Below are 72089 nucleotides of genomic sequence, written 5' to 3'. Positions count from 1 at the left end.
ACCACTGATACACAGTAACAAAGACATACACTGACACGAAGTAACACAGACACACACTGACACCCAGTAATAAAGACATACAATGACATCAAAACACAAAGACATACACTGATACCCAGTAACAACGACACACACTGACACCAAGTAACAAAGACATACACTGACACCAAGTAACAAAGGCATACGCTTACACCAAGTATCAAAGACACACACTTACACCAAGTAACACAGACATACACTGACACCAAGCAACAAAGACATACACTGACACAAGGTAACAAAGACATACACTGATACCCAGTAAAACATACACACACTCACACCAAGTAACAAAGACATACACTGATACCCAGTAACACAGACACACACTTACACCAAGTAACACAGACTTACACTGACACCAAGTAACAAAGACATACACTGATACCCAGTAACACAGGCACACACTGACAACAAGGAACAAAGACAAACACTGACACCAAATAACAAAGACATACACTTACACCAAGTAACAAAGACACACACTGACACCAAGTAACACAGACATACACTGACACCAAGTAACAAAGACAGACATTTACACCAAGTAACAAAGACATACACTTACACCAAGTATTTTGACATGCACTGACACCAAGTAACAAAGACATACACTGATACCAAGTAACACAGACACACACTCACACCAAGTAACAAAGACATACACTGATACCCAGTAACACAGACACACAATTACACCAAGTAACAAAGACATACACTGACACCCAGTAACAAAGACACACACTGACACCATGTAACACAGACATACACTGACACCAAGTAACAGGAGATACACTGACACCCAGTAACACAGACACACACTTACACCATGTAACAAAGACATACACTGACACCAAGTAACAAAAACATACACTGATACCCAGTAACACAGATACACACTTACACCAAGTAACAAAGACACACACTTACACCAAGTAACACAGACATACACTGATACCCAGTAACACAGACACACACTTACACCAAGTAACAATGACATCCACAGACACCCAGGAACACAGACATGCACTGACACCCAGTCACAAAGACATACACTGACACCAAGTCACAAAGACATACACTGACACAAAGTAACAAAGACATACACTGATACCAAGTAACAAAGACATACACTGATACCCAGTAACACAGACACACAATGACACCAAGTAACAAAGACATACACTGTTAACCATTAACACAGACACACACTTACACGAAGTAACAAAGACATACACTGACACCAATTAACAAAGACATACACTGATACCCAGTAACGCAGACACACACTTACACCAAGTAACAAAGGCATACACTGACACCAAGTAACAAAGACATAAACTTACACCAAATAAAAATACAAACACTGACACCAAGTAACAAAGACATACACTGATACCCAGTAACACAGACACACACTTACTCCAAGTAACAAAGACATACACTGATAACCAGTTACACTGACACACATTCGCACCAAGTAACAAGGACATACACTGATACCAAGTAAAAAAGACATACACTGACACCAAGTAACACAGACACACATTCGCACCAAGTAACAAGGACATACACTGATACCGAGGAACACAGACACACACTTACACCAAGTAACAAAGACAGACACTGATACCCAGTAACACAGACACACATTCGCACCAAGTAACAAGGACATACACTGATACCGAGTAAAAAAGACATACACTGACACCAAGTAACAAAGACATACAATGATACCCAGTAACACAGACACACACTTACACCAAGTAACAATGACATACACAGACACCCAGTAACACAGACACGCACTGACACCCAGTAACAAAGACATACACTGACACCAAGTCACAAAGACATACACTGACACCAAGTAACAAAGACATACACTGATACCAAGTAACAAAGACATACACTGATATCCAGTAACACAGACACACAATGACACCAAGTATCAAAGACATACACTGATACCAATAACACAGACACACACTTACACCAAGTAACACAGACATACACTGACACCAAGTCATAAAGACAGACACTGACACCAAGTAACAAAGTCATGCACTGATACCCAGTAACACAGACACACACTTACACCAAGTAACAAAGACATACACTTACACCACGTAACACAGACATACAATGATACCCAGTAACAAAGACATACACTTACCCCAAGTAACACAGACATACACTGACACCAAGTAACAAAGACATCCACTTACATCAAGTACAAAGACATACACTGACACCAAGTAACAAATAAATACACTTACACCAAGTAACAAAGACATACACTGATACCCAGTAACACAGACATGCACTGACACCCAGCAACGAAGTCATACACTGATACCCAGTAACACAGACACACACTGACAGCCAGTAACACAAACAAACACACACTGACACCCAGTAACACAGAGAACCACTGATACACAGTAACAAAGACATACACAGACACGAAGTAACACAGACACACACTGACACCCAGTAATAAAGACATACAATGACATCAAGTCACAAAGACATACACTGATACCAAGTAGCAAAGACATACACTGATACCCAGTAACAACGAAACACACTGACATCAAGTAACAAAGACATACACTGACACCAAGTAACAAAGGCATACGCTTACACCAAGTATCAAAGACACACACTTACATCAAGTAACACAGACATACACTGACACCAAGTAACAAAGACATACACTGACACCAAGTAACAAAGACATACACTGATACCCAGTAAAACATACACACACTGACACCAAGTAACAAAGACATACACTGATACCCAGTAACACAGACACACACTTACACCAAGTAACACAGACATACACTGACACCAAGTAACAAAGACATACACTGATACCCAGTAACACAGGCACACACTGACACCAAGGAACAAAGACAAACACTGACACCAAATAACAAAGACATACACTTACACCAAGTAACAAAGACACACTCTGACACCAAGTAACACAGACATACACTGACACCAAGTAACAAAGACAGACACTGACACAAAGTAACAAAGACATACACTGATACCAAGTAACGAAGACATACACTGTTAACCAGTAACACAGACACACACTTACACCAAGTAACAAAGACATACACTGACACCAATTAACAAAGACATACACTGATACCCAGTAACACAGACACACACTTACACCAAGTAACAAAAGCATGCACTGACACCAAGTAACAAAGACATACACTTACAACAAGTAAAAAATACAAACACTGACACCAAGTAACAAAGACATACACTGATACCCAGTAACACAGACACACACTTACTCCAAGTAACAAAGACGTACACTGATACCCAGTTACACTGACACACACTTACACCAATTAACACAGACACACAAAGACTCCAAGTAACAAAGACATACACTGATACCCAGTAACACAGACACACACTTACACCAAGTAACAAAGACATACACTGATACCGAGGAACACAGACACACACTTACACCAAGTAACAAAGACAGACACTGATACCCAGTAACACAGACACACATTTGCACCAAGTAACAAGGACATACACTGATACCAAGTAAAAAAGACATCCACTGACACCAAGTAACAAAGACATACAATGATACCCAGTAACACAGACACACAATTACACCAAGTAACAATGACATACACAGACACCCAGTAACACAGACACACACTTACACCAAGTAACAAACACATACACTAACACCAAGTAACACAGACATACACTGACACCAAGTAACAAAGACATACAATTACACCAAGTAACAAAGACACACTCTTACACAAAGTATCAAAGACAGACACAGATACCCAGTAAAACAGACACACACTTACACCAAGAAACATAGACATACACTGACAACCAGTAACACAAACAAACACACACTGACACCCAGTAACACTGAGAAACACTAATAAACAGTAACAAAGACATGCACTGACACCAACTAACACATTCACACACTGACACCCAGTAACAATGACATACATGATACCCATTAACACAGACACACACGTCCACCAAGTAACACAGACATACCTTGACACCAAGTAACAAAGACATGCACTGATACCCTGTAACACAGACACACACTTACACCAAGTAACAAAGACATACACTGACACCAAGTAACAAAGACAGACACTTACACCAAGTAACACAGACACACACTGACACCCGGTAACAATGACATAAACTGATATCAAGTCACAAAGACACATACTGATACCCAGTAACACAAACAAACACACACTGACACCCAGTAACACAGAGACACACTGACAACCAGTTAAAAGACATACACTGACACCAAGTCACAAAGACATGCACTGATGCCCAGTAACACAGACACACACTGACACCAAGTAACAAAGGCACACACTGCGGGGTGGGGGGGGGTGGGGGCACATTGGCGCATTGGTTAGCACCGCAGCCTCACAGATCCAGGGACCCGGGTTCGATTCTGGGTACTGCCTGTGCGGAGTTTGCAAGTTCTCCCTGTTTCTGCGTGGGTTTCCTCCGCGTTCTCCGGTTTCCTCCCACATGCCAAAGACTTGCAGGTTGATATGTTAATTGGCCATCATAAATTGCCCCGAGTATAGGTAGGTGGTAGGGAAATATATAGGGATAGGTGGGGATGTGATAGGAATACGGGATCAGTGTAGGATTAGTATAAATGGGCGGTTGATGTTCGGCACAGACTCGATCGGCCGAAGGGCCTGTTTAAGTGCTGTATCTCTAAACTAAATTAAATACTGACACCTAGTGTCACTGACACCCAGTAACACAAACAAACACACAATGACACCCAGTCACACAGAGAAACACTGATACAATGACACCAAGTAACACAGACACACACTGACACACAGTAACAAAGACATACACTGATACCAAGTCACAAAGACATACACTGATACCCAGTAACACAAACAAACACACACTGACAACCAGTAGCACAGAGAAACACTGATACACAGTAACAATGACATACACTGACACCAAGTAACACAGACACACACTGACACCCAGTAAAAAAGACATGCACTGACACCAAGTCACAAAGACATACACTGATACCAAGTCACAAAGACATACACTGATACCCAGTAACACAGACACACACTGACACCAAAGCAACCAAGACATACACTGACACCAAGTAACACAGACATACACTGACACCAGGTAACAAAGACATACAATTACACCAAGTAACAAAGACACACACTTACACCAAGTAACAAAGACAGACACTGATACCCAGAAACACAGACACACACTTACACCAAGTAACAAAGACATACACTGACACCCAGTAACACAAACAAACACACACTGACACCCAGTAGCACAGAGAAACACTAATAAACAGTAACAAAGACATACACTGACACCAACTAACACATTCACATACTGACACCCAGTAACAAAGACATACACTGACACCAAGTCACAAAGACATACACTTATACCAAGTCACAAAGACATACACTGTTACCCAGTAACACAGACACACACTGACACCAAGTAAGAAAGACATACACTGACACCAAGTAACAAAGACATACACTTACACCAAGTAACAAAGACAGACAATTACACCAATTAACAAAGACACCCACTTACACCAAGTATTTTGACATACACTGACACCAAGTAACAAAGACATACATGATACCCATTAACACAGACACACACTTACACCAAATAACACAGACATACACTGACACCAAGTAACAAAGACATGCACTGATACCCTGTAACACAGACACACACTTACACCAAGTAACAAAGACAGACACTGATACCCAGTAACACAGACACACACTACCACCAAGTAACAAAGACATGCACTGACACCAAGTAACAAAGACATACACTAACACGCAGTAACACAGACACACACGGACACCAAGTAACAATGACGTACACTTACACCAAGTAACACAGCCACACACTGACACCCAGTAAAAAAGACATGCACTGATACCAAGACACAAAGACATGCACTGACACCCAGTAACACAAACAAACACACACTGACACCCAGTAACACAGAGATACACTGACACCCAGTACAAAAGACATACACAGACACCAAGTCACAAAGACATACACTGATGCCCAGGAACACAGACACACACTGACACCAAAGCAACCAAGACATACACTGACACCAAGTAACACAGACATACACTGACACCAGGTAACAAAGACATACAATTACACCAAGTAACAAAGACACACACTTACACCAAGTAACAAAGACAGACACTGATACCCAGAAACACAGACACACACTTACACCAAGTAACAAAGACATACACTGACACCCAGTAACACAAACAAACACACACTGACCCCCAGTAACACAGAGAAACACTAATAAACAGTAACAAAGACATACACTGACACCAACTAACACATTCACATACTGACACCCAGTAACAAAGACATACACTGACACCAAGTCACAAAGACATACACTTATACCAAGTCACAAAGACATACACTGTTACCCAGTAACACAGACACACACTGACACCAAGTAAGAAAGACATACACTGACACCAAGTAACAAAGACATACACTTACACCAAGTAACAAAGACAGACAATTACACCAATTAACAAAGACACCCACTTACACCAAGTATTTTGACATACACTGACACCAAGTAACAAAGACATACATGATACCCATTAACACAGACACACACTTACACCAAATAACACAGACATACACTGACTCCAAGTAACAAAGACATGCACTGATACCCTGTAACACAGACACACACTTACACCAAGTAACAAAGACAGACACTGATACCCAGTAACACAGACACACACTACCACCAAGTAACAAAGACATGCACTGATACCAAGTAACAAAGACATACACTAACACGCAGGAACACAGACACACACGGACACCAAGTAACAATGATGTACACTTACACCAAGTAACACAGCCACACACTGACACCCAGTAAAAAAGACATGCACTGATACCAAGACACAAAGACATGCACTGACACCCAGTAACACAAACAAACACACACTGACACCCAGTAACACAGAGACACACTGACACCCAGTACAAAAGACATACACAGACACCAAGTCACAAAGACATACACTGATGCCCAGGAACACAGACACACACTGACACCAAGAAACAAAGTCACACACTGCGGGGGGGGGGGGGGGGGGGGCACATTGGCGCATTGGTTAGCACCGCAGCCTCACAGCTCCAGGGACCCGGGTTCGATTCTGGGTACTGCCTGTGCGGAGTTTGCATGTTCTCCCTGTGTCTGCGTGGGATTCCTCCGGGTGCTCCGGTTTCCTCCCACATGCCAAAGACTTGCAGGTTGATATGTTAATTGGCCATCATAAATGTCCCCTAGTATTGGTAGGTGGTAGGGAAATATATAGGGATAGGTGGGGATGTGATAGGAATACGGGATTAGTGTAGGATTAGTATAAATGGGTGGTTGATGGTCGGCACAGACTCGGTGGGCCGAAGGGTCTGTTTAAGTGCTGTATCTCTAAACTAAACTTAATATTGACACCTAGTGTCACTGACACCCAGTGGCACAAACAAACGCACAGAGAAACATTGATACACTGACACCAAGTAACACAGATGCACACTGACACCCAGTAACAAAGACATACACTGATACCAAGTCACAAAGACATACACTGATACCCAGTAACACAAACAAACACACACTGACAACCAGTAGCACAGAGAAACACTGATCCACAGTAACAATGACAAAAACTGACACCAAATAACACAGACTAACACTGACACCCAGTACAAAAGACATACACTGACACCAAGTCACAAAGACATACACTGATACCAAGTCACAAAGACATACACTGATACCCAGTAACACAGACACACACTGACACCAAGTAACAAAGACATACAATGATACCGAATAACGCAGACACACACTTACACCAAGTAACAATGACATACACTGACACCAAGTAACAAAGACATACACTGATACCCAGTAACGCAGACACAGACTTACACCAAGTAATAATGACATACACTGACACCAAGTAACAAAGACAGACACTGACACCAAGTCACAAAGACATACACTGATACCAAGTCACAAAGACATACACTGATACCCAGTAACGCAGACACACACTTACACCAAGTAATAATGACATACACTGACACCAAGTAACAAAGACAGACACTGACACCAAGTCACAAAGACATACACTGATACCAAGTCACAAAGACATACACTGACACCAAGTAACACAGACACACACTTACACCAAGTAACAAAGACATACACATACACCAAGTAACAAAGACACACACTTACACCAAGTAACAAAGACAGACACTGATACCCAGTAACGCAGACACACACTTACACCAAGTAACAAAGACATACACTGACACCCAGTAACACAAACAAACACACACTGACACCCAGCAACACAGAGAAACACTAATAAACAGTAACAAAGACATACACTGAGACCAAATATCACAGACACACACTGACACCCAGTAACAAAGACACACACTGACACCAAGTCACAAAGACATACACTGATACCAAGTCACAAAGACGTACACTGATACCCAGTAACACAGACACACACTGACACCAAGTAACAAAGACATACACTTACACCAAGTAACAAAGACAGACAATTCCACCAAGTAACAAAGAAATACACTTACACCAAGTATTTTGACAGACACTGACACCAAGTAACAAAGACATACACTGATACCCAGTAACACAGATACACCCTTACACCAAGTAACAAAGAAATACACTTACACCAAGTATTTTGACAGACACTGACACCAAGTCACAAAGACACACACTGACACCCAGTAACAAAGACATACACTGACACCCAGTAACACAGACACACACGGACACCAAGTAACAAAGACACAGACTTACACCAAGTAACACAGACACAAACTGACACCCATTAACACAGACACACACTTACACCAAGTAACAAAGACATACACTGATACCCAGTAACACAGACACACATTTACGCCATGTAACAAAGACATACACTGTCACCCAGGAACACAGACACACACGGACACCAAGTAACAAAGACACAGACTTACACCAAGAAACACAGACACAAACTGACACCCAGTAACACAGACACACACTTGCACCAAGTACAAAAACAGACACTGATACCCAGGAACACAGACACACACTTACACCAAGTAACAAAGACATACACTGACACCCAGTAACAAAGACATACACTGACACCCAGTAACACAGACCCACACGGACACCAAGTAAAAAAGACACACACTTACACCAAGTAACACAGACACAGACTGACACCCAGTAACAGAGACAAACACTTACACCAAGCAACACAGACATGCAATGACACCAAGTCACAAAGACATACACGGATACCCAGTAACACAGACATACACTGATACCCAGTAACACAGTGATACAATCACAGCAAGTAACAAAGACAGGCAATTACACCAACGAACAAAGACATACACTTACACCAAGTATTTTGACATGCACTGACACCAAGTAACAAAGACATACACTGATACCAAGTAACACAGACACACACTTACAACAGGTAACAAAGACATACACTGACAGCAAGTCACAAAGACACACACTGACACCCAGTAACAAAGACATACACTGACACCAAGTCACAAAGACATACACTGACAACCAGTAACACAGACACACACTTACACCAAGAAACAAAGACATACACTGACACCAAGTAACAAAGACATACACTGATACCCAGTAACACAGACACAGACCGACACCAAGTAACAAAAACATACACTGACACCCAGTAACAAAGACATACACAGACACCAAGTCATAAAGACATGCACTGACAGCCAGTAACACAGACACACACTGATACCGTGTAACACAGACACACTCTTACACCAAGTAACAAAGACAGACACTGATACCCAGTAACACAGATACAGACTTACACCAAGTAACAAAAACATGCACTGACACCCAGTAACAACGACATACACAGACACCCAGTAACACAGACACACACGGACACCAAGTAACAACGACACACACTAGCACCAAGGAACACAGACACACACTGACACCCAGTAACACAGACACATACTTACACCAAGCAACGCAGACATACAATGACACAAAGTAACCAAGACATACACTGATAACCAGTAACACAGACACACACTTACACCAAGTAACACAGACATACGCTGACACCAAGTAACAAAGACATACACTGATACCCAGGAACACAGACACACACTTACACCAAGTAACACAGATATACACTGACACAAAGTAACAAAGACATGCACTGACACCCAGTCACAGAGACACACACGGACACCAAGTAACAAAGACACACACTTACACCAAGTAACACAGACACACACTGACACCCAGTAACACAGACACACACTTACACCAAGTAACACAGACATACACTGACAACAAGTAACAAAGACATACACAGATACCCAGTAACACAGACACACACTTACACCAAGTAACACAGACACACACTTACACAGAGTAACAAAGACATACACTTACACCACGGAACACAGACATACACTGACACCAAGTAATAAAGACATACAATTACACCAAGTATCAAAGACACACACATACACCAAGTAACAAAGACAGACACCGATGCCAAGTAACACAGACACACACTTACACCAAGTAACAAAGACATACACTGACACCCAGTAACACAAACAAACACACACTGACACCCAGTAGCACAGAGAAGCACTAATAAACAGTAGCACAGACATACACTGACACCAAGTCACAAAGACACACACTGACACCAAGTAACAAAGACAGGCAATTACACCAACTAACAAAGACATACACTTACACCAAGTAATTTGACATGCACTGACACCAAGTAACAAAGACATACACTGATACCCAGTAACACAGACACACACTTACAACAGGTAACAAAGACATACACTGACACCAAGTCACAAAGACACACACTGACACCCAGTAACAAAGACATACACTGACACCAAGTCACAAAGACATACACTGACAACCAGTAACACAGACACACACTTACACCAAGTAACAAAGACATACACTGACACCAAGTAACAAAGACATACACTGATACCCAGTAACACAGACACAGACTTACACCAAGTAACAAAAACATACATTGACACCCAGTAACAAAGACATACACAGACACCAAGTCACAAAGACATACACTTACAACCAGTAACACAGACACACACTGACAGCGTGTAACACAGACACACTCTTACACCAAGTAACAAAGACAGACACTGATACCCAGTAACACAGACACAGACTTACATCAAGTAACAAAAACATGCACTCACACCCAGTAACAAAGACATACACAGACACTCAGTAACACAGACACACACGGACACCAAGTATCAACGACACACACTAGCACCAAGGAACACAGACACACACTGACACCCAGTAACACAGACACATACTTACACCAAGCAACGCAGACATACAATGACACAAAGTAACCAAGACATACACTGATACCAAGTAACACAGACACACACTTACACCAAGTAACACAGACATACACTGACAGCAAGTAACAAAGACATGCACTGATACCCAGGAACACAGACTCACACTTACACCAAGTAACACAGACACACACTTACACCAAGTAACAAAGACATACACTTACACCAAGTAACACAGACATACACTGACACCAAGGAACAAAGACATACAATTACACCAAGTATCAAAGACACACACATACACCAAGTAACAAAGACAGACACTGATACCCAGTAACACAGACACACACTTACACCAAGTAACAAAGACATACACTGACACCCAGTAACACAAACAAATACACACTGACACCCAGTAACACAGAGAAGCACTAATAAACAGTAACACAGACATACACTGACACCAAGTCACAAAGACACACACTGACACCCAGTAACAAAGACATACACTGACACCAAGTCACAAAGACATACACTGATACCCAGGAACACAGACAGACACTGACACCCAGTAACAAAGACATACACTGATACCAAGTCACAAAGACATACACTGATACCCAGTAACACAGACACACGCTGACACCCAGCAACAAAGACATACACTGATACCAAGTCACAAAGACATGCACTGACACCCAGTAACAGAGACATACACTGATACCCAGGAACACAGACAGACACTGACACCCAGTAACAAAGACATACACTGATACCAAGTCACAAAGACATACACTGATACCCAGTAACACAGACACACGCTGACACCCAGCAACAAAGACAGACACTGATACCAAGTCACAAAGACATGCACTAACACCCAGTAACAGAGACACACACGGACACCAAGTAACAAAGACACACAGATACACCAAGTAACACAGACACACATTGACACCCAGTAACACAGACATACAATTACACCAAGTAACAAGACACACACTTACACCAAGTAACACAGATATACACTGACACAAAGTAACAAAGACATGCACTGACACCCAGTCACAGAGACACACACGGACACCAAGTAACAAAGACACACACTTACACCCAGTAACACAGACACACACTTACACTAAGTATCACAGACATACACTGACACCAAGTAACACAGACATACACGGATACCCAGGAACACAGACACACACTTACACCAAGTAACTCAGACACACACTTACACAGAGTAACAAAGACATACACTTACACCACGGAACACAGACATACACTGACACCAAGTAACAAAGACACACACTTGCACCAAGTAACAAAGACATACACTTACACCAAGTAACACAGACATACACTGACACCAAGTAACAAAGACATACAATTACACCAAGTAACAAAGACACACACTGACACCAAGTAACAAAGACATGCACTGACACCCAGTAACACAGACACACATGGAAACCAAGTAACAAAGACACACACTTACGCCAAGTAACACAGACACACACTGACACCCAGTAGCACAGACACACACTTACACCAAGAAACACAGACATGCACTGACACCATGTAACAAAGACATGCACTGATAAACTGGAACACAGACATACACTGACACCAAGTAACAAAGACAGACACAGATACACAGTAACACAGACACACACTTACACCAAGTAACAAAGACATACACTGACACACAGTCACACAAACAAACACACACTGACACCCAGTAACACAGAGAAACACTAATAAACAGTAACAAAGACATACACTGACACCAACTAACACATTCACACACTGACACCCAGTAACAAAGACATACACTGACACCAAGTCACAAAGACATACACTGATACCCAGTAACACAGACCCACACTGACACCAAGTAACAAAGACAGACACTGACACCAAGTAACAAAGACATACACTTACACCAAGTAACAAAGCCAGAGAATTACACCAATTAACAAAGACACCCACTTACACCAAGTATTCTGACGTACACTGACACCAAGTAACCAAGACATACATGATACCCATTAACACTGACACACACTTACACCAAGTAACAAAGACATACACTGACACCAAGTAACAAAGACATACACTGACACCCAGTAACACAGACATACACGGACACCAAGTAACAAAGACATACACTTACACCAAGTAACACAGCACACACTGACACCCAGTAACAAAGACATACACTGACACCCAGTAACAAAGACAGACACTGACACCAAGTCACAAAGACATACACTGATAGCCAGTAACAAAGACATACACTGATACCCAGTAACACAGACGCACACTTACACCAAGTAACAGAGACATACACTTACACCAAGTAACACAGACACACACTGACACCCAGTAACAAAGACATACACTGATACCAAGTCACAAAGACATACACTGATACCCAGTAACACAAACAAACACACACTGACACCCAGTAACACAGAGACACACTGACACCCAGTAAAAAAGACATACACTGACACCAAGTCACTAAGCCATACACTGATGCCCAGTAACACAGACACACACTGACACCAAGTAACAAAGGCACACACTACGGGGGGGGCACATTGGCGCATTGGTTAGCACCGCAGCCTCACAGCTGCAGGGACCCGGGTTCGATTCTGGGTACTGCCTATGCGGAGTTTGCAAGTTCTCCCTGTGTCTGCATGGGTTTCCTCCGCGAGCTCCGGTTTCCTGCCACATGGCAAAGACTTGCAGGTTGATATGTTAATTGGCCATCATAAATTGCCCCTAGCACAGGTCGGTGGTAGGGAAATATATAGGGATAGGTGGGGATGTGATAGGAATACGGGATCAGTGCAGGATTAGTATAAATGGGTGGATGATGGTCGGCACAGACTCGGTTGGCCGAAGGGCCTGTTTAAGTGCTGTATCTCTAAAGTAAAGTAAATACTGACACCTAGTGTCACTGACACCCATTAACACAAACAAACACACACTGACACCCAGTCACACAGAGAAACACTGATACACTGACACCAAGTAACACAGACACACACTGACACCCAGTAAAAAAGACATACACTGATACCAAGTCACAAAGACATACACTGATACCCAGTAACACAGAAACACACTGACACCAAAGTAACAAAGACATACAATGACAACAAGTCACACAGACACACACTGACACCAAGTAACAAAGACACACACTGACACCAAGTAAGACAGACATACACTGACACCAGGTAACAAAGACATACAATTACACCAAGTAACAAAGACACACACTTACACCAAGTAACAAAGACAGACACTGATACCCAGGAACACAGAAACACACTTACACCAAGTAACAAAGACATACACTGACACCCAGTAACACAAACAAACACACACTGACAACCAGTAACACAGGGAAACACTAATAAACAGTAACAAAGACATACACTGACACCAACTAACACATTCACAGACTGACACCCAGTAACAAAGACATACACTGACACCAAGTCACAAAGACATACACTGATACCCAGTAACATAGACACACACTGACACCAAGTAACAAAGACATACACTGACACCAAGTAACAAAGACATACACTTACACCAAGTAACAAAGACAGACAATTACACCAAGTAACAAAGACACCCACTTATACCAAGTATTTTGACATGCACTGACACCAAGTAACAAAGACATACATGATACCCATTAACACAGACACACACTTACACCAAGTAACAGAGACATACATTGACACCAAGTAACTAAGACATGAACTGATACCCTGTAACACAGACACACACTTACACCAAGTAACAAAGACAGACACTGATACCCAGTAACACAGACACACACTTACACCAAGTAACAAAGACATACACTGACACCAAGTAACAAAGACATACACTGACACGCAGTAACACAGACACACACGGACACCAAGTAACAATGACATACACTTACACCAAGTAACACAGACACACACTGACACCCAGTAACAAAGACATACACTGATACCAAGTCACAAAGACATACACTGATACCCAGTAACACAAACAAACACACACTGACACCCAGTAACACAGAGACACACTGACACCCAGTCAAAAAGACATGCACTGACACCAAGTCACAAAGACATACACTGATGCCCAGTAACACAGACATACACTGACACCAAGTCACAAAGACATACACTGCGGGGGGGGCACATTGGCGGATTGGTTAGCACCGCAGCTTCACCGCTCCAGGGACCCGGGTTCGATTCTGGGGACTGCCTGTGCGGAGTTTGCATGTTCTCCCTGTGTCTGCGTGCGATTCCTCCGGGTGCGCCGGTTTCCTCCCACATGCCAAAGACTTGCAGGTTGATATGTTAATTGGCCATCATACATTGCCCCTAGTATAGGTAGGTGGTAGGGAAATATATCGGGATAGGTGGGGATGTGATAGGAATACGGGTTTAGTGTAGGATTGGTATAAATGGGTGGTTGATGGTCGGCACAGACTCGGTGGGCCGAAGGGCCTGTTTAAGTGCTGTATCTCGAAACTAAACTAAATACTGACACCTAGTGTCACTGACACCCAGTAACACAAACAAACACACACTGACACCCAGTCGCACAGAGAAACATTGATACACTGACACCAAGTAACACAGAGACACACTGACACCCAGTAACAAAGACATACACTGATACCAAGACACAAAGACATACACTGATACCCAGTAACACAAGCAAACACACACTGACAACCAGTAGCACAGAGAAACACCGATACACTGTGACAATGACATACACTGACACCAAGTAACACAGACACACAATGACACCCTGTAAAAAAGACATACACTTACACCAAGTCACAAAGACATACACTGATACCAAGTCACAAAGACATACACTGATACCCAGTAACACAGACACACACTGACACCAAGTAACAAAGACACACACTGACACCAAGTCAAAAGACAGACAATTACACCAAGTAACAAAGACATACACTTACTCGAAGTATTTTGACATACACTGACACCAAGTAACAAAGACATACACTGACACCAAGTAACAAAGACATACACTGATACCCAGTAACGCAGACACACACTTACACCAAGTAGCAAATACATACACTGACACCAAGTAAAAAGACAGACAATTACACCAAGTAACAAAGACATACACTTACACGAAGTATTTTGACATACACTGACACCAAGTAACAAAGACATACACTGACACCAAGTTACAAAGACATACTCTGATACCCAGTAACAAAGACACACACTGACACCCAGTAATAATGACATACACTGACACCAAGTAACAAAGACATACACTGGCACCAAGTCACAAAGACACACACTGACACCAAGTAACAAAGACATACACTGACACCATTTCACAAAGACATACACTGACACCCAGTAACACAAACAAACACACGCTGACACCAGCAACACAGAGAAACACTAATAAACAGTAACAAAGACATACACTGACACCAACTAACACATTCACACACTGACACCCAGTAACAAAGACATACACTGACACCAAGTCACAAAGACATACACTGATACCAAGTCACAAAGACATACACTGATACCCAGTAACACAGACACACACTGACACCAAGTAACAAAGACATACACTGACACCAAGTAACAAAGACATACACTTACACCAAGTAACAAAGACAGACAATTACACCAAGTAACAAAGACACCCAGTTACACCAAGTATTTTGACATACACTGACACCAAGTAACAAAGACATACATGATACCCATTAACACAGACACACAATTACACCAAGTAACACAGACATACACTGACACCAAGTAACAAGGACATACATGATACCCATTAACACAGACACACACTTACACCAAGGAACAAAGACAGACACTGATATCCAGTAACACAGACACACACTTACACCAAGTAACAAAGACATACTCTGACACCAAGTAACAAAGACATGCACTTACACCAAGTAACACAGACACACACTGACACCCAGTAACAAAGACATACGCTGATACCAAGTCACAAAGACATACACTGATACCCAGTAGCACAAACAAACACACACTGATACCCAGTAACATAGACACACACTGACACCAAGTAACAAAGACATACACTGACACCAAGTCACAAAGACATACACTGACACCCAGTAACAAAGGGAAACACTGATACACAGTAAAAAAGACATACACTGATACCAAGTCACAAAGACATACACTGATACCCAGTAACACAGACACACACTGATACCAAGTCACAAAGACATACACTGATACCCAGTAACACAGACAGACACTGACACCCAGTAACAAAGACATGCACTGATACCAAGTCACAAAGACATGCACTGATAGCCATTAACACAGACACACACTGACACCAAGTAACAAAGACATACACTGACACCAAGTAACAAAGACATACACTGACACCAAGTAACAAAGACACACACTTACACCAAGTAGCACAGACATACACTGACACCAAGTAGCAAAGACATACACTGACACCAAGTAACAAAGACATATACTTACACCAAGTAACAAAGACAGACAATTACACCAAGTAACCAAGACATACACTTTCACCAAGTATTTTGACATACACTGACACCAAGTAACAAAGACATACACTGATACCCAGTAACAAAGACATACACTGATACCAAGTCACAAAGACATACACTGATACCCAGTAACACAGACACACACTTACACCAAGTAACAAAGACAGACACTGATACCCAGTAACACAGACACACACTTACACCAAGTAACAAAGACATACACTGACACCCAGTAACAAAGACATACACTGACACCCAGTAACACAGACACACGGACACCAAGTAACAAAGACACGCACTTACACCAAGTAACACAGACACACACTTACACCAAGTAACAAAGACAGACACTGATACCCAGTAACAAAGACAGACACTTACACGAAGCAACACAGACATACACTGACACCAAGTAACAAAGACATACACTGACACCAAGTAACAAAGACATACACTGACACCAAGTAAAAAGACAGACAATTACACCAAGTAACAAAGACATACACTTACACCAAGTATTTTGACATACATTGGCACCAAGTAACAAAGACATACACTGATACCCATTAACGCAGACAGACACTTACACCAAGTAACAAAGACATACACTGACACCAAGTCACAAAGACACACACTGACACCCAGTAACAAAGACATACACTGACACCAAGTCACAAAGACATACCCTGATACCCAGTAACACAGACACACACTTACACCAAGTAACACAGACATACACTGACATCCAGTAACAAAGACAGACACTGACACCCAGTAACGCAGACACACACGGACACCAACTAACAAAGACACAAACTTACCCCAATTAACACAGACACACACTGACACCCAGTAGCACAAACAAACACACTGACACCAGGTAACGCAGACATATACTGACACCAAGTAACAAAGACAGACAATCACACCAAGTAACAAAGACATACACTTACACCAAGTATTTTGACATACACTGACACCAAGTAACAAAGACATACACTGATACACAGTAACATAGACACACACTGACACCAAGTAACAAAGACATACACTGACACCAAGTCACAAGGACACACACTGACACCCAGTAACACAAACAAACACACACTGACACCCAGTAACAAAGAGAAACACTGATACACAGTAACAAAGACATACACTGATACCAAGTCACAAAGACATACACTGATACCCAGTAACACAGACACACACTTACACCAAGTAACAAAGACAAACACTGATACCAAGTCAAAAAGACATACACTGATACCCAGTAACACAGACCGACACTGACACCCAGTAACAAAGACACACACTGATACCAAGTAACAAAGACATACACTGATACCCAGTAACAGAGACACACACTTACACCAAGTAACAAAGACAGACACTGATACCCAGTAACACAGACACAAACTGACACCAAGTAACAAAGACATACACTGACACCAAGTAACAAAGACATACATTTAAACCAAGTAACAAAGACAGAAAATTACACCAAGTAACAAAGACACCCACTTACACCAAGTATTTTGACATACAGTGACACCAAGTAACAAAGGCATACATGATCCCCATTAACACAGACACACACTTACACCAAGTAACACAGACATACACTGACACCAAGTAGCAAAGACATGCACTGATACCCTGTAACACAGGCACACACTTACACCAAGTAACAAAGACAGACACTGATACCCAGTAACACAGACACACACTTACACCAAGTAACAAAGACATACACTGACACCAAGTAGCAAAGACATACACTCTCACCCAGTAACACAGACACACACGGACAACAAGTAACAAAGGCACACACTGCTGGGGGGCACATTGGCGCATTGGTTAGCACCGCAGCCTCACAGCTCCAGGGACCCGGGTTCGATTCTGGGTACTGCCTGTGCGGAGTTTGCAAGTTCTCTCTGTGTCTGCGTGGGATTCCACCGGGTGCTCCGGTTACCTCCCACATGCTAAAGACTTGCAGGTTGATATGTTAATTGGCCATCATAAATTGCCCCTAGTATAGGTAGGTGGTAGGGAAATATATAGTTGATAGGTGGGGATGTGACAGGAATACGGGATTAGTGTAGGATGAGTTTCAATGGGTGGTTGATGGTCGGCACAGACTCGGTTGGCCGAAGGGCCTGTTTAAGTGCTGTATCTCTAAACTAAACTAAATACTGACACCCAGTGCCACTGACAACCAGTAACACAAACAAACACACACTGACACCCAGTCACACAGACACACACTGACACCAAGTAAGAAATACTTACACTGACACCAAGTAACAAAGACACAAACTTACACCAAGTAACACAGACATACACTGACACCAAGTAGCAAAGACATACACTGACACCAAGTAACAAAGACATATACTTACACCAAGTAACAAAGACAGACAATTACACCAAGTAACAAAGACATACACCTTCACCAAGTATTTTGACATACACTCACAGCCAAGGAACAAAGACAGACACTGATACCCAGTAACACAGACACACACTTACACCAAGTATCAAAGACATACACTGAAACCAAGTCACAAAGACACACATTGACACCCAGTAACAAAGACATACACAGATACCAAGTCACAAAGACATACACTGATACCCAGTAACACAGACACACACTTACACCAAGTAACACAGACATACACTGACACCAAGTAGCAAAGACATACACTGACACCAAGTAACAAAGACATATACTTACACCAAGTAACAAAGACAGACAATTACACCAAGTAACTAAGACATACACCTTCACCAAGTATTTTGGCATACACTGACACCAAGTAACAAAGACATACGCTGATACCCAGTAACACAGACACACACTTACACCAAGTATCAAAGACATACACTGACACCAAGTCACAAAGACATACACTGACACCCAGTAACAAAGACATACACTGATACCAAGTAACAAAGACATACACTGATACCCAGTAACACAGACACACACTTACACCAAGTAACAAAGACAGACACTGATACCCAGTAACACAGACACACACTTACACAAAGTAACAAAGACATACACTGACACCCAGTAACAAAGACATACACTGACACCCAGTAACACAGACACACACGGACACCAAGTAACAAAGACACGCACTTACACCAAGTAACACAGACACACACTGACACCCAGTAACACCGACACACACTGATACCCAGTAACACAGACACACAGTTACACCAAGTAACAAAGACAGACACTGATGCCCAGTAACAAAGACATACACTCATACCCAGGAACACAGACACACACTTACACCAAGTAACACAGACACACACTTACACCAAGTAACAAAGACATACAATTACACCAAGTAACACAGACACACACTGACACCCAGTAACAGCGACACACACTGATACCCAGTAACACAGACACACACATACACCAAGTAACACAGACATGCACTGACACCAAGTAACAAAGACATACAATTACACCAATAACACAGACACACACTTACACCAAGTCACACAGACACACACTGACACCAAGTAACAAAGACACACACTTACACCCAGTAACACAGACACACACTGACACCAAGTAACAATGACAGACACTGATACCCAGTAACACAGACACACACTTACACCAAGTAACAAAGACATTCACTGACACCAAGTAACAAAGTTATACACTTACACCAAGTAACACAGACATACACTGGCACCAAGTTACAAAGACATACAATTATACCAAGTAACAAAGACACACACTTACACCAAGTAACAAAGACACACACTTACACCAAGTAACAAAGACAGACACTGATACCCAGTAACACAGACACACTCTTACACCAAACAACACAGACATACACTGACACCAAGTAACAAAGACATGCACTGATACCCAGTAACACAGACACACACTTACACCAAGTAACACAGACATGCACTGACACCAAGTAACAAAGACATACACTGATACCCAGGAACACAGACACACACTTACACCAAGTAACACAGACACACACTTGCACCAAGTAACAAAGACATACAATTACACCAAGTAACACAGACACACACTTACACCAAGTCACACAGACATACACTGACACCAAGTAACAAAGACAAACACTTACACCAAGTAACACAGACATGCACTGACACCAAGTAACAAAGACATACACTGATACCCAGGAACACAGACACACACTTACACCAAGTAACACAGACACACAATTACACCAAGTAACAAAGACATACAATTACACCAAGTAACACAGACACACTCTTACACCAAGTCACACAGACACACACTGACACCAAGTAACAAAGACACACACTTACACCAAGTAACACAGACATACACTGACAACAAGTAACAAAGACATACACTGATACCCAGTAACACAGACACACACTGACACCAAGTAACAATGACAGACACTGATACCCAGTATCACAGACACACACTTGCAACAAGCAGCACAGACATACACTGACACCAAGTAACAAAGACATACACTGATACCCAGTAAAACAGACACACACTTACAGCAAGTAACAAAGACATTCACTGACACCAAGTAACAAAGTTATACACTTACACCAATTAACACAGACATACACTGGCACCAAGTTACAAAGACATACAATTATACCAAGTAACAAAGACACACACTTACACCAAGTAACAAAGACACACACTTACACCAAGTAACAAAGACAGACACTGATACCCAGTAACACAGACACACACTTACACCAAACAACACAGACTTACACTGACACCAAGTAACAAAGACATGCACTGATACCCAGTAACACAGACACACACTTACACCAAGTAACACAGACATGCACTGACACCAAGTAACAAAGACATACACTGATACCCAGGAACCCAGACACACACTTACACCAAGTAACACAGACACACACTTGCACCAAGTAACAAAGACATACAATTACACCAAGTAACACAGACACACACTTACACCAAGTCACACAGACACACACTGACACCAAGTAACAAAGACACACACTTACACCAAGTAACACAGATACACACTGCCACCCTTTAACACAGACACACACTTACACCAAGTAAAACAGACATACACTGACACCAAGTAACAAAGACATACACTGATACCCAGTAACACAGACACACACTTACACCAAGTAACAAAGACAGACACTGATACCCAGTAACACAGACACACACTTACACCAAGCAACACAGACATACACTGACACCAAGTAACAAAGACAATCACAGATAGCCAGTAACACAGACACACACTTACACCAAGTAACACAGACATACACTGACACCAAGTAACAAAGACATACACTTACACCAAGTAACACAGACATACACTGACACCAAGTAACAAAGAAATACAATTACACCAAGTAACTAAGACACACGCTTACACCAAGTAACACAGACATACACTGACACCAAGTAACAAAGACATACAATTACACCAAGTAACACAGAAACACACTTACACCAAGTCACACAGACACACACGGAAACCAAGTAACAAAGACACACTCTTACTCCAAGTAACACAGACACACACTGACACCCAGTAACACAGACACACAGTTACACCAAGTAACACAGACATACACTGACACCAAGTAACAAAGACATACACTGATAGCCTGGAACACAGACACACACTTACACCAAGTAACACAGACACACACTTACACCAAGTAACAAAGACATACACTAACACCAATTAACACAGACATGCACTGACACCAAGTAACAAAGACACACACTTACAACAAGTCACAAAGACAGACACTGATACCCAGTAACACAGACACACACTTACACCAAGTAACAAAGACATACACTGACATCAACTAACACAGTCACACACTGACACCCAGTAACAAAGACTCACACTGACACCAAGTCCCAAAGACATACACTGATACCAAGTCACAAAGACATATACTGATACCCAAAAACACAGACACAAACTGACACCAAGTAACAAAGACATACACTGACACCAAGTAACAAAGACATACATTTAAACCAAGTAACAAATACAGACAATTACACCAAGTAACAAAGACACCCACTTACACCAAGTATTTTGACATACACTGACACCAAGTAACAAAGGCATACATGATACCCATTAACACAGACACACACTTACACCAAGTAACACAGACATACACTGACACCAAGTAGCAAAGACATGCACTGATACCCCGTAACACAGGCACACACTTACACCAAGTAACAAAAACAGACACTGATACCCAGTAGCACAGACACACACTTACACCAAGTAACAAAGACATACACTGACACCAAATAGCAAAGACATACACTGACACCCAGTAACACAGACACACACGGACAACAAGTAACAAAGACATACACTTACACCAAGTAACACAGACACACACTGACACCCAGTAACAAAGACATACACTGATACCAAGTCACAAAGACATACACTGATGCCCAGTAACACAGGCCCACACTGACTCAAGTAACAAAGGCACACACTGCTGGGGGCACATTGGCGCATTGGTTAGCACCGCAGCCTCACAGCTCCAGGGACCCGGGTTCGATTCTCTAAACTAAACTTAATACTGACACCTAGTGCCACTGACACCCAGTAACACAAACAAACACACACTGACACCCAGTAGCACAGAGAAACACTGAAACACAGTAACAATGACATACACTGACACCAAGTAACACAGACACACACTGGCACCCAGTAAAAAAGACATACACTGACAGCAAGTAACAAAGTCATACACTGACAACAAGTAAAAAGACAGACAATTACACCAAGTAACAAAGACATACACTTGCACCAAGTCACAAAGACACACACTGACACCCAGTAACACAGACCCACACCGACACCAAGTAACAAAGACATACACTGACAGCAAGTAACAAAGACATACACTGACACCAAGTGACAAAGACATACACTGATACCCAGTAACACAGACACACACTTACACCAAGTAACACATACATACACTGACACCCAGTAACACAGACACACACTTACACCAAGTAACAAAGACATACACTGACACCCTGTAACACAAACAAACACACGGACACCAGGTAACACAGACATACACTGACACCAAGTAACAAAGACACTCACTTACACCAAGTAACACAGACAGACACTGACACCACGTAACAAAGACAGACAATTACACCAAGTAACAAAGACATACACTTACACCCAGTAACACAGACACACACTGACACCCAGTAACAAAGACATACACTGATACCAAGTCACAAAGACATACACTGATACCCAGTAACACAAACAAACTCACACTGACACCCAGTAACACAGAGACACACTGACACCCAGTAAAAAAGACATACACTGACACCAAGTCACAAAGACATACACTGATGCCCAGTAACACAGACACACACTGTCACCCAGTTACAAAGACAGACAATTACACCAAGTAACAAAGACATACACTTACACCAAGTAACATAGACATACACTGACACCAAGTCACAAAGACATACACTGATGCCCAGTAACACAGACACACACTAACACCAGGTAACACAGACATACACTGACACCAAGTAAAAAAGACACACACTTACACCAAGTAACACAGACATACACTGACACCAAGTAACAAAGACAGACAATTACACCAAGTAACAAAGACATACACTTACACCAAGTAACACAGACACACACTGACACCCAGTAACAAAGACAAACACTGATACCAAGTCACAAAGACATACACTGATACACAGTAACAGAAACAAACACACACTGACACCCAGTAGCACAGAGAAACACTGATACACAGTAACAATGACATACACTGACACCAAGTAACACAGACACACACTGACACCCAGTAACAAAGACATACACTGACACCAAGTCACAAAGACATACACTGATACCAAGTCACAAAGACATAAACTGATACCCAGTAACACAGACCCACACCGACACCAAGTAACAAAGACATACACTGAAAGCAAGTAACAAAGACATACACTGACACCAAGTCACAAAGACATACACTGATACCCAGTAACACAGACACACACTGACACCAGGTAACACAGACATACACTGACACCAAGTAAAAAAGACACGCACTTACACCAAGTAACACAGACATACACTGACACCAAGTAACAAAGACTGATAATTACACCAAGTAACAAAGAGATACACTTACACCAAGTAACACAGACACACACTGACACCCAGTAACAAAGACATACACTGAGACCAAGTCACAAAGACATACACTGATACCCAGTAACACAAACAAACACACACTGACACCCAGTAACACAGAGACACACTGACACCCAGTAAAAAAGACATACACTGACACCAAGTCACAAAGACATACACTGATGCCCAGTAACACAGACACACACTGACACCAAGTTACAAAGACAGACAATTACACCAAGTAACAAAGACATACACTTACACCAAGTAACATAGACATACTCTGACACCAAGTCACAAAGACATACACTGATGCCCAGTAACACAGACACACACTAACACCAGGTAACACAGACATACACTGACACCAAGTAAAAAAGACACACACTTAAACCAAGTAACACAGACATACACTGACACCAAGTAACAAAGACAGACAATTACACCAAGTAACAAAGACATCCACTTACACCAAGTAACACAGACACACACTGACACCCAGTAACAAAGACATACACTGATACCAAGTCACAAAGACATACACTGATACCCAGTAACACAAACAAACACACACTGACACCCAGTAACACAGAGACACAATGACACCCAGTAAAAAAGACACACACTGACACCAAGTCACAAAGACATACACTGATGCCCAGTGACACAGACACACACTGACACCAAGTTACAAAGGCACGCACTGCGGGGGAGGGGGGGCACATTGGCGCATTGGTTAGCACCGCAGCCTCACAGCTCCAGGGACCCGGGTTCGATTCTGGGTACTGCCTGTGCGGAGTTTGCAAGTTCTCCCTGTGTCTGCGTGGGTTTCCTCCGGGTGCTCCGGTTTCCTCCCACATGCTGAAGACTTGCAGGTAGAATTGTTAATTGGCCATCATAAATTGCCCCTAGTATAGGTAGGTGGTAGGGAAATATATATTTGATAGGTGGGGATGTGATAGGAATACGGGATTAGTGTAGGATTAGTATAAATGGGTGGTTGATGGTCGGCACAGACTCGGCGGGCCGAAGGGCCTGTTTAAGTGCTGTATCTCTGAACTAAACTAAATACTGACACCTAGTGTCACTGACACCCAGTAACACAAACAAACACACACTGACACCCAGTAGCACAGAGAAACACTGATACACAGTAACAATGACATACACTGACACCAAGTAACACAGACACACACTGACACCCAGTAACAAAGACATACACTGACACCAAGTCACAAAGACATACACTGATACCAAGTCACAAAGACATAAACTGATACCCAGTAACACAGACCCACACCGACACCAAGTAACAAAGACATACACTGACAGCAAGTAACAAAGACATACACTGACACCAAGTAAAAAGACAGACAATTACACCAAGTAACAAAGACATACACTTACTCCAAGTCACAAAGACACACACTGACACCCAGTAACAAAGACATGCACAGACACCAAGTCACAAAGACATACACTGATACCCAGTAACACAGACACACACTGACACCAAGTAACACAGACAGACACTGACACCCTGTAACACAGACACACACTTACACCAAGTAACAAAGACATACACTGACACCCTGTAACACAAACAAACACACTGACACCAGGTAACACAGACATACACTGACACCAAGTAACAAAGACACACACTTACACCAAGTAACACAGACATACAATGACAGCAAGTAACAAAGACAGACAATTACACCAAGTAACAAAGACATAAACTTACAACAAGTATTTTGACATACACTGACACCAAGTAACAAAGACATACACTGATACCCAGTAACATAGACACACAGACACCAAGTAACAAAGACATACACTGACACCAAGTCACAAAGACACACACTGACACCCAGTAACACAAACAAACACACACTGACACCCAGTAAAACAGAGAAACACTGATACACAGTAACAAAGACATACACTGACACCAAGTAACACAGACACACACTGACACCAAGTAAAAAAGACATACTCTGATGCCCAGTAACACAGACACACACTGACACCAAGTAACAAAGACATACTCTGACACCAAGTAACAAAGACATACACTTACACCAAGTAACAAAGAAACACACTTACTCCAAGTAACACAGACATACACTGACACCAAGTAACAAAGACAGACAATTACAGCAAGTAACAAAGACATACACTGACACCAAGTCACAAAGACATACACTGACACCAAGTAACAAAGACATACACTGACACCAAGTAACAAAGACATACACTGATACCCAGTAACATAGACATACACTTACACCAAGTAACAAAGACATACACTGACACCAAGTCACAAAGACACACATTGAAACCCAGTAACAAAGACATACACTGACACCAAGTCACAAAGACATACACTGATACCCAGAAACATAGACACACACTTGCACCAAGTAACAAAGACATACACTGACACCAAGTCACAAAGACACACACTTACACCAAGTAACAAAGACATACACTGATACCCAGTAACATAGACACACACTTACACCAAGTAACAAAGACAGACACTGACACCAAGTCACAAAGACACACACTGACACCCAGTAACAAAGACAAACACTGACACCAAGTCACAAATATATGCACTGATACCAAGTAACAAAGACAGACAATTACACCAAGTTACAAAGACATACACTTACACCAAGTATTTTGACATACACTGACACCAAGTAACAAAGACTTACACTGATACCCAGTGACGCAGACACACACTTATACCAAGCAACAAAGACATACACTGTCACCAAGTCACAAAGACACACACTGAAACCCAGTAACAAAGACATACACTGACACCAAGTCACAAAGACATACACTGATACCCAGTAACACAGACACACACTTACACCAAGTAACACAGACATACACTGATACCGAGTAACACAGACACACACTTACACCAAGTAACAAAGACATACACTGACACCCAGAAACAAAGACATACACTGATACCCAGTAACGCAGACACACACGGACACCAAGGAACAAAGACACAGACTTACACCAAGTAACACAGACACACACTGACACCCAGTAACACAAACAAACACACTGACACCAGGTTACACAGACATACACTGACACCAAGTAACAAAGACACACACTTAGACAAAGTAACACAGACATACACTGACACCAAGTAACAAAGACAGACAATTACACCAAGTAACAAAGACATACACTTACACCAAGTATTTTGACATACACTGACAACAAGTAACAAAGACATACACTGATACCCAGTAACATAGACACACAGACACCAAGTAACAAAGACATACACTGACACCAAGTCACAAAGACACACACTGACACCCAGTAACACAAACAAACACACAATGACACCCAGTGAAACGGAGAAACACTGATACACAGGAACAAAGACATACACTGACACCAAGTAACACAGGCACACACTGACACCAAGTAAAAAAAACATACTCTGATGCCCAGTAACACAGACACACAATGACACCAAGTAACAAAGACATACACTGACACCAAGTAACAACGACATACACTTACACCAAGTAACGAAGACACACACTTACACCAAGTAACACAGACATACACTGACACCAAGTAACAAAGACAGACAATTACACCATGTAACAAAGACATACACTGACACCAACTATTTTGACATACACTGACACCAAGTTACAAAGACATACACTGTTACCCAGTAACTCAGACACACACTTACACCAAGTAACAAAGACATACACTGATACCAAGTAACACAGACACACACATACACCAAGTAACACAGACAAACACTTCAACCAAGTAACAAAGACATACACTGACACCAAGTAACAAAGACATACACTTACACCACGTAACACAGACATACACTGACACCAAGTAACAAAGACATACAATTCCACCAAGTAACAAAGACACACACTTACACCAAGTAACAAAGACTTACACAGACACCAAGAAACAAAGACATACACTGACACCAAGTCACAAAGACACACACTGACACCCAGTAACACAAACAAACACACACTGACACCCAGTAAAATAGAGAAACACTGATACACAGTAACAAAGACATACACTGACACCAAGTAACACAGACACACACTGACACCAAGTAAAAAAGACAAACTCTGATGCCCAGTAACACAGACACACACTGACACCAAGTAACAAAGACATACTCTGACACCAAGTAACAAAGACATACACTTACACCAAGTAACAAAGACACACACTTACACCAAGTAACAACGACATACACTTACACCAAGTAACAAAGACACACACTTACACCAAGTAACACAGACATACATTGACACCAAGTAACAAAGACAGACAATTACACCATGTAACAAAGACATACACTGACACCAACTATTTTGACATACACTGACACCAAGTAACAAAGACATACACTGATACCCAGTAACATAGACATACACTTACACCAAGTAACAAAGACATACACTGACACCAAGTCACAAAGACAAACACTGACACCCAGTAACAAAGACATACACTGACACCAAGTCACAAAGACATACACTGATACCCAGTAACACAGACACACACATAGACCAAGTAACAAAGACATACACTGATACCCAGTAACACAGACACACACTTACACCAAGTAACAAAGACATACACTGACACCAAGTCACAAAGACACACAATGACACCCAGTAATAAAGACAGACACTGACAACAAGTCAAAAATATATACACTGATACGAAGTAACAAAGACATACAATTACACCAAGTATGAAAGACACACACTTACACCAAGTAACACAGACATACACTGACACCAAGTAACAAAGACATACACTGTTACCCAGTAACACAGACACACACTGACACCAAGTAACAAAGACATACACTGATACCAAGTAACACAGACACACACTTACACCAAGTAACACAGACAAACATTTCCACCAAGTAACAAAGACATACACTGACACCAAGTAACAAAGACATACACTTACACCACGTAACACAGACATACACTGACACCAAGTAACAAAGACATACAATTACACCAAGTAACAAAGACACACACATACACCAAGTAACAAAGACTTCACAGACACCAAGAAACAAAGACATACACTGACATCAAGTCACAAAGACACACACTGACACCCAGAAACACAAACAAACGCACACTGACACCCAGTAAAACAGAGAAACACTGATACACAGTAACAAAGACATACACTGACACCAAGTAACACAGACACACACTGACACCAAGTAAAAAAGACATACTCTGATGCCCAGTAACACAGACACACACTGACACCAAGTAACAAAGACATACTCTGACACCAAGTAACAAAGACATACACTTACACCAAGTAACAAAGACACACACTTACACCAAGTAACACAGACATACACTGACACCAAGTAACAAAGACAGACAATTCCAGCAAGTAACAAAGACATACACTGACACCAAGTCACAAAGACATACACTGACACCAAGTAACAAAGACATACACTGATACCCAGTAACATAGACACACACTTACAACAAGTAACAAAGACATACACTGACACCAAGTAACAAAGACATACACTGATACCCAGTAACATAGACATACAGTTACACCAAGTAACAAAGACATACACTGACACCAAGTCACAAAGACACACATTGAAACCCAGTAACAAAGACATACACTGACACCAAGTCACAAAGACTTACACTGATACCCAGTGACGCAGACACACACTTACACCAAGTAACAAAGACATACACTGACACCAAGTCACAAAGACACACACTTACACCAAGTAACACAGACATACACTGACACCAAGTAACAAAGACAGACAATTGCAGCAAGTAACAAAGACGTACACTGACACCAAGTCACAAAGACATACACTGACACCAAGTAACAAAGACATACACTGATACCCAGTAACATAGACACACACTTACACCAAGTAACAAAGAAATACACTGACACCAAGTCACAAAGACACACTGACACCCAGTAACAAAGACAAACACTGACACCAAGTCACAAATATATACACTGATACCAAGTAACAAAGACAGACAATTACACCAAGTAACAAAGACATACACTTACACCAAGTATTTTGACATACACTGACACCAAGTAACAAAGACTTACACTGATACCCAGTGACGCAGACACACACTTGCACCAAGTAACAAAGACATACACTGACACCAAGTCACAAAGACACACACTGACACCCAGTAACAAAGACATACACTGACACCAAGTCACAAAGACATACACTGATACCCAGCAACACAGACACACACTTACACCAAGTAACACAGACATACACTGATACCGAGTAACACAGACACACACTTACACCAAGTAACAAAGACATACACTGACACCCAGAAACAAAGACATACACTGACACCCAGTAACGCAGACACACACGGACACCAAGGAACAAAGACACAGACTTACACCAAGTAACACAGACACACACTGACACCCAGTAACACAAACAAACACACTGACACCAGGTAACACAGACATACACTGACACCAAGTAACAAAGACACGCATTTACACAAAGTAACACAGACATACACTAACACCAAGTAACAAAGACAGACAATTACACCAAGTAACAAAGACATACACTTACACCAAGTATTTTGACATACACTGACAACAAATAACAACGACATACACTGATACCCAGTAACATAGACACACAGACACCAAGTAACAAAGACATACACTGACACCAAGTCACAAAGACACACACTGACACCCAGTAACACAAACAATCACACACTGACACCCAGTAAAACGGAGAAACACTGATACACAGGAACAAAGACATACACTGACACCAAGTAACACAGACACACACTGACACCAAGTAAAAAAAACATACTCTGATGCCCAGTAACACAGACACACAATGACACCAAGTAACAAAGACATACACTGACACCAAGTAACAACGACATACACTTACACCAAGTAACAAAGACACACACTTACACCAAGTAACACAGACATACACTGACACCAAGTAACAAAGACAGACAATAACACCATGTAACAAAGACATACACTGACACCAACTATTTTGACATACACTGACACCAAGTAACAAAGACATACACTGATACCCAGTAACACAGACATACACTTACACCAAGTAACAAAGACATACACTGACACCAAGTCACAAAGACAGACACTGACACCCAGTAACAAAGACATACACTGACACCAAGTCACAAAGACATACACTGATACCCAGTAACACAGACACACACATAGACCAAGTAACAAAGACATACACTGATACCCAGTAACACAGACACACACTTACACCAAGTAACAAAGACATACACTGACACCAAGTCACAAAGACACACACTGACACCCAGTAATAAAGACAGACACTGACAAAAAGTCAAAAATATATACACTGATACGAAGTAACAAAGACATACAATTACAGCAAGTAAGAAAGACACACACTTACACCAAGTAACACAGACATACACTGACACCAAGTAACACAGACACACACTTACACCAAGTAACACAGACAAACACTTCCACCAAGTAACAAAGACATACACTGACACCAAGTAACAAAGACATACACTTACACCACGTAACACAGACATACACTGACACCAAGTAACAAAGACATACAATTACACCAAGTAACAAAGACACACACTTACACCAAGTAACAAAGACTTACACAGACACCAAGAAACAAAGACATACACTGATACCCAGTAACATAGACACACAGACACCAAGTAACAAAGACAAACACTGACACCAAGTCACAAAGACACACACTGACACCCAGTAACACAAACAAACAAACACTGACACCCAGTAAAACAGAGAAAAACTGAAACACAGTAACAAAGACACACACTTACACCAAGTAACAAAGACTTACACAGACACCAAGAAACAAAGACATACACTGATACCCAGTAACATAGACACACAGACACCAAGTAACAAAGACATACACTTACACCAACTATTTTGACATACACTGACACCATGTAACAAAGACATGCGCTGATACCCAGTAACACAGACATACACTGACACCAAGTAACAAAGACATACACTGACACCAAGAAGCAAAGACATACACTGATCCCCAGTAACACAGACACACACTTACAACAAGTAACAAAGACATACACTGACACCCAGTAACAAAGACATACACTGACACCAAGTCACAAAGACATACACTGATACCCAGTAACACAGAAACACACTTACACCAAGTAACAAAGACAAACACTGACACCAAGTAACAAAGACATACACTGATACCCAGTAACACAGACACACACTTACAACAAGTAACAAAGACATACACTGACACCCAGTAACAAAGACATACACTGACACCAAGTCACAAAGACATACACTGATACCCAGTAACACAGACACACACTTACACCAAGTACAAAGACAAACACTGACACCAAGAAACAAAGACGTACACTTACACCAAGTAACACAGGCACTCACTGACACCCAGTAACACAAACAAACACACACTGACACCCAGTAACATAGAGAAACACTGACACACAGAAACAAAGACATACACAGACAGACACTGACACCAAGTAACAAAGACTAACAGAGACACACACTGACACCAAGTCACAAAGACATACACTGACACCCAGTAACAAAGACATACACTGATACCCAGTAACACAGACACACACTTCCACAAAGTAACAAAGACAAACACTGACACCAAGTAACAAAGACAAACACTTACACAAAGTAAGACAGACATACACTGACAACAAGTAACAAAGACATACACTTACACCAAGTAACAAAGACACTCACTTACACCAAGCAACAACGACATACACTGACACCTAGTAACAAAGACATACACTGATACCCAGTAACACAGACACACTCTTACACCAAGTAACAAAGACACACACTTACACCAAGTAACACAGATATACACTGACACCAAGTAACAAAGACATACACTGACACTAAGTAACAAAGACATAAACTGACACCCAGTAACAAAAACATACACTGACACAAAGTCACAAAGACATACAGTGACACCCAGTAACAAAGACATACACTGACACCAAGTCACAAAGACATACACTGACACCAAGTAACAAAGACAGACACTGATACCCAGTAACACAGACACACACTTACACCAAGTAACAAAGACATGCACTGATACCGAGTGACACAGACACACACTTACACCAAGTAACACAAACACTCACTTACACCAAGTAACAAAGACATACACTGACACCAAGTAACAAAGACATACACTTACACCAAGTAACACAGACATACACTGACACCAAGTAACAAAGACAGATAATTACACCAAATAACAAAGACACACACTTACACCAAGTAACACGGGCATACACTGACACCAAGTAACAAAGACATGCACTGTTACCCAGTAACACAGACACACGCTGACACCAAGTAACAAAGACATACACTGATACCAAGTAACACAGACACACACTTACACCAAGTAACACAAACACTCACTTACACCAAGTAACAAAGACATACACTGACACCAAGTAACAAAGACATACAATTACACCAAGTAACAAAGACACACATTCACACCAAGTAACACAGACATACACTGGCACCAAGTAACAAAGACATACACTGTTACCCAGTAACACAGACACACACTTACACCAAGTAACAAAGACATGCACTGATACCGAGTGACACAGACACACACTTACACCAAGTAACACAAACACTCACTTACACCAAGTAACAAAGACATACACTGACACCAAGTAACAAAGACATACAATTACACCAAGTAACAAAGACACACATTCACACCAAGTAACACAGACATACACAGACACCAAGTAACAAAGACATACACTGTTACCCAGTAACACAGACACACACTTACACCAAGTAACAAAGACATGCACTGATACCGAGTGACACAGACACACACTTACACCAAGTAACACAGACACACACTTACACCAAGCAACAAAGACATGCACTGATACCGAGTGACACAGACATACACTTACACCAAGTAACACAGAGATAAACTGACACCAAGTAACAAAGACTAACAGAGACACACATTGACACCAAGTCACAAAGACATACACTGACACCCAGTAACAAAGACATACACTGACACCAAGTCACAAAGACATACACTGACACCCAGTAACAAAGACACACACTTACACCAAGTAACACAGACATACACTGACACCAAGTAACAAAGACATACACTGACACCAAGTAACAAAGACATAAACTGACACCCAGTAACAAAGACATACACTGACACAAAGTCACAAAGACATACAGTGACACCCAGTAACAAAGACATACACTGACACCAATTCACAAAGACATACACTGACACCAAGTAACAAAGACATACACTGATACCCAGTAACACAGACACACACTTACACCAAGTAACAAAGACATACACTGATACCCAGTAACACAGACACACACTTACACCAAGTAACAAAGACATACACTGACACCAAGTCACAAAGACACACGCTGACACCCAGTAGCAAAGACATACACTGACACCAAGTCACAAAGACATACACTGATACCAAGTAACAAAGACATACAATTACACCAAGTAACAAAGACACACACTTACACCAAGTAACACAGACATACACTGACACCAAGTAACAAAGACATGCACTGTTACCCAGTAACACAGACACACACTTACACCAAGTAACAAAGACATACACTGATACCAAGTAACACAGACACACACTTACACCAAGTAACAAAGACATACAATTACACCAAGTAACAAAGACACACACTTACACCAAGTAACACAGACATACACTGACACCATGTAACAAATACATCCGCTGACACCCAGTAACAAAGACATACACAGACACCAAGAAACAAAGACATACACTGATAGCCAGTAACACAGACAAACACTTACACCAAGTAACAAAGACAAACACTGACACCAAGTAACAAAGACATCCACTGACACCAAGAAACAAAGACATACACTTACACCAAGTAACACAGACACACACTGACACCCAGTAACACAAACAAACACACACTGACACCCAGTAACATAGAGAAACACTGACACACAGTAACAAAGACATACACAGACAGACACTGAGACCAAGTAACAAAGACTAACAGAGACACACATTGACACCAAGTCACAAAGACATACACTGACACCCAGTAACAAAGACATACACTGACACCAAGTCACAAAGACATACACTGACACCCAGTAACAAAGACACACACTTACACCAAGTAACACAGACATACACTGACACCAAGTAACAAAGACAGACACTGACAACAAGTCAAAAATATATACACTGATACGAAGTAACAATGACATACAATTACACCAAGTAAGAAAGACACACACTTACACCAAGTAACACAGACATACACTGACACCAAGTAACACAGTCACACACTTACACCAAGTAACACAGACAAACACTTCCACCAAGTAACAAAGACATACACTGACACCAAGTAACAAAGACATACACTTACACCACGTAACACAGACATACACTGACACCAAGTAACAAAGACATACAATTACACCAAGTAACAAAGACACACACTTACACCAAGTAACAAAGACTTACACAGACACAAAGAAACAAAGACATACACTGATACCCAGTAACATAGACACACAGACACCAAGTAACAAAGACACACACTGACACCAAGTCACAAAGACACACACTGACACCCAGTAACACAAACAAACACACACTGACACCCAGTAAAACAGAGAAAAACTGAAACACAGTAACAAAGACACACACTTACACCAAGTAACAAAGACTTACACAGACACCAAGAAACAAAGACATACACTGATACCCAGTAACATAGACACACAGACACCAAGTAACAAAGACAAACACTGACACCAAGTAACAAAGACATACACTGATACCCAGTAACACAGACACACACTTACAACAAGTAACAAAGACATACACTGACACCCAGTAACAAAGACATACACTGACACCAAGTCACAAAGACATACACTGATACCCAGTAACACAGAAACACACTTACACCAAGTAACAAAGACAAACACTGACACCAAGTAACAAAGACATACACTGATACCCAGTAACACAGACACACACTTACAACAAGTAACAAAGACATACACTGACACCCAGTAACAAAGACATACACTGACACCAAGTCACAAAGACATACACTGATACCCAGTAACACAGACACACTCTTACACCAAGTAACAAAGACACACACTTACACCAAGTAACACAGATATACACTGACACCAAGTAACAAAGACATACACTGACACTAAGTAACAAAGACATAAACTGACACCCAGTAACAAAAACGTACACTGACACAAAGTCACAAAGACATACAGTGACACCCAGTAACAAAGACATACACTGACACCAAGTCACAAAGACATACACTGACACCAGGTAACAAAGACAGACACTGATACCCAGTAACACAGACACACACTTACACCAAGCAACAAAGACATCCACTGACACCAAGTAACAAAGACATACACTTACACCAAGTAACACAGACATACACTGACACCAAGTAACAAAGACAGACAATTACACCAAATAACAAAGACACACACTTACACCAAGTAACACAGGCATACACTGACACCAAGTAACAAAGACATGCACTGTTACCCAGTAACACAGACACACGCTGACACCAACTAACAAAGACATGCACTGATACCAAGTAACACAGACACACACTTACACCAAGTAACACAAACACTCACTTACACCAAGTAACAAAGACATACACTGACACCAAGTAACAAAGACATACAATTACACCAAGTAACAAAGACACACATTCACACCAAGTAACACAGACATACACTGACACCAAGTAACAAAGACATACACTGATACCAAGTAACACAGACACACACTTACACCAAGTAACACAGACACACACTTACACCAAGTAACAAAGACATACACTGATACCAAGTAACACAGACACACACTTACACCAAGTAACACAGACACACACTTACACCAAGTCACAAAGACATACACTGACACCAAATAGCAAAGACATACACTTACACCAAGTAACACAGAGATAAACTGACACCAAGTAACAAAGACATACAATTACACCAAGTAACAAAGACACACAATTACACCAAGTAACACAGACATACACTGTCACCATGTAGCAAAGACATTCACCGATACCCAGTAACACAGACACACACTTGCACCAAGTAACAAAGATATACACTGATACCCAGTAACACAGACACACACTTACACCAAGTAACAAAGACAGACACTGACACCAAGTAACAAAGACATACACTGACATCAAGTCACAAAGACAGTCACTGACAAACGGTAACAAAGACAGAAACTGACACCAAGTAACGAAGAGAGACACTGACACCCAGTAACAAAGACAGTCACTGACAACAATTCACAAAGACATACACTGACACCAAGTAACAAAAACATACACTTACACCAAGTAACACAGACATACAATGACACCAAGTAACAAAGACATACAATTACACCAAGTAACAAAGACACACACTTACACCAAGTAACACAGACATACACTGACACCAATTAACAAAGACGTACACTGTTACCCAGACACACCGACACACACTTACAACAAGTAACAAAAACATACACTGATACCAAGTAACACAGACACACATTTACACCAAGTAACAACGACATACACTGACACCAAGTAACAAAGACAAAAACTGACACCCAGTAACAAAGATATACACTGACACAAAGTCACAAAGACATACAGTGACACCAAGTAACAAAGACATACACTGACACCAATTCACAAAGACATACACTGACACCAAGTAACAAAGACACACACTAGCACCAAGTAACACAGACATACACTGACACCAGGTAATAAAGACAGACAATTACACCAAGTAACAAAGACATACACTTACACCAGCTATTTTGACATACATTGACACCAAGTAACAAAGACATACACTGATACCAAGTAACATAGACATACACTTACACCAAGTAGCAAGGACATACACTGACACCAAGTCACAAAGACACACACTGATACCCAGTAACACAGACGCACACATACACCAAGTAACAAAGACAGACACTGATACCCAGTAACACAGACACACACTTAAACCAAGTAACAAAGACATACACTGACACCAAGTCACAAAGACACACACTGACACCCAGTAGCAAAGACATACACTGACACCAAGTCACAAAGACATACACTGATACCAAGTAACAAAGACATACAATTACACCAAGTAACAAAGACACACACTTACACCAAGTAACACAGACATACACTGACACCAAGTAACAAAGACATGCACTGTTACCCAGTAACACAGACACACACTTACACCAAGTAACAAAGACATACACTGATACCAAGTAACACAGACACACACTTACACCAAGTAACAAAGACATACAATTACACCAAGTAACAAAGACACACACTTACACCAAGTAACACAGACATACACTGACACCATGTAACAAATACATGCACTGACACCAAGTAACAAAGACATACACAGACACCAAGAAACAAAGACATACACTGATACCCAGTAACACAGACAAACACTTACACCAAGTAACAAAGACAAACACTGACACCAAGTAACAAAGACATCCACTGACACCAAGAAACAAAGACATACACTTACACCAAGTAACACAGACACACACTGACACCCAGTAACACAAACAAACACACACTGACACCCAGTAACATAGAGAAACACTGACACTTAGTAACAAAGACATGCACAGACAGACACTGACACCAAGTAACAAAGACTAACAGAGACACACATTGACACCAAGTCACAAAGACATACACTGACACCCAGTAACAAAGACATACACTGACACCAAGTCACAAAGACATACAATGATACCCAGTAACAAAGACACACACTTACACCAAGTAACACAGACATACACTGACACCAAGTAACAAAGACAGAAACTGACACCCAGTAACAAAGACATACACTGACACAAAGTCACAAAGACATACAGTGACACCCAGTAACAAAGACATACACTGACACCAATTCGCAAAGACATACACTGACACCAAGTAACAAAGACATACACTGATACCCAGTAACACAGACACACACTTACACCAAGCAACAAAGACATGCACTGACACCAAGTAACAAAGACATACACTTTCAACAAGTAACACAGAGTTACACTGACACCAATTCACAAAGACACACACTGATACCCAGTAACACAGACGCACACATACACCAAGTAACAAAGACATACACTGATACCCAGTAACACAGACACACACTTACACCAAGTAACAAAGACATACACTGACACCAAGTCACAAAGACACACACTGACACCCAGTAGCAAAGACATACACTGACACCAAGTCACAAAGACATACACTGATACCAAGTAACAAAGACATACAATTACACCAAGTAACAAAGACACACACTTACACCAAGTAACACAGACATACACTGACACCAAGTAACAAAGACATGCACTGTTACCCAGTAACACAGACACACACTTACACCAAGTAACAAAGACATACACTGATACCAAGTAACACAGACACACACTTACACCAAGTAACAAAGACATACAATTACACCAAGTAACAAAGACACACACTTACACCAAGTAACACAGACATACACTGACACCATGTAACAAATACATGCGCTGACACCAAGTAACAAAGACATACACAGACACCAAGAAACAAAGACATACACTGATACCCAGTAACACAGACAAACACTTACACCAAGTAACAAAGACAAACACTGACACCAAGTAACAAACACATCCACTGACACCAAGAAACAAAGACATACACTTACACCAAGTAACACAGACACACACTGACACCCAGTAACACAAACAAACACGCACTGACACCCAGTAACATAGAGAAACACTGACACACAGTAACAAAGACAGACACAGACAGACACTGACACCAAGTAACAAAGACTAACAGAGACACACATTGACACCAAGTCACAAAGACATACACTGACACCCAGTAACAAAGACATACACTGACACCAAGTTACAAAGACATACACTGACACCCAGTAACAAAGACACACACTTACACCAAGTAACACAGACATACACTGACACCAAGTAACAAAGACATACACTGACACCAAGTAACAAAGACATAAACTGAAACCCAGTAACAAAGACATACACTGACACAAAGTCACAAAGACATACAGTGACACCCAGTAACAAAGACATACACTGACACCAATTCACAAAGACGTACACTGACACCAAGTAACAAAGACATACACTGATACCCAGTAACACAGACACACACTTACACCAAGCAACAAAGACATGCCCTGACACCAAGTAACAAAGACATACACTTTCACCATGTAACACAGAGATACACTGACACCAAGTAACAAAGACATACAATTACACCAAGTAACAAAGACACACAATTACACCAAGTAACACAGACATACACTGTCACCATGTAGCAAAGACATTCACCGATACCCAGTAACACAGACACACACTTACACCAAGTAACAAAGATATACACTGATACCCAGTAACACAGACACACACTTACACCAAGTAACAAAGACAGACACTGACACCAAGTAACAACGACATACACTGACACCAAGTCACAAAGACAGTCACTGACAAACGGTAACAAAGACAAACACTGACACCAAGTAACGAAGACAGACACTGACACCCAGTAACAAAGACAGACACTGACAACAAGTCACAAAGACATACACTGACACCAAGTAACAAAGACATACACTTACACCAAGTAACACAGACATACAATGACACCAAGTAACAAAGACATACAATTACACCAAGTAACAAAGACACACACTTACACCAAGTAACACAGACATACACTGACACCAAGTAACAAAGACGTACACTGTTACCCAGACACACCGACACACACTTACACCAAGTAACAAAAACATACACTGATACCAAGTAACACAGACACACATTTACACCAAGTAACAAAGACATACACTGACACCAAGGAACAAAGACATACACTGATACCCAGTGACACAGACACACACTTACACCAAGTAACAAAGACACAAACTTACACCAAGTAACACAGACACACACTGACACCAATTAACAAAGACATACACTGACTCCTAGTAAGAAAGACAAAAACTGACACCCAGTAACAAAGATATACACTGACACAAAGTCACAAAGACATACAGTGACACCCAGTAACAAAGACATACACTGACACCAATTCACAAAGACATACACTGACACCAAGTAACAAAGACACACACTTGCACCAAGTAACACAGACATACACTGACACCAGGTAATAAAGACAGACAATTACACCAAGTAACAAAGACATTCACTTACACCAACTATTTTGACATACATTGACACCCAGTAACAAAGACATACACTGATACCAAGTAACATGGACACACACTTACACCAAGTAGCAAAGACATACACTGACAGCAAGTCACAAAGACACACACTGATACCCAGTAACACAGAAACACATACACCAAGTAACAAAGACATACACTGATACCAAGTAACAAAGACACACACTGACACCCAGTAGCAAAGACATACACTGACACCAAGTCACAAAGACATACACTGACACCAAGTCACAAAGACACACACTGACACCCAGTAGCAAAGACATACACTGACACCAAGTCACAAAGACATACACTGATACCAAGTAACAAAGACATACAATTACACCAAGTAACAAAGATACACACTTACACCAAGTAACACAGACATACACTGACACCAAGTAACAAAGACATGCACTGTTACCCAGTAACACAGACACACACTTACACCAAGTAACAAAGACATACACTGATACCAAGTAACACAGACACACACTTACATCAAGTAACACAGACACACACTGCCACCAAGTAACAAAGACATACACTCACACCAAGTAACACAGACATACACTTACACCACGTAACACTGACATACACTGACACCAAGTAACAAAGACATACAATTACACCAAGTAACAAAGACACACACTTACACCAAGTAACACAGACATACACTGACACCATGTAACAAAGACATGCACTGATACCCAGTAACACAGACATACACTGACACCAAGTAACAAAGACATACACAGACACCAAGAAACAAAGACATACACTGATACCCAGTAACACAGACAAACACTTACACCAAGTAACAAAGACAAACACTGACACCAAGTAACAAAGACATCCACTGACACCAAGAAGCAAAGACATACACTTACACCAATAACACAGACACACTGACACCCAGTAACACAAACAAACACACACTGACACCCAGTAACATAGAGAAACACTGACACACAGTAACAAAGACATACACAGACAGACACTGACACCAAGTAACAAAGACTAACAGAGACACACACTGACACCAAGTCACAAAGACATCCACTGACACCCAGTAAAAAGACATACACTGACACCAAGTCACAAAGACAAACACTGATACCAAGTAACACAGACACACACTTACTCCAAGTAACAAAGGCATACACTGACACCCAGTAACAAAGACATACACTGACACCAAGGCACAAAGACAGACACTGACAAACGGTAACAAAGACAAACACTGACACCAAGTAACGAAGACAGACACTGACACCCAGTAACAAACACAGACACTGACAACAAGTCACAAAGACATACACTTACACCAAGTAACACAGACATACAATGACACCAGGTAACAAAGACATACAATTACACCAAGTAACAAAGACACACACTTACACCAAGTAACACAGACATACACTGACACCAAGTAACAAAGACGTACACTGTTACACAGTAACACAGACACAAACTTACACCAAGTAACAAAAACATACACTGATACCAAGTAACACAGACACACACTTACACCAAGTAACAACGACATACACTGACACCAAGTAAAAAAAAACATACACTGATACGCAATGACACAGACACACACCTACACCAAGTAACAAAGAAACACACTTACACCAAGTAACACAGACATAAACTGACAAAAAGTAACAAAGACATACACAGACACCAAGTAACAAAGACATAAACTGACACCCAGTAACAAAGACATACACTGACACAAAGTCACAAAGACATACAGTGACACCCAGTAACAAAGACATACATTGACACCAATTCACAAAGACATACACTGACACCAAGTAACAAAGACATAAACTGATTCCCAGTAACACAGACAGACACTTACACCAAGCAACAAAGACATGCACTGACACCAAGTAACAAAGACATACACTTCACCAAGTAACACAGCGATACACTGACACCAAGTAACACAGACACACACTGACACCCAGTAAAAAAGACAGACAATTACACCAAGTAACAAAGACATACACTTACACCAACTATTTTGACATACACTGACACCAAGTAACAAAGACATACACTGATACCAAGTAACATAGACATACATTTACACCAAGTAGCAAAGACATACACTGACACCAAGTCACAAAGACACACACTGACACCCAGTAACAAAGACATACACTGACACCAAGTCACAAACACATACACCGATACCCAGTAACACAGACACACACATACGCCAAGTAACAAAGACATACACTGACACCAAGTCACAAAGCCACACACTGACACCCAGTAACAAAGACATATACTGACACCAAGTCACAAAGACATACACTGATACCAAGTAACAAAGACATACAATTACACCAAGTAACAAAGACACACACTTACACCCAGTAACACAGACACACACTTACACCAAGTAACAAAGACATGCACTGATACCAAGTAACACAGACACACACTTACACCAAGTAACACAGAAACACACTGCCACCAAGTAACAAAGACATACACTCACACCAAGTAACAAAGACATACACTTGCACCACGTAACACAGACATACACTGACACCAAGTAACAAAGACATACAATTACATCAAGTAACAAAGACACACACTTACACCAAGTAACACAGACATACACTGACACCATGTAACAAAGACATGCACTGATACCCAGTAACACAGACATACACTTACACCAAGTAACACAGACATACACTGACACCATGTAACAAAGACATACACAGACACCACGAAACAAAGACATACACTGATACCCAGTAACACAGACACACACTTACAACAAGTAACAAAGACAAACACTGACACCAAGAAACAAAGACATCCACTGACAGCAAGAAACAAAGACATACACTTACACCAAGTAACACAGACACACACTGACACCCAGTAACACAAACAAACACACACTGACACCCAGTAACATAGAGAAACACTGACACACAGTAACAAAGACATACACAGACATACAGTGACACCAAGTAACAAAGACTAACAGAGACACACACTGACACCAAGTCACAAAGACATACACTGACACCCAGTAACAAAGACATACACTGACACCAAGTCACAAAGACATACACTGATACCCAGTAACACAGACACACACTTACACCAAGTAACAAAGACATACACTGACACCCAGTAACAAAGACATGCACTGACACCAAGTCACAAAGACATCCTCTGATACCCAGTAACACAGACACACACTTACACCAAGTAACAAAGACATACAATCACACCAAGTAACAAAGACACACACTTACACCTAGTAACACAGACATACAGTGACACCATGTAACAAAGACATGCACTGATACCCAGTAACACAGACACACACTTACACCAAGTAACAAAGACAAACACTGACACCAATTAACAAAGACTTCCACTGACACCAAGAAACAAAGACATACACTTACACCAAGTAACACAGACACACACTGACACCCAGTAACACAAACAAACACACACTGACACCCACTAACATAGAGAAACACTGACACACAGTAACAAAGACATACACAGACAGACACTGACACCAAGTAACAAAGAGAAACAGAGACACACACTGACACCAAGTCACAAGGACATACACTGACACCCAGTAACAAAGACATACACTGACACCAAGTCGCAAGGACATACACTGATACCCAGTAACACAGACACATACTTCCACAAAGTAACAAAGACAAACACTGACACAAAGTAACAAAGACATACACTTACACAAAATAACACAGACATACACTGACACCAAGGAACAAAGACATACACTTACACAAAGTAACAAAGACACACACTTACACCAAGCAACACAGACATACACTGACACCAAGTAACAAAGACATACACTGACACCCAGTAACACAGACACACACATACACCAAGTAACAACGACATACACTGACACCAAGTAACAAAGACATACACTTACACCTAGTAACACAGACATACAGTGACACCATGTAACAAAGACATGCACTGATACCCAGTAACACAGACACACACTTACACCAAGTAACAAAGACAAACACTGACACCAATGAACAAACACTTCCACTGACACCAAGAAACAAAGACATACACTTACACCAAGTAACACAGACACACACTGACTCCCAGTAACACAAACAAACACACACTTTCACCCACTAACATAGAGAAACACTGACACACAGTAACAAAGACATACACAGACAGACACTGACACCAAGTAACAAAGAGAAACAGAGACACTCACTGACACCAAGTCACAAGGACACACACTGACACCCAGTAACAAAGACATACACTGACACCAAGTCGCAAGGACATACACTGATACCCAGTAACACAGACACATACTTCCACAAAGTAACAAAGACAAACACTGACACAAAGGAACAAAGACATACACTTACACAAAGTAACACAGACATACACTGACACCAAGGAACAAAGACATACACTTACACAAAGTAACAAAGACACACACTTACACCAAGCAACACAGACATACACTGACACCAAGTAACAAAGACATACACTGACACCCAGTAACACAGACACACACATACACCAAGTAACAATGACATACACTGACACCAAGTAACAAAGACATACACTGATACCCAGTATCACAGACACACTCTTACACCAAGTAACAAAGACACACACTTACACCAAGTAACACAGAAATACACTGACACCAAGTAAAAAACACATACAGTGACACCAAGTAACAAAGACATAAACTGACACCCAGTAACAAAGACATACACTGGAACAAAGTCACAAAGACATACAGTGACACCAAGTCACAAAGACATAGACTGACACCAAGTAACAAAGACATACACTGATACCCAGTAACACAGACACACACTTACAACAAGCAACAAAGACTTACACTGACAGCAAGTAACAAAGTCATACACTAACACCAGGTAGCACAGACATACACTGACACCAAGAAACAAAGACATACAATTACACCAAGTAACAAAGACACACACTTACACCAAGTAACACAGACATACACTGACACCAAGTAACAAAGACATACACTGTTACCCAGTAACACAGACACACACTTACAACAAGTAACAAAGACATACACTGATACCAAGTAACACAGACACATACTTACACCAAGTAACACAAACTCTCACTTACACCATGTAACAAAGACATGCACTGACACCAAGTAACAAAGACATACAATTACACCAAGTAACAAAGACACACACTTACACCAAGTAACACAGACATACACTGACACCAATTAACAAAGACATACACTGACACCAAGTAACAAAGACATACAATTACACCAAGTAACAAAGACACACACTTACACCCAGTAACACAGACACACACTTAAACCAAAGTAACAAAGACACACACTGATACCAAGTAACACAGACACACACTTACACCAAGTAACACAGACACACACTTACACCAAGTAACAAAGCCGTACACTGACACCAAGTAGCAAAGACATACACTTACACCAAGTAACACAGAGATACACTGACACCAAGTAACAAAGACATACAATTACACCAAGTAACAAAGACACACACTTACACCAAGTAACACAGACATACACTGTCACCATGTCGCAAAGACATTCACTGATACCCAGTAACACAGACACACACTGACACCAAGTAACACAAACAAACACACACTGACACCCAGTAACATAGAGAAACACTGACACACAGTAACAAAGACATACACAGACAGACACTGACACCAAGTAACAAAGACTAACAGAGACACACACTGACACCAAGTCACAAAGACATACACTGACAACCAGTAACAAAGACATACACTGACACCAAGTCACAAAGACATACACTGATACCCAGTAACACAGACACACACTTACACCAAGTAACACAGACATACACTGACACCCAGTAACAAAGACATGCACTGACACCATGTAACAAAGACATGCACTGATACCCAGTAACACAGACATACACTGACACCAAGTAACAAAGACATACACTGACACCAAGAATCAAAGACATACACTGTTACCCAGGAACACAGACACACACTTACTCCAAGTAACAAAGACATACACTGACACCCAGTAACAAAGACATACACTGACACCCAGAAACAAAGACATACACTGAAACCCAGTAACACAGACACACACTTACACCAAGTAACAAAGACATACACTGATACCCAGTAACACAGACACACACTTACACCAAGTGACAGAGACAAACACTGACACCAATTAACAAAGACTTCCACTGACACCAAGAAACAAAGACATACACTTACACCAAGTAACACAGACACACACTGACACCCAGTAACACAAACAAACACACACTGACACCCACTAACATAGAGAAACACTGACACAATGTAACAAAGACATACACAGACAGGCACTGACACCAAGTAACAAAGAATAACAGAGACACTCACTGACAGCAAGTCACAAGGACATACACTGACACCCAGTAACAAAGACATACACTGACACCAAGTCGCAAGGACATACGCTGATACCCAGTAACACAGACACATACTTCCACAAAGTAACAAAGACAAACACTGACACAATGTAACAAAGACATACAATTACACAAAGTAACACAGACATACACTGACACCAAGGAACAAAGACATACACTTACACAAAGTAACAAAGACACACACTTACAGCAAGCAACACAGACATACACTGACACCAAGTAACAAAGACATACACTGACACCCAGTAACACAGACACACACATACACCAAGTAACAACGACATACACTGACACCAAGAAACAAAGACATACACTGATACCCAGTAACACAGACACACTCTTACACCATGTAACAAAGACACACACTTACACCAAGTAACACAGAAATACACTGACACCAAGTAACAAAGACATACAGTGACACCAAGTAACAAAGACATAAACTGAGACCCAGTAACACAAACACACACTTACACCAAGTAACAGAGACAAACACTGACACCAATTAACAAAGACTTCCACTGACACCCAGTAACAAAGACATACACTTACACCTAGTAACACAGACATACAGTGACACCATGTAACAAAGACATGCACTGATACCCAGTAACACAGACACACACTTACACCAAGTAACAAAGACAAACACTGACACCAATGAACAAAGACTTCCACTGACACCAAGAAACAAAGACATACACTTACACCAAGTAACACAGACACACACTGACACCCAGTAACACAAACAAACACACACTTTCACCCACTAACATAGAGAAACACTGACACACAGTAACAAAGACATACACAGACAGACACTGACACCAAGTAACAAAGATAAACAGAGACACTCACTGACACCAAGTCACAAGGACATACACTGACACCCAGTAACAAAGACATACACTGACACCAAAACGCAAGGACATACACTGATACCCAGTAACACAGACACATACTTCCACAAAGTAACAAAGACAAACACTGACACAAAGGAACAAAGACATACACTTACACAAAGTAACACAGACATACACTGACACCAAGGAACAAAGACATACACTTACACAAAGTAACAAAGACACACACTTACACCAAGCAACACAGACATACACTGACACCAAGTAACAAAGACATACACTGACACCCAGTAACACAGACACACACATACACCAAGTAACAATGACATACACTGACACCAAGTAACAAAGACATACACTGATACCCAGTAACACAGACACACTCTTACACCAAGTAACAAAGACACACACTTACACCAAGTAACACAGAAATACACTGACACCAAGTAAAAAACACATACAGTGACACCAAGTAACAAAGACATAAAGTGACACCCAGTAACAAAGACATACACTGGAACAAAGTCACAAAGACATACAGTGACACCCAGTAACAAAGACATACACTGACACCAAGTCACAAAGACATAGACTGACACCAAGTAACAAAGACATACACTGATACCCAGTAACACAGACACACACTTACAACAAGCAACAAAGACTTACACTGACAGCAAGTAACAAAGTCATACACTAACACCAAGTAGCACAGACATACACTGACACCAAGTAACAAAGACATACAATTACACCAAGTAACAAAGACACACACTTACACCAAGTAACACAGACATACACTGACACCAAGTAACAAAGACATACACTGTTACCCAGTAACACAGACACACACTTACACCAAGTAACAAAGACATACACTGATACCCAGTAACACAGACACACACTTACACCAAGTAACAAAGACATACACTGATACCCAGTAACACAGACACACACTTACACCAAGTAACAGAGACAAACACTGACACCAATTAACAAAGACTTCCACTGACACCAAGAAACAAAGACATACACTTACACCAAGTAACACAGACACACACTGACACCCAGTAACACAAACAAACACACACTGACACCCACTAACATAGAGAAACACTGACACAATGTAACAAAGACATACACAGACAGACACTGACACCAAGTAACAAAGAATAACAGAGACACTCACTGACAGCAAGTCACAAGGACATACACTGACACCCAGTAACAAAGACATACACTGACACCAAGTCGCAAGGACATACGCTGATACCCAGTAACACAGACACATACTTCCACAAAGTAACAAAGACAAACATTGACACAATGTAACAAAGACATACAATTACACAAAGTAACACAGACATACACTGACACCAAGGAACAAAGACATACACTTACACAAAGTAACAAAGACACACACTTACAGCAAGCAACACAGACATACACTGACACCAAGTAACAAAGACATACACTGACACCCAGTAACACAGACACACACATACACCAAGTAACAACGACATACACTGACACCAAGAAACAAAGACATACACTGATACCCAGTAACACAGACACACTCTTACAGCAAGTAACAAAGACACACACTTGCACCAAGTAACACAGACATACACTGACACCAAGTAACAAAGACATACAGTGACACCAAGTAACAAAGACATAAACTGAGACCCAGTAACACAAACACACACTTACACCAAGTAACAGAGACAAACACTGACACCAATTAACAAAGACTTCCACTGACACCCAGTAACAAAGACATACACTTACACCTAGTAACACAGACATACAGTGACACCATGTAACAAAGACATGCACTGATACCCAGTAACACAGACACACACTTACACCAAGTAACAAAGACAAACACTGACACCAATGAACAAAGACTTCCACTGACACCAAGAAACAAAGACATACACTTACACCAAGTAACACAGACACACACTGACACCCAGTAACACAAACAAACACACACTTTCACCCACTAACATAGAGAAACACTGACACACAGTAACAAAGACATACACAGACAGACACTGACACCAAGTAACAAAGAGAAACAGAGACACTCACTGACACCAAGTCACAAGGACATACACTGACACCCAGTAACAAAGACATACACTGACACCAAGTCGCAAGGACATACACTGATACCCAGTAACACAGACACATACTTCCACAAAGTAACAAAGACAAACACTGACACAAAGGAACAAAGACATACACTTACACAAAGTAACACAGACATACACTGACACCAAGGAACAAAGACATACACTTACACAAAGTAACAAAGACACACACTTACACCAAGCAACACAGACATACACTGACACCAAGTAACAAAGACATACACTGACACCCAGTAACACAGACACACACATACACCAAGTAACAATGACATACACTGACACCAAGTAACAAAGACATACACTGATACCCAGTAACACAGACACACTCTTACACCAAGTAACAAAGACACACACTTACACCAAGTAACACAGAAATACACTGACACCAAGTAAAAAACACATACAGTGACACCAAGTAACAAAGACATAAACTGACACCCAGTAACAAAGACATACACTATAACAAAGTCACAAAGACATACAGTGACACCTAGTAACAAAGACATACACTGACACCAAGTCACAAAGACATAGACTGACACCAAGTAACAAAGACATACACTGATACCCAGTAACACAGACACACACTTACAACAAGCAACAAAGACTTACACTGACAGCAAGTAACAAAGTCATACACTAACACCAAGTAGCACAGACATACACTGACACCAAGTAACAAAGACATACAATTACACCAAGTAACAAAGACACACACTTACACCAAGTAACACAGACATACACTGACACCAAGTAACAAAGACATACACTGTTACCCAGTAACACAGACACACACTTACACCAAGTAACAAAGACATACACTGATACCAAGTAACACAGACACACACTTACACCAAGTAACACAAACTCTCACTTACACCATGTAACAAAGACATACACTGACACCAAGTAACAAAGACATACAATTACACCAAGTAACAAAGACACACACTTACACCAAGTAACACAGACATACACTGACACCAATTAACAAAGACATACACTGACACCAAGTAACAAAGACATACAATTACACCAAGTAACAAAGACACACACTTACACCCAGTAACACAGACACACACTTAAACCAAAGTAACAAAGACACACACTGATACCAAGTAACACAGACACACACTTACACCAAGTAACACAGACACACACTTACACCAAGTAACAAAGCCGTACACTGACACCAAGTAGCAAAGACATACACTTACAGCAAGTAACACAGAGATACACTGACACCAAGTAACAAAGACATACAATTACACGAAGTAACAAAGACACACACTTACACCAAGTAACACAGACATACACTGTCACCATGTCGCAAAGACATTCACTGATACCCAGTAACACAGACACACACTGACACCAAGTAACACAAACAAACACACACTGACACCCAGTAACATAGAGAAACACTGACACACAGTAACAAAGACATACACAGACAGACACTGACACCAAGTAACAAAGACTAACAGAGACACACACTGACACCAAGTCACAAAGACATACACTGACAACCAGTAACAAAGACATACACTGACACCAAGTCACAAAGACATACACTGATACCCAGTAACACAGACACACACTTACACCAAGTAACACAGACATACACTGACACCCAGTAACAAAGACATGCACTGACACCATGTAACAAAGACATGCACTGATACCCAGTAACACAGACATACACTGACACCAAGTAACAAAGACATACACTGACACCAAGAATCAAAGACATACACTGATACCCAGTAACACAGACACACACTTACTCCAAGTAACAAAGACATACACTGACACCCAGTAACAAAGACATACACTGACACCCAGAAACAAAGACATACACTGATACCCAGTAACACAGACACACACTTACACCAAGTAACAAAGACATACACTGATACCCAGTAACACAGACACACACTTACACCAAGTAACAGAGACAAACACAGACACCAATTAACAAAGACTTCCACTGACACCAAGAAACAAAGACATACACTTACACCAAGTAACACAGACACACACTGACACCCAGTAACACAAACAAACACACACTGACACCCACTAACATAGAGAAACACTGACACACTGTAACAAAGACATACACAGACAGACACTGACACCAAGTAACAAAGAATAACAGAGACACTCACTGACAGCAAGTCACAAGGACATACACTGACACCCAGTAACAAAGACATACACTGACACCAAGTCGCAAGGACATACGCTGATACCCAGTAACACAGACACATACTTCCACAAAGTAACAAAGACTAACACTGACACAATGTAACAAAGACATACAATTACACAAAGTAACACAGACATACACTGACACCAAGGAACAAAGACATACACTTACACAAAGTAACAAAGACACACACTTACAGCAAGCAACACAGACATACACTGACACCAAGTAACAAAGACATACACTGACACCCAGTAACACAGACACACACATACAACAAGTAACAACGACATACACTGACACCAAGAAACAAAGACATACACTGATACCCAGTAACACAGACACACTCTTACACCAAGTAACAAAGACACACACTTACACCAAGTAACACAGAAATACACTGACACCAAGTAACAAAGGCATACAGTGACACCAAGTAACAAAGACATAAACTGAGACCCAGTAACACAGACACACACTTACACCAAGGAACGGAGACAAACACTGACACCAATTAACAAAGACTTCCACTGACACCAAGAAACAAAGACATACACTTACACCAAGTAACACAGACACACACTGACACCCAGTAACACAAACAAACACACACTGACACCCACTAACATAGAGAAACACTGACACACAGTAACAAAGACATACACAGACAGACACTGACACCAAGTAACAAAGAATAACAGAGACACTCACTGACAGCAAGTCACAAGGACATACACTGACACCCAGTAACAAAGACATACACTGACACCAAGTCGCAAGGACATACGCTGATACCCAGTAACACAGACACATACTTCCACAAAGTAACAAAGACAAACACTGACACAAAGTAACAAAGACATACACTTACACAAAGTAACACAGACATACACTGACACCAAGGAACAAAGACATACACTTACACAAAGTAACAAAGACACACACTTACAGCAAGCAACACAGACATACACTGACACCAAGTAACAAAGACATACACTGACACCCAGTAACACAGACACACACATACACCAAGTAACAACGACATACACTGACACCAAGTAACAAAGACATACACTGTTACCCAGTAACACAGACACACTCTTACACCAAGTAACAAAGACACACACTTACACCAAGTAACACAGAAATACACTGACACCAAGTAACAAAGACATACAGTGACACCAAGTAACAAAGACATACACTGAGACCCAGTAACAAAGAGATACACTGGCACAAAGTCACAAAGACATACAGTGACACCCAGTAACAAAGACATACACTGACACCAAGTCACAAAGACATACACTGACACCAAGTAACAAAGACATGCACTTACACCAAGTAACACAGACTTACACTGACACCAATTAACAAAGACATATAATTACACCAGGTATCAAAGACACACACTTACACCAAGTAACACAGACATGCACTGTCACCATGTAGCAAAGACATTCACTGATACCCAGTAACGCAGACACACACTTACAACAAGTAACAAAGATATACACTGATAACCAGTAACACAGATACACACTTACACCAAGTAACAAAGACGTACACATACACCAACTATTTTGACATACACTGACACCAAGTAACAAAGACATACACTGATACCAAGTAACATAGACATACATTTACACCAAGTAGCAAAGACATACACTGACACCAAGTCACAAAGACACACACTGACACCCAGTAACAAAGACATACACTGACACCAAGTCACAAACACATACACCGATACCCAGTAACACAGACACACACATACGCCAAATAACAAAGACATACACTGACACCAAGTCACAAAGCCACACACTGACACCCAGTAACAAAGACATATACTGACACCAAGTCACAAAGACATACACTGATACCAAGTAACAAAGACATACAATTACACCAAGTAACAAAGACACACACTTACACCCAGTAACACAGACACACACTTACACCAAGTAACAAAGACATGCACTGATACCAAGTAACACAGACACACACTTACACCAAGTAACACAGAAACACACTGCCACCAAGTAACAAAGACATACACTCACACCAAGTAACAAAGACATACACTTACACCACGTATCACAGACATACACTGACACCAAGTAACAAAGACATACAATTACATCAAGTAGCAAAGACACACACTTACACCAAGTAACACAGACATACACTGACACCATGTAACAAAGACATGCAATGATACCCAGTAACACAGACATACACTTACACCAAGTAACACAGACATACACTGACTCCATGTAACAAAGACATACACAGACACCACGAAACAAAGACATACACTGATACCCAGTAACACAGACACACACTGACACCCAGTAACACAAACAAACACACACTGACACCCAGTAACATAGAGAAACACTGACACACAGTAACAAAGACATACACAGACATACACTGACAGCAAGTAACAAAGACATACAATTACATCAAGTAGCAAAGACACACACTTACACCAAGTAACACAGACATACACTGACACCATGTAACAAAGACATGCACTGATACCCAGTAACACAGACATACACTTACACCAAGTAACAAAGACAAACACTGACACCAAGAAACAAAGACATCCACTGACAGCAAGAAACAAAGACATACACTTACACCAAGTAACACAGACACACACTGACACCCAGTAACACAAACAAACACACACTGACACCCAGTAACATAGAGAAACACTGACACACAGTAACAAAGACATACACAGACATACACTGACACCAAGTAACAAAGACTAACAGAGACACACACTGACACCAAGTCACAAAGACATACACTGACACCCAGTAACAAAGACATACACTGACACCAAGTCACAAAGACATACACTGATACCCAGTAACACAGACACACACTTACACCAAGTAACAAAGACATACACTGACACCCAGTAACAAAGACATGCACTGACACCAAGTCACAAAGACATACTCTGATACCCAGTAACACAGACACACACTTACACCAAGTAACAAAGACATACAATCACACCAAGTAACAAAGACACACACTTACACCTAGTAACACAGACATACAGTGACACCATGTAACAAAGACATGCACTGATACCCAGTAACACAGACACACACTTACACCAAGTAACAAAGACAAACACTGACACCAATTAACAAAGACTTCCACTGACACCAAGAAACAAAGACATACACTTACACCAAGTAACACAGACACACACTGACACCCAGTAACACAAACAAACACACACTGACACCCACTAACATAGAGAAACACTGACACACAGTAACAAAGACATACACAGACAGACACTGACACCAAGTAACAAAGAGAAACAGAGACACTCACTGACACCAAGTCACAAGGACATACACTGACACCCAGTAACAAAGACATACACTGACACCAAGTCGCAAGGACATACACTGATACCCAGTAACACAGACACATACTTCCACAAAGTAACAAAGACAAACACTGACACAAAGTAACAAAGACATACACTTACACAAAGTAACACAGACATACACTGACACCAAGGAACAAAGACATACACTTACACAAAGTAACAAAGACACACACTTACACCAAGCAACACAGACATACACTGACACCAAGTAACAAAGACATACTCTGACACCCAGTAACACAGACACACACATACACCAAGTAACAACGACATACACTGACACCAGGTCACAAAGACATACACTGATACCCAGTAACACAGACACACTCTTACACCAAGTAACAAAGACACACACTTACACCAAGTAACACAGAAATACACTGACAGCAAGTAAAAAACACATACAGTGACACCAAGTAACAAAGACATAAACTGACACCCAGTAACAAAGACATACACTGGAACAAAGTCACAAAGACATACAGTGACACCCAGTAACAAAGACATACACTGACACCAAGTCACAAAGACATAGACTGACACCAAGTAACAAAGACATACACTGATACCCAGTAACACAGACACACACTTACAACAAGCAACAAAGACTTACACTGACAGCAAGTAACAAAGACATACACTAACACCAAGTAGCACAGACATACACTGACACCAAGTAACAAAGACATACAATTACACCAAGTAACAAAGACACACACTTACACCAAGTAACACAGACATACACTGACACCAAGTAACAAAGACATACACTGTTACCCAGTAACACAGACACACACTTACACCAGGTAACAAAGACATACACTGATACCAAGTAACACAGACACACACTTACACCAAGTAACACAAACTCTCACTTACACCATGTAACAAAGACATACACTGACACCAAGTAACAAAGACATACAATTACACCAAGTAACAAAGACATACACTGATACCAAGTAACACAGACACACACTTACACCAAGTAACACAAACTCTCACTTACACCATGTAACAAAGACACACACTGACACCCAGTAACAAAGACATACACTGACACCAAGTCACAAACACATACACCGATACCCAGTAACACAGACACACACATACGCCAAATAACAAAGACATACACTGACACCAAGTCACAAAGCCACACACTGACACCCAGTAACAAAGATATATACTGACACCAAGTCACAAAGACATACACTGATACCAAGTAACAAAGACATACAATTACACCAAGTAACAAAGACACACACTTACACCCAGTAACACAGACACACACTTACACCAAGTAACAAAGACATGCACTGATACCAAGTAACACAGACACACACTTACACCAAGTAACACAGAAACACACTGCCACCAAGTAACAAAGACATACACTCACACCAAGTAACAAAGACATTCACTTACACCACGTATCACAGACATACACTGACACCAAGTAACAAAGACATACAATTACATCAAGTAGCAAAGACACACACTTACACCAAGTAACACAGACATACACTGACACCATGTAACAAAGACATGCAATGATACCCAGTAACACAGACATACACTTACACCAAGTAACACAGACATACACTGACTCCATGTAACAAAGACATACACAGACACCACGAAACAAAGACATACACTGATACCCAGTAACACAGACACACACTGACTCCCAGTAACACAAACAAACACACACTGACACCCAGTAACATAGAGAAACACTGACACACAGTAACAAAGACATACACAGACATACACTGACACCAAGTAACAAAGACATACAATTACATCAAGTAGCAAAGACACACACTTACACCAAGTAACACAGACATACACTGACACCATGTAACAAAGACATGCACTGATACCCAGTAACACAGACATACACTTACACCAAGTAACAAAGACAAACACTGACACCAAGAAACAAAGACATCCACTGACAGCAAGAAACAAAGAAATACACTTACACCAAGTAACACAGACACACACTGACACCCAGTAACACAAACAAACACACACTGACACCCAGTAACATAGAGAAACACTGACACACAGTAACAAAGACATACACAGACATACACTGACACCAAGTAACAAAGACTAACAGAGACACACACTGACACCAAGTCACAAAGACATACACTGACACCCAGTAACAAAGACATACACTGACACCAAGTCACAAAGACATACACTGATACCCAGTAACACAGACACACACTTACACCAAGTAACAAAGACATACACTGACACCCAGTAACAAAGACATGCACTGACACCAAGTCACAAAGACATACTCTGATACCCAGTAACACAGACACACACTTACACCAAGTAACAAAGACATACAATCACACCAAGTAACAAAGACACACACTTACACCTAGTAACACAGACATACAGTGACACCATGTAACAAAGACATGCACTGATACCCAGTAACACAGACACACACTTACACCAAGTAACAAAGACAAACACTGACACCAATTAACAAAGACCTCCACTGACACCAAGAAACAAAGACATACACTTACACCAAGTAACACAGACACACACTGACACCCAGTAACACAAACAAACACACACTGACACCCAGTAACATAGAGAAACACTGACACACAGTAACAAAGACATACACAGACATACACTGACACCAAGTAACAAAGACTAACAGAGACACACACTGACACCAAGTCACAAAGACATACACTGACACCCAGTAACAAAGACATACACTGACACCAAGTCACAAAGACATACACTGATACCCAGTAACACAGACACACACTTACACCAAGTAACAAAGACATACACTGACACCCAGTAACAAAGACATGCACTGACACCAAGTCACAAAGACATACTCTGATACCCAGTAACACAGACACACACTTACACCAAGTAACAAAGACATACAATCACACCAAGTAACAAAGACACACACATACACCTAGTAACACAGACATACAGTGACACCATGTAACAAAGACATGCACTGATACCCAGTAACACAGACACACACTTACACCAAGTAACAAAGACAAACACTGACACCAATTAACAAAGACCTCCACTGACACCAAGAAACAAAGACATACACTTACACCAAGTAACACAGACACACACTGACACCCAGTAACACAAACAAACACACACTGACACCCACTAACATAGAGAAACACTGACACACAGTAACAAAGACATACACAGACAGACACTGACACCAAGTAACAAAGAGAAACAGAGACACTCACTGACACCAAGTCACAAGGACATACACTGACACCCAGTAACAAAGACATACACTGACACCAAGTCGCAAGGACATACACTGATACCCAGTAACACAGACACATACTTCCACAAAGTAACAAAGACAAACACTGACACAAAGTAACAAAGACATACACTTACACAAAGTAACACAGACATACACTGACACCAAGGAACAAAGACATACACTTACACAAAGTAACAAAGACACACACTTACACCAAGCAACACAGACATACACTGACACCAAGTAACAAAGACATACTCTGACACCCAGTAACACAGACACACACATACACCAAGTAACAACGACATACACTGACACCAGGTCACAAAGACATACACTGATACCCAGTAACACAGACACACTCTTACACCAAGTAACAAAGACACACACTTACACCAAGTAACACAGAAATACACTGACACCAAGTAAAAAACACATACAGTGACACCAAGTAACAAAGACATAAACTGACACCCAGTAACAAAGACATACACTGGAACAAAGTCACAAAGACATACAGTGACACCCAGTAACAAAGACATACACTGACACCAAGTCACAAAGACATAGACTGACACCAAGTAACAAAGACATACACTGATACCCAGTAACACAGACACACACTTACAACAAGCAACAAAGACTTACACTGACAGCAAGTAACAAAGACATACACTAACACCAAGTAGCACAGACATACACTGACACCAAGTAACAAAGACATACAATTACACCAAGTAACAAAGACACACACTTACACCAAGTAACACAGACATACACTGACACCAAGTAACAAAGACATACACTGTTACCCAGTAACACAGACACACACTTACACCAAGTAACAAAGACATACACTGATACCAAGTAACACAGACACACACTTACACCAAGTAACACAAACTCTCACTTACACCATGTAACAAAGACATACACTGACACCAAGTAACAAAGACATACAATTACACCAAGTAACAAAGACACACACTTACACCAAGTAACACAGACATACACTGACACCAATTAACAAAGACATACACTTACACCAAGTAACAAAGACACACACTGATACCAAGTAACACAGACACACACTTACACCAAGTAACACAGACACACACTTACACCAAGTAACAAAGCCGTACACTGACACCAAGTAGCAAAGACATACACTTACACCAAGTAACACAGAGATACACTTACACCAAGTAACACAGACATACACTGTCACCATGTCGCAAAGACATTCACTGATACCCAGTAACACAGACACACACTGACACCAAGTAACACAAACAAACAAACACTGACACCCAGTAACATAGAGAAACACTGACACACAGTAACAAAGACATACACAGACAGACACTGACACCAAGTAACAAAGACTAACAGAGACACACACTGACACCAAGTCACAAAGACATACACTGGCACCCAGTAACAAAGACATACACTGACACCAAGTCACAAAGACGTACACTGATACCCAGTAACACAGACACACACTTACACCAAGTAACACAGACATACACTGACACCCAGTAACAAAGACATGCACTGACACCATGTAACAAAGACATGCACTGATACCCAGTAACACAGACATACACTGACACCAAGTAACAAAGACATACACTGACACCAAGAAACAAAGACATACACTGATACCCAGTAACACAGACGCACACTTACTCCAAGTAACAAAGACATACACTGACACCCAGTAACAAAGACATACACTGACACCCAGAAACAAAGACATACACTGATACCCAGTAACACAGACACACACTTACACCAAGTAACAAAGACATACACTGATACCCAGTAACACAGACACACACTTACAGCAAGTAACAAAGACAAACACTGACACCAAATAACAAAGCCTTCCACTGACACCAAGAAACAAAGACATACACTTACACCAAGTAACACAGACACACACTGACACCCAGTAACACAAACAAACACACACTGACACCCACTAACATAGAGAAACACTGACACACAGTAACAAAGACATACACAGACAGACACTGACACCAAGTAACAAAGAATAACAGAGACACTCTCTGACAGCAAGTCACAAGGACATACACTGACACCCAGTAACAAAGACATACACTGACACCAAGTCGCAAGGAGATACGCTGATACCCAGTAACACAGACACATACTTCCACAAAGTAACAAAGACAAACACTGACACAAAGTAACAAAGACATACACTTACACAGAGTAACACAGACATACACTGACACCAAGGAACAAAGACATACACTTACACAAAGTAACAAAGACACACACTTACAGCAAGCAACACAGACATACACTGACACCAAGTAACAAAGACATACACTGACACCCAGTAACACAGACACACACATACACCAAGTAACAACGACATACACTGACACCAAGTAACAAAGACATACACTGATACCCAGTAACACAGACACACTCTTACACCAAGTAACAAAGACACACACTTACACCAAGTAACACAGAAATACACTGACACCAAGTAACAAAGACATACAGTGACACCAAGTAACAAAGACATAAACTGAGACCCAGTAACAAAGAGATACACTGGCACAAAGTCACAAAGACATACAGTGACACCCAGTAACAAAGACATACACTGACACCAAGTCACAAAGACATACACTGACACTAAGTAACAAAGACATGCACTTACACCAAGTAACACAGACTTACACTGACACCAATTAACAAAGACATATAATTACACCAGGTATCAAAGACACACACTTACACCAAGTAACACAGACATACACTGTCACCATGTAGCAAAGACATTCACTGATACCCAGTAACGCTACACACACTTACACCAAGTAACAAAGATATACACTGATAACCAGTAACACAGATACACACTTACACCAAGTAACAAAGACATACACAGAAACCAAGAAACAAAGACATACACTGACACCAAGTAACGAAGACAGACACTGACACCCAGTAACAAAGACATACACTGACACCAAGTAACAAAGACATACACTTACACCAAGTAACACAGACATACAATGACACCAAGTAACAAAGACATACAATTACACCAAGTAACAAAGACATACACAGAAACCAAGTAACAAAGACATACACTGACACCAGGTAACAAAGACATACACTGTTACCCAGTAACACAGACACACACTTACACCAAGTAACAAGGACATACACTGATACCAAGTAACAGAGACACACACTTGCACCAATTAACACAGACAAACACTGACACCAAGTAACAAAGACATATACTGATACCCAGTAACACAGACAAACACTGGGAGGCACGTTGGCGCAGTGGTTAGCAGCCTCACAGCTCCAGGGACCCGGGCTCGATTCTGTGCACCGCCTGTGCGGAGTTTGCAAGTTCTCCCTGTGTCTGCGTGGGTTTCCTCCGGGTGCTCCGGTTTCCTCCCACATGCCTAATACTTGCAGGTTGATAGGATAATTGGCCATCATAAATTGCCCCTAGTATAGGTAGGTGGTAGGGAAATATATAGGGACAGGTGGGGATGTGATAGGAATACGGGATTAGTGTTGGATTAGTATAAATGGGTGGTTGATGGTCGGCAACAGACTCGGAGGGCCGAAGGGCCTGTTAACTTACTGTATCTTTAAACTAAACTATATACTGACACCTAGTGTCACTGACACCCATTAACACAAACAAACATACACTGACACTCAGTAACACAGCTAAGCACAGATACACTGACACCAAGTAACACAGACACACACTGACACCCAGTAACAAAGACATACACAGACACCAAGTCACAAAGACGTACACTGACACCCAATAACAAAAACAAACACACACTGACATCCAGTAACACAGAGAAACACTGATACACAGTAACAATGACATACACTGACACCAAATAACACAGACACACACTGACACCCAGTAAAAAAGACATACACAGACACCAAGTCACAAAGACATCCACTGATACCAATGCGCAAAGACATACACTGATACCCAGTAACACAGACACACACTGACACCAAGTAACAAGGACATACACTGACACCCAGTAACACAGAGACACACTTTCACCAAGTAACACAGACATACACTGACACCAAGTAACAAAAACATACACTGATACCCAGTAACACAGACACACACTTACACCAAGTAACAAAGACATACACTGACACCAAGTAAAAAAGACATACACTTACACCAAGTAACACAGACATACACTGACACCAAGTAACAAAGACATACAATTACACCAAGTAACAAAGAAACGCACTTACACCAAGTAACGCAGACATCCACTGACACCAAGTAATAAAGACATACACTGATACCCAGTAACACAGACACACACTAACACCAAGTAACAAAGACATACACTGATAACCAGTAACACAGACACACACTGACACCAAGTAACAAGGACATACGCTGATACCAAGTCACAAAGACATACACTGATACCAAGTCAAAAAGACAAACATTGATACCCAGCAACACAGACACACACTGACACCAAGTAACAAAGACATGCACTGACACGAAGTAACAAAGGCATACACTTACACCCAGTAACAAAGACACACACTTACACCAAGTAACACAGACATACACTGACACCAAGTAACAAAGACAGATAATTACACCAAGTAACAAAGACATACACCTACACCAAGTATTTTGACATACACTGACACAAAGTAACAAAGACATACTCTGATACCCAGTAACACAGACACACACTTACACAAAGTAACGAAGTCATACACTGACACAAAGTATCAAAGACATACACTGTTAACCAGTAACACAGAAACACACTTACACCAAGTAACAAAGACATACACTGATACCAAGTAACACAGACACACACTTACACCAAGTAACACAGACATACACTGACACCAAGTAACAAAGACATACACTGATACCCAGTAACACAGACACACACATACACCAAGTAACAAAGACATACACTGACACCCAGTAACAAAGACATACACAGACACCCAGTAACACAGGCACATACGGACACAAAGTAACAAAGACACACACTGAGACCCAATAACACAGACACACACTTACACCAAGTAACAAAGACATACACTGACACCAAGTAACAAAGACATACACTTACACCAAGTAACATAGACATACACTGACAACAAGTAACAAAGACATACAATTACACCGAGTAACAAAGACATACACTGACACCAAGTCACAAAGACATACTCTGATATCCAGGAAAACAGAGACACACTTCCACCAAGTAACAAAGACATACACTTACACCAAGTAACAAAGACATACACTGACACCAAGTAACAAAGACATACACTGATACCCAGTAACACTGACAAACACTTACACCAAGTAACAAAGACATACACTGATACCCAGTAACACAGACAAACACTTACACCAAGTAAGACAGACATACACTGATACCAAGAGACACAGACACAGACTTACACCAAGTAACAGAAACACTCACTTACACCAAGAAACAAAGACATACACTGACACCAAGTAACAAAGACATACAATTACACCAGGTAACAAAGACACACACTTACACCAAGTAACACAGACATACACTGACACCAAGTAACAAAGACATACACTGTTAACCAGGAACACAGAAACACACTTACACCAAGTAACAAAGACATACACTGATACCAAGTAACACAGACACACACTTACACCAAGTAACAAAGACATACACTGTTACCCAGTAACACAGACACACACATACATCAAGTAACAAAGACACACACTTACACCAAGTAACACAGACACACACTTACACCAAGTAACAAAGACAGACACTGATATCCAGTAACAAAGACAGACACTGATACCCAGTAACACAGAAACACACTTACACCAAGTAACAAAGGCATACACTTACACCAAGTAACAAAGACACACACTTACACCAAGTAACACAAACATACACTGACACCAAGTAACAAAGACATGCACTGATACCCAGTAACACAGACACACACTTACACCAAGTAACAAAGACATGCTCTGACACCAAGTAACAGAGACATACACTGACACCAAGTAACAAAGACAGACACTTACACCAAGTAACAAAGACACACACTTACACCAAGTAAACAGACATACACTGACACTAAGTAACAAAGACATACACTGATCCCCAGAAACACAGACACACACTGACACCAAGTAACAAAGACATACACTTACACCAAGTAACACAGACATACACTTACAACAAGTATTTTGACTTACACTTACACCAAGTAAGAAAGACATACACTGACACCCAGTAACAAAGACATACACTGACACCAAGTCACAAACACATACACTGACACCAAGAAACAAAGACATACACTGACACCCAGTAACAAAGACATACACTTACACCCAGTAACACAGACACACACGGACACCAAGTAACAAAGACATACACTTACACCAAGTAACACAGACATATACTTACACCAAGTATTTTGACTTACACTTACACCAAGTAACAAAGACATACACTGACACCCAGTAACAAAGACATACACTGACACCAAGTCACAAACACATACACTGACACCAAGTAACAAAGACATACACTGACACCCAGTAACAAAGACATAGACTTTCACCCAGTAAAACAGACATACACTGACACCAATGTAACAAAGCCAGACAATTACACCAAGTAACAAAGACATACACTGACACCAAGTATTTTGACAGACACTGACACCAAGTAACAAAGACATACACTGATACCCAGTAACACAGACACACACTTGCACCAAGTAACAAAGACATACACTGACACCAAGTCACAAAGACATACACTGATACCCAGTAACACAGACACACACTTACACCAAGTAACACAGACATACACTGACACCAAGTAACAAAGACATACACTGACACCAAGTCACAAAGACATACTCTGATACCCAGGAACACAGAGACACACTTCCACCAATTAACAAAGACATACACTTACACCAAGTAACAAAGACATACACTGACACCAAGTCACAAAGACATACACTGATACCCAGTAACACAGACAAACACTTACACCAAGTAACAAAGAAATACACTGATACCCAGTAACACAGACACACACTTACACCAAGTAACACAGACATACACTGATACCAAGAGACACAGACACAGACTTACACCAAGTAACAGAAACACTCACTTACACCAAGCAACAAAGACATACACTGACACCAAGTAACAAAGACATACAATTACACCAGCTAACAAAGACACACACTTACACCAAGTAACAAAGACATACACTGTTAACCAGTAACGCAGAAACACACTTACACAAAAAAACAAAGACATACACTGATACCAAGTAACACAGACACACACTTACACCAAGTAACAAAGACATACACAGACACCCAGTAACATAGGCACATACGGACACAAAGTAACAAAGACACACACTGAGACCCAGTAACACAGACACACACTTACACCAAGTAACAAAGACATACACTGACACCAATTAACAAAGACATACACTTACACCAAGTAACAAAGACATACACTGACAACAAGTAACAAAGACATACAATTACACAGAGTAACAAAGACATACACTGACACCAAGTCACAAAGACATACTCTGATATCCAGGAAAACAGAGACACACTTCCACCATGTAACAAAGACATACACTTACACCAAGTAACAAAGACATACACTGACACCAAGTAACAAAGACATACACTGATACCCAGTAACACAGACAAATACTTACACCAAGTAACAAAGACATACACTGATACCCTGTAACACAGACAAACACTTACACCAAGTAACACAGACATACACTGATACCAAGAGACACAGACACAGACTTACACCAAGTAACAGAAACACTCACTTACACCAAGAAACAAAGACATACACAGACACCAAGTAACAAAGACACACACTTCCAAAAAGTAACACAGACATACACTGACACCAAGTAACAAAGACATACACTGTTAACCAGGAACACAGAAACACACTTACACCAAGTAACAAAGACATACACTGATACCAAGTAACACAGACACACACTTACACCAAGTAACAAAGACATACACTGTTACCCAGTAACACAGACACACACATACATCAAGTAACAAAGACACACACTTACACCAAGTAACACAGACACACACTTACACCAAGTAACAAAGACAGACACTGATATCCAGTAACAAAGACAGACACTGATACCCAGTAACACAGAAACACACTTACACCAAGTAACAAAGGCATACACTTACACCAAGTAACAAAGGCACACACTTACACCAAGTAACACAAACATACACTGACACCAAGTAACAAAGACATGCACTGATACCCAGTAACACAGACACACACTTACACCAAGTAACAAAGACATGCACTGACACCAAGTAACAGAGACATACACTGACACCAAGTAACAAAGACAGACACTTACACCAAGTAACAAAGACACACACTTACACCAAGTAAACAGACATACACTGACACTAAGTAACAAAGACATACACTGATCCCCAGAAACACAGACACAAACTGACACCAAGTAACAAAGACATACACTTACACCAAGTAACACAGACATACACTTACACCAAGTATTTTGACTTACACTTACACCAAGTAAGAAAGACATACACTGACACCCAGTAACAAAGACATACACTGACACCAAGTCACAAACACATACACTGACACCAAGTAACAAAGACATACACTGACACCCAGTAACAAAGACATACACTTACACCCAGTAACACAGACACACACGGACTCCAAGTAACAAAGACATACACTTACACCAAGTAACACAGACATACACTTCCACCAAGTATTTTGACTTACACTTACACCAAGTAACAAAGACATACACTGACACCCAGTAACAAAGACATACACTGACACCAAGTCACAAACACATACACTGACACCAAGTATCAAAGACATACACTGACACCCAGTAACAAAGACATACACTTACACCCAGTAAAACAGACATACACTGACACCAATGTAACAAAGCCAGACAATTACACCAAGTAACAAAGACATTCACTGACACCAAGTATTTTGACAGACACTGACACCAAGTAACAAAGACTTACACTGATACCCAGTAACACAGACACACACTTGCACCAAGTAACAAAGACATACACTGACACCAAGTCACAAAGACATACACTGATACCCAGTAACACAGACACACACTTACACCAAGTAACACAGACATACACTGACACCAAGTAACAAAGACATACACTGACACCAAGTCACAAAGACATACTCTGATACCCAGGAACACAGAGACACACTTACACCAAGTAACAAAGAAATACACTG

This window comes from Heterodontus francisci, unplaced genomic scaffold, assembly GCF_036365525.1.
Source record: "Heterodontus francisci isolate sHetFra1 unplaced genomic scaffold, sHetFra1.hap1 HAP1_SCAFFOLD_54, whole genome shotgun sequence".
NCBI classification, from domain to species: domain Eukaryota; kingdom Metazoa; phylum Chordata; class Chondrichthyes; order Heterodontiformes; family Heterodontidae; genus Heterodontus; species Heterodontus francisci.
Note: the sequence above shows the minus strand (reverse complement) of the source record.